The following is a 65,539-nucleotide window of genomic DNA, read 5'->3' as shown; positions in this document are numbered from 1 at the left end:
AGGCGAACGTCTTGTTGTGGCACACCTGATTGGTCAAATGGGGGTTTTCTACTTGGATTTCTTTATTTTCCGTTTGCACACGTATTGGGGCGCGTAAGAGACACAGATAAGGAAAGAACACATCGGCACAATGACAGGCAAGTACACAGTGCACTCCGTGTGTGTAATTGTGTACTTTTTTCTGCCTATGTATTTTACGCGCAACAATACACGTGCAGGTGACCCCATATGCTTTGAAATTTAGTCTCTCAAATGCAAAAGCAGGCGGCTGGCGTCTGTTTGCGACTGCTTCATTGATTCATTCATTTCAATTCAATACTTCATTTATACTTCATTGAACAATGAAAGACATGAGCAGTCACAGAAGCCTACTGCAGTGAGTAGCTTGACTAGGTGACTGCCCCTTTATAACGACGACAACGGACAATACGTAGAGCATACATCACTAAAAAAATGCAATAAAACGAAGTACACAGGATCAAAATGTTACATGTTGGTAGTAGATCGTACAATGCGCACCAAAAAGAAGCCTTTGTGTTAAGAAGTTTTAGCGAGATTCAACAAGTTTATTAAAGAAAGTGACACAACAGTAAACATAAGGCATTGTACGGAACTAGAGCAAAGTTTAGTGAAATCAAATGTTACGGTATCTTCATTGACTGATTGCAGTTACAGCACCAGATTGATTGATTGATTGATTGATTGATTGATTGATTGATTGATTGATTGATTGATTGATTGATTGATTGATCGATTGATTGGACATTCCATCCATTACCTCGGTCCGTCTACACGATTTCTGCCCTGCGTTGCTCTTGAAGTGAAATCTAAGGCGTGGGTGACCAACAGCGTACCGGCGCTTTCGCCAATAGACCGCAAAAGCGACATGGCGGACGTCAAACAGCTGCCACAGCCTTCGGAGAAGCAGCCGCAGCAACCACCGGTGCCGAACGTGAGCCGCGAGGCGTCGACCAGTTCGGACGTGACCATCTCTCCCGAGCTGACCTCCAGCAGCGCTTCTCAGGGCTCGTTGTCGCCGCCGGCGTCTCCGGTGCCGACGTTCGCTCAGCCGACGTCTTCGCTGCCAATGTCGCCGCAGCACCTGACGTCGCCGCAGCCTCCGGCCGCCGAGAAAGGGGACGCCGAGGGCGCCAGTGGCGTAGCAGTGGGCGCCGGCGAGGAGTCCATGACGCAGAGCGAGGAAGGTGGCTCGCTCATTCTCAACTTGATGGACGACGCCCAGTGCGAGGTCGTCACCTCGATGTTCGCCTCGGCGCAGCGCACGGTGCGGGACCACATGCAAACGCCGTACCCCGGCGGCAGGTACGCATGAGTACACAGTCGGCGTACCTTAACATCCGAATACCCATTTCCTTGTAATGTTACACACAAGACAAACTTTCCTTTGTTGTATGGGCTTAGCTGCAGATCGTAGTCCCGTACAGTTCAAATGAAAAACCTTTTTGATGACCTATGTCCCGATGGCGTGACACTGGCAAATTATAGCGGTGCTTATGCAACGCTACGCAGAACCGTGCCTTTAATTCAAACTGTACTGTGGTGGTATGACGACAGGCACACATCCAATCCATTTGCAAGTCCTTGCTCGGTATGCGAATATTTAAACCAGCTGTCCTCTGGACAACTTCTGGCTTTGTCGTCAGTCGTAGGCGTGAGCAGAGTTACCCATTAGAGGGGGAGGGCGAAGTCTCACCGCATCCCCCCCCCCCCCATTTTGTGGTTGAGTCCGAAAGCAAACAGGTTCCCAATTTATGCAACAATGAAAATGAAGTGATTTCGCGCCCCTCATAACATCCCACTTTTAATCCACGGTCTTGCAGGGTTAAGGCTGGGAAGTATAGTGTTCTTAGACTGCAACATCAGTGGCCCTCGGCCTCTTTTATCGTCGAAAACTTGCATTCAATAATCCCTCGCATTCAATAATAACGGGACCGGTCCGACAGAGGAAAGGTATGGATGGAACAGACTTGGCACACACCCTCAGATGATTGCCCTCCCCCCCCCCTAACAACGTCGCCCCCCCCCCCCCGTGCGCACGCCTACGGTGTCAGCATATAAGTTGACGATGACAAAAAGAAAGCAGATGCGCCGACGGTAACGGCTATTCCACACATATCCTTGTGCGCAGCGTGATACGGCCATTGCCTGCGCAAGCGGAGGCCCTGCCGCTCGGGTTCTTAACTCCGTCGCCGGTCGCACCGCCGCTGACGCAGCAGTGGCATTTCCAGCCCCGGGGTTCCGAACCGTGGTCTCCACGGTCACCCTATCACACGGGAGTCCGGCCACTGCCGCCGGACGCCATGGATCTGATCTCCCCGCCGGATAAGGGGGATACGGTAGCCGTGACCCCCACGGGGGAGCACAGCGGTAGCCCCATTGACTCGGCTACCCGAGTGGAGGTGAAAAGTTTGGCTGATCCTTCTTTCATAGTAATTTTGTTCTAACATGAAACTAAAATGTGTCTCCGTGGAAGTACCTGCAGCTCTAGGGGATGTTAAGAAATGCAGTCTGCACAGTGTACATTCCTATTGGGTCAGCAACTTCGACGCTGATACACTAATCTTGACACCCACTGCCACATGTCCGCCGAGCATTTTTTGGCGGCCCGGTATGTGACTATGAGCTCAGCTTCATGAGAGCGAGAGGTGCAGTTCGTAATGTTCGCCTCCAACGCGTGAAAGCGGTGTGCTTACCGCTGTTCTGTGTCCCACTGGTTCTACGCAGTCATGACGGCAAAGCGCCTCGGCGCAGTACTTCGCTGCACCCCTCCAAGATGGCTGTGCCATCCCCGTCAAAGGCAGGAAGCTTATAAAACGCGTTTCCGCCAACAAGCTTCATCGTGATCATGGCGTTGTTGTCAGCGCGTCCGGCTTTTGTTCTCCATACCGTGGATTCAAAGTTTCGATAAGCCAGTGCCGTAATTAAGGCGAAGTTATTTTCTGAATTCATTTCTGACCTGGTGGTTTTAGAATGAAAGCCCTCTCTAGCAGAGCATGTAAAGATGGCATCGAGGATTGTATATACACATCAGCAAACTCGCGCTTCGGTGGTCGTGTGCTCTCTCTCTCCCGCCGTAGAAAGTGAAGCGCTAAGGTCGAGCCCTTCGGTGTCATAATAAGACACGATTACTGCCGTAATGGAAGAAGGACGGGAACAAGGGACACGGGACAACGCTTCGGTTTCAACATTCAACAGCGGAGTTGTTTAAAGCCGAGCTAAGTCCCTCGGGATCGTCGTCCGCACTTTCTAGCCCAGCTGCGAGAGCGAATCCTAGCTAGAAGGAGAGCTTAGGTAAAGCCAACTGGGTCATAGGGAAGCCTAGCGTAGCAAGTTGAGCCTGGGAGAAAAAGGGTAGTGACGTGGAGAGGGCGAAGCTGAGTGAGTGAACTTATGGCGGGAACGGAGCAGGTGGTGTGGAGAGGAGGAGAGAGCAGGAGCTCGATTGGCTGTGCCTGTGAAAGGAGTCGACCAATGGTAGCGCGCTCCCGAGCACAGGTGGTGCTGGTGAGGGAGGAGGAAGAGCGCGCCGAGCGTTGGCGAAAGCGGGGGAAATGCGTGCTGATGCCGCCAGCTCCGCTGTCTAATAAGCCTTAGCGATGTTAAGTCAGTGGAATCTGCGCATAATTTCTGCTTCTCGATTTATATCCCTTCTAGGTGGTGTCGGGAGGCGGTCCCGTTGGCGCCCCAGGGGACGGCGCCGCCCACGAAGCGCCTGTGCTTCCGGAGGCCTCGGCGCCACCTCCCAAGCACATGTCGGAACCGTACGCACAGTACCTGGAGAGGCTTCGCAAGAGCGGCCAGCTAGATACGGAAACGGAAGACAGGACCGACTCTCTCGAAGAAGGATCCGGGCCGCCCAGGGACCCTTCGACGAACCAAGGCGTCAGGCGTCGCGCCCCCAACGGCAAAAGCGATCAGGACGATCGCCACTATTGAACTCCGCGCCCAAATACGAGGCGCAAATTATAGTAGGAATATGGGAATGCGTAGGGGCATGTCTTACTGGCGTAACCAACATGAAAAGGGAAGGGGCATGTGTCAAGTTTTCAACGTTATTTGCCCATGCCAGAATCTTGAGCGCACTCTTTGCAGGTCGTAAACGTGTATAAATAACGATACCTTTCTGAGCCATATTGATCCTGCTCAGAAACCAAGTGGAACATCACAACACAATACTGGAAACGAAATGCGCCGCGCCCCTAGCAGCAAAAGCGATCACGATGACTGCCATTAATGAACTCCGCTCTCACCACGAGGCGCAAATTATAGTACGAATAATGTTCTGTTTCTTTTAGGGGAAGTAACATGGGTGTATGTGTCAAGTTTTCGACGTTAATTACCCGTGCTAGAATCTTGTACGGGCTCTTGTGTGCTGCAGACGTGTATAATAGCGAACGATAAATTTCTGAACCATATTGATCTTGCTCAAAACTAACTGGCATACCAAAATACAATACTGAAAACAAAAGGGGTCAAGCCCCTAGCGGCAAAAGCGATCACGATGATTGCATGAAGGCGCTTATACAAGAGGCGCAAATTCGTTTCAACTTGGAATGTCGTAGGAAGTAAGGCTAACAGATCGGTCCTTTACCATTCGATCTGGCCTAACTCAACAAAACGCTGGCGTAAGCGAACGCAGCCGCTGCAGCGAGCGAAGCGACCTTCGTGTGTGTACCGCTTCAACGCAAAAAGCGGCGAGAACAAAGGTATAAATTTTCCGCTTATCCCGGTTTAGGACCCGCGCAAACGTGCCTGGCCAGTCAAAGTACGCATTCCCTTCTTGAAGAATCGGCGTTTGGGACGGTTGGTAATGGTTCTCAACACGGCGCAAAAGCGACATGGGCACCAGCGCTGTGATGTGTCCCATATTCCGGCGTCAGTGTCATTTTGGAGCTATGTTCCAAGATGTTCAAGTAATCATTTCCTGCCGGAGCCACGCAGGTCCCTTCCGGGATTCTCCCATGGGCCTATCGCGCGACGTAGACGGCCGACGCATTTCCTCTCGGATTGATCCGCGATCGTCGGCTGCAGCCGCACGCTTTCACTCATACATCGAATAAACGACGCGCGAGGTGAAGTTTATCATTGGGCTTTATACGGAACCTCACGGCGACTGCAAACAAGCGCCTGAAGTGTCCGTGTAATTGCTATAACAAAACACGCAGTGTCCCTTATGCATTCCCCTAGGATAACTCGAAGGCGAAAACCATCTTTTTCTTCTCAGTCTATGTATTGATCCTGCCCCGCTACCCACCAAAAGATTCCGCACCTAACGTAGTTATGCACTGCCTCCGGGATCGGAGGCATCCTACCTGGTTTTGCACTGCCTCCGTGACCATCCCACCTTTGAGCAAACGATGACGTCATGTGATGACGTCGCAGCGACGTCATGATGACGTCACAAATTTTGGTGATCTCTGACGTCATGATAACGTGGTATAGGGACTTCATCACGTGATGATTTTTTGTATCACTCGTGTTAACGCCGCCGACGAGGGACGCCGGTTAATCTTCGCGTTTGATCAGGCATCTAAGGCTTTCGCCTCAATAAAAAAAGACCACACGTCCATGCGCGAGGGGCGAGGGACGCCAAAAATTGTCGCTCCACGCGTCTTCTGTCTGCGGACGCGATCCGCCAGAGCCTAGTCATATACGTCTTCGCTGTAAAAGTTGCAGCGCAGATTAACTGGTGTCATTTATGGCTGTCAATGCGAGGAGCGTAAGGGCCACTCGATGACTGTGTCGCAATTGTGAAAGCAGAAGAGGTGTATCGATGGTATGGCTTGTACGAACAAGCTTCTTCAGGAAACCATTAGCGTTATTGAAACGCGCCAAACGTCAAGGTATCTTGGCAACATGAGAACGAAGTCGGCCCATGCATATAATAATGAACATGAAGCAAAGTGCGATAATATATAAACGCGATTAAATATGGGGGAAAATTTACATATTCCGGTGATGATTTAGAATTTTAATCACATGAAACGTAGCCTTTTTGAGCAATCCTTCTTGTTGCTCTGCCCAAGTTCGAGCCATCAAAGCATAGCGAACTCGCTATTATAAAATGTGGAGGGCAAGAAATGAAAGAGGGTTCTCGACTACTTATACATCAGGATGTGACTGAATGAAGACTATGTTGCGCTTGCAACAACGGATCGACATCAGCCTAGCCAACGTTAATCATTTAAGGCTGGTTAGCGTTAACTTTAAGCACATTAAACAGCACTAGCCAACATTAGCCGGTGCTGGTACGAGTAAATAGGTTCGCCATATTGTGTAATACGTAAGCGCATGCGGTAGTTAGAATAGGAATGCCTGTACCCAAGGCCAGTTCTTGTTTTGAGAAGACTGTTTGTTGGCCAAGTTGGTACTTGCTTAGTGACATATTTTAGCCGCGAAAGAGCGCATACACAAAGCAAAGAAACACACAACGACATTAGCCGCCCGTCCTGTCATTGTGTGTTTCTTTGCTTTGTGTTTGTGCTCTTTTGCGGCTAAAATATGTCACTAAACCAGTTCTTGTTCTTGCTGTTGTTCACCTTCAACTGCTGCTCCCACCCATTGTGGGGGATTGGCCGAGAACTGAGTGGTTTTATAAAATGTTACAATACTTTACAAGGCAGGTTACGGAAGAGAAACATTACAAATTTGATAGGAGATTTTGGCGATCGATCTAATACGTAAAACAATATAGTTGAATTTCATCGGAAATCATCTTCATCACTTTGATCATCGAAGTAACATCACAGACCCTCTAACGAATTTGGGTGGAAGAGATCCAAGAGGACCGATGTCTTTTTAAAAAGCCCTATTGTCTCATCCCTCCACAAGTGAAGAGCTCAGGATCATAAGCCATTGAGTTGAAATCTACCCTGAGGTACGTGTTACGTGAAACAGCGTTACTTGTATTTCTTCCTTGCTTGACTTGCTTGCTTAGCTTGACTTGCTTGCTTGCTTGCTTACCTACTCGCTTACCAGTTATTTATTTATTTAGTTAGTTATTTATTTATTTGTTTATTTATTTAGCTTTTTTCTTTAGTGGTGTTGGCTCGTATCCACAATGGCGAGTCGTAATTGCTGTCGCCCTCACCATACGAGAGTCATGCCCACTCTGCGGCCTTCGCCAAAGCTTGGGTACGTTCTACTGATCTAGCACGCTTGTGAAGCAAGATGTCCGATGTGGAGGTTGAAGGGCAGTTTTTATCTTTGAGGAAAAACATTCTCGAAGCGTGGTTCGGGAAAATCGGCATGAATTTTTCTACTCCAGATATTCTACCTGAAGCTCTTTTCTAGGACACTACCAAAGGAATGTCAGCTCAGCCGTGGAGTAATTAAATTTCAGTTGTTTGAGGGCAAATTTCGTGATGCTCGTGATCATAATGACCCCTTTTTCGTGGCTGTAAGTTCTCTGCAGTACCATTGGAATCACTCCAATTCCCTGCAGTCGGTATGCGCATCAACAAGCGGAAAAAAGTCACAGTTTTGCCACAAGGACGATAGCAACAAAGTGGAATGTTATACGAACTAAGGCAAGCAGCTAACTCCTTTAGGATTCCACCTGGTGTAACTCTACAAACTGCTGGCGTAAGGAATATGGCCGCTCCAGCGAGCGAAACAGTTTATATGTTGTCTGTTGCTTTGATGTGAAATAAGTGGTGAGTGCACAGCACCTACAAAGGTATGACCCGTATAGTGGTTTCGGTCGAGATAGCGCGCTCGCCAGCAATCGCAACCACGCCCCTATGATCAAAGGTCGCATTTGCTGCCCGAGCGACGCAGCCCCCCGCCCCCCTTCCTCACACACGCGCCGACACCCCTTCATGCTGCTTCGCCAAATGGAGCCGACCGGCACGTTTCAACTCTGCTCGAGCCGTGCCCGTCTGCAGCCTTCGCAAGCTTTCACTCCCACATAGAACATACGACGTGCGGGACCATGTTCTCGATTTGGACTTCATTCGGAACATGACGCCAACGGCAAAACTGCGCCTCGAGTGTCCATATAATTGCTATCGCAATAAAACTAAACAAGGTGAAAGGAAGCTCACTAAAGATGTAGAGTTCTTGAGGTACTGCTCAAGTCTGTACTCGAGCGTGAAGTAACACTTGTTGCTGTACAGCCTAGATGATGTTGATGGTGCTCGAAACCATATTCGTTGCTGCTTTTCCCTCAACTTATGGCTCATGCCCACTGCGGGACAATCGGTCAAGGCAAGTTTAGGTTCCGCGATCCGACCGTCTTGTGCGAAAGAAGACGAAGACACCAAATGCGGTGGTGGGTGGGGGAGAGTTGTCCGCCTTAGAGCCACCCGTGGTGACTTTGTGGTGGACCACGCTAGAAAGCCATGGAGCATCCCGGCGGTGACCGAGACCGCCTGCTAGGCATGGTCGTGCTCTCCAGCCTCACATTCCTCGTACTCGCTGTCACGCCTCCGCTGCGCTTCCTCGTCAGCATCTTTTCGAACTTCATCTTCGCCGGCATCGTCGGCTTCCAGCTGGCCGAGCTCATGGACCGCAAGTACCGCAAAGAAGTCCGGCTCAAGCACCCCACCGTCTTCATCAGCGGTGAGATATCGAGGCCCCGAGTTCGCATCGCTGTTTCCCTGTCTCCCCCAACGTCCGTTTGTGCGTCGAATATAGTGTTAGTGGTGTGGCCGTTGTGCAAGTGAGCCCAGACAGATGTCAAGAAGAGGACTTAACCACGTGGGACGCGCATTTCAAGGAAACTACTTCTTGAACTAGTTGGTGCTGAGGGCTTGCGGCGCGGTTACATGTGGCAAAATGTTCCTATCGCTTTCGCTTGGGTTTGCCCTTTGTTGCCTCCTCTGCTTCTCGCACTTCAGCCTCCTGAAGCTTCAGGTACAGCTCACTGACACAATCTCATCTCATTGTTTGTTATGTAATCGTATTTTTCATAACGTGGAAAGGATTGTTCGACCGTTTATTGTAGAGGTACGTGTTCGCTCGCTTCTGTAACCGAAACCGCTTAGCGTAAATATGAAAAATACATCTTGACATGGAATCTTTGAGGTAGAGATAGCTTAGATAAACCAGTGAAGATGCAAGAGTGTTAGCTGTGGTATGGGATACTTTCAGGGAGTTTGCGCATCAGCTCGCCGTAAAGCCCCGAGTTTTAATTATGCCTTTTTCGGGCGCATGTTCAACGTGTATCAGCGAAGACAGGCAAACTGATACTCGAAAAGAGACGAGGACTGAACTCAATGAGTTTCACAACACTCGACGAGACCCTACAGAACGGAAACAAAATTTTCAAATCCGTGACGTAACTTACGCCCTTCTCCTTAATTTCCGAATGAGCTCATCACATCAAAATTAATAAAGATAGTCGGGAATGGACACTTCATCACTCAGCTAACTTAGCGTTCCTCTTTGTGTACCTTTGTTGCTAAAGCGGTATATCTTTGCCAGTACGTGATCGGCCTTGCATTTGCTAATATTTCACCCTTTAAAACCAGGCTGTGACAGCGGGTGGGGTTTGCACACTGCCCGCCGTCTCCATGAACACGGCTTCGAGGTTTACGCCGGCGTTATGGACCCCGGCTCGGATGGAGCCACCGTCCTCAAGGAGATGCGGGTCAACGTGGTGCCCCTGGACTACATGGAAGAGGACAGCATCGTGCAGGCTTACAAGACGGTGACCACGAAACTTGGTGACAAAGGTGCGTCCGCAGCATAACCAGAAAACCATTCGCACCCGCAAACAAAACATATCTAATTTCGGGAAGGGCTTTTCAAAGGTAGGCTTTCTTCCCAGACCATACAGTACTGCGGATTCAAATATCTGGCAGGTACCAAGTCACTGTTTCTGCAATACTTTTCTATTGGCTTAGATCTTTCTCCTTTAAAGCTTCATCCTTTAGAAAAGGTGTGTGTGCGCTGTCTCTTAGCTGTTCTACCAGAGGCATAGAAGACTGCTGCTTTATTTTTTTCCGGGCCAACACTGCAGCCGTACCTAGCCTAACCTGACCTAACCTGACCTAACCGAACATAACCTATTAACCTAACCGAACCTGCACTATGAACGAAAGTGGCATTCGCGGGAGTAAATGAGCAGTCGCTGGCAACATGGCGTCCCTCACTCTTCTTTTACGAACCCCGCTGTTGAGTGCACGCAGCCTTCGCGGCTTGGTCGATGAAGATGGCAGGCGCGTGTACGTCCGTTCCGCACGCTGTCTCAAATCCCCTGCCTACTCTTTCCGATAATTTTATTGTCCTACTCACTCCCTCGTTACATGTACGTAACGCTGACCGATGATTGCTTATAGGCTACTTTAACGGGCAGGTTTCGGTGCTGCATATTGGGCGACTAACCTTGCCGCTTTCTATCTTTAAGAATTAAACGAACAGTGCTACTTTAGGTCTCATGCGCATGAAAACGGTTGGTGGGTGTATTCGCCGTTTCCTTTCGATCACGAGGTACAAATTTTCGTACACGAGGTACAAAAATATTCCGTTAACAGCCCAAGGTGGTGGCGCCCATGTGTCTTACGTAAGATCGTCTATAAGATGGCTTGCACTGACGTCGCTGAAACCAGCCGTTTTGGAGCACCAGCACGGGGGGACGCGAAGTTCTTATGTCACAATAATGTTATCAAAACATCGCAAGCAGGTTATTTCGTTAATCACGTACAGATGCCGTTCCTGCCACGTCATTGTCACACTGAAGCAAGGTTAATCGCAACTTCTTTGTCACCAAAGCCGCCATCTTGGAATACCAGTACGTTCAGAAACTGAGTCCAGGGCTTCGCATGCAAGCTATCTATAGGCTTCGAAAATTTACAACCCTGTTCCTTTCCTAACAGAATAACACGCAGCCGCCCTCTCTAGGCATCATAGGTCGGCAACTCATTCGTGAGACGACTCAGACTCACTGAGACTCAGATCAGGCCGTGAGTCTGAGTGGGTCAGGGTGAGTGTAATATTTTGGTGAGTTCGAGTACGAGAGAGTCCGGTTGAGAAAAATTTTAGTGGGTCTGATTCCAAGTCAGTCCGGTTGAGGAAAATTTTGTTGAATCTGAGTCCGAGTGAGCCCTAAGCGCAAAATATATTTCTAGAGTGAGTCTGAGTGAGCTCACATTTTTTTGCTGACCTACGAGACAATGTCTACGGCAGTGTCACAAGATAAAGCACTTGCTCAAAACCCGCTTGTTGAAAGTTAGCGCTCGTATTGTGCTCTTCCTGTGTCCCTGTCCATCAAGCGCTTTAATGTTACTATGTCACACCAACAAGGCCGAACATCAGCATTAGGCAATTCGCATTGCCACAATATTGCACTATAGGCTGGCACCTTCGCACCCACCGACGCGCGTGTTGGACGTTTTGTCGCAGCGCGCGTAACAAAGGCGTCGCTTGGACCGCAGAGCTGTGGGGCATCGTGGCCAACGCGGGCGTGAACCAACTACGGCGAGCTCGAGTGGATGTCGTACGACGAACTGCGCTGGCTCGTCGCCGTCAACGTCACCGGCACCATGCGCTTCGTCAAGGAAGGCATCGCGCTGCTCAGGAAGAGCAAAGGCCGCATCGTCATCATGTCCAGCGTGCACGGTAGGGCGACAACACGGGCGCACCTAATCTATACGCAAAAGCTTGTACATGTATAACTTGCGCTTACGTCAATTAGATTACACTGCACCTTGCATTCTACCCCCCTCACACATTTCACTACGCACAAGCCATCCTCTAAATGTTGCTCGCCCCGATGCACGTACTGTCACCTTCTCGTCATCATTTTTTCATCGCACACGAAAGACTGGAATGGCCTGCCCCACCACATTGCACCTATCACCACCTCATCTACCCTCATGAGAAAAAACTAACAAGCTTCTTGTAAAATAACATCGTGGGCTACTCCTGTATTATTTTTAGATGCGAAGTATCTTATGGCGGAGTTCAATCCGGTGGTGGTGGTGGTGTGCGGCGTGACCACCCTTACTGCGCATGCGCATACCCGCTCCCCTCACCCTCTCCCCTGTCCCGCTCTCCCCTTTCCCTCTCCCCAGCTCCCCTTTCTCCCTCTCCACTTCCCCTCTCCCCTCCCCCTTTCCACTGTTCCTCTGAAACGCGGGCTAGACATGCCGAAATTCTCTCCTGCGCAACGCCGCGATGAGCACCAGCGAATGGGGCCGTCCCCTCCACCTCCTCTCCTCTCCTACGCTGCCCCCTCTTCGGCACGCCTTGCGTTCCCGCTCGCCCTGTGAGAAACTAACGCCAGGCTAAGGGGAAGACAAGACGTTCCACGACGCGAGGTCGGTAGCATGCCCAAAGAACGCCAACGGAACGCGATCGTGCAAGTGCTCCGCCTTCGCATCGCTTCATGGTCCCCTTTAGCGGGAAATGGTGTAATTTTTAGGGGCGTAGCTCCTCTTAGTCTAACCTTGTCACGTCTCCGTTGTCCGGCGTAAACGATCTCCCGTACAGTACGTGATATGTATCGCCCTCTCCTCTCTACGCTCCCCCCTCCTTTCTCCTCTCCTACGGTCCCCTCCCCCCCCATCTTGCCTCGCGGCGCAGCGGCGCCGACGCAGGCAGCGTCGCGGCAGCGTCTTGATTGAAAAAACCGACCGCTCGCGCTGCACAGCCGTTCACTGACCACCCCGTATATAGGCACTGGATTTTGACCTCCAAGGTAGTTGCGTGTGTTGCGATTTCTCCTGTGCGTGATTAAACAATGAAAAATTCACAGCGTACATGTAAAATTAAAGTGAGCTGCAAGTCGTCATAACTCTCATCGAACCTTTAGTATAAACGCGCCCGATTTCACGTAGGTGATGATGTACTGGGCAGAATTCACGGAAGATTCACGGTTTACCGATGAACCTCCGCAGCTTCGCCCACTCATCGTCATTCACTCCGTGGATATGCTGTGATTTTTTTTTTCATAACCACCCCTTATGTAACAACCGGTTAGGCTCCTTAAGCTAATAAAACAAAATGAAATGAAATGGCGATCGTATGGACACGCGAGACGCAATCACACGCCGTCGGCGTAGCCGTAGCCGTGCTGCCTCACTGACGGGGATTAGAGGACCATTACAACGTAAGGTGGACGTACCGTCAACGCTACACGTTAGATGTACGTATTTAGCATGGCCACTCGACTTGGTAGTGAAACAAGGGAAGATCTTTGCTCTTCGCCACTGGCATGGGAGTTGGTGCACGGAAGCAACAAGCCCACAAGCGTTCGTACAGAGCGGATACGTCGGTGCAGTCCAGGCCCGTATCCAGGAAGTTTTTTCGGGGGGGGGGGGGTGCCCACTTGCTGAAAGCCTTGACTATTGAGAAAAACGCATATTTTCATTATTTATTTTCGGTAAAAACACCATGTATCATAAAAATTTTTAGGCTGCGCTGAAACAGCGCAGAAACGGCCCGCAGAAAAAAAAAAACGGTCGGCAGAAGGCTATCGTCTTTCGACGACATTTGCAGCGAAGCACAAGTGTCGTCGTGCAGCGAAGCACAAATGTTGTGTCCTCCCTTCTCGTCCTTGTGTTATTTTGCGCTGCAAAATTTTTCCTAATGTCTTACCAACAAGGCCGAATTTCTCCCCTTACGCAGATACGTGACCAATTTTCTTGTGTGTGTGTGAAATGTTCCGTCCTGTTTACCGTACAATGCAGATCTATAGATCTATCTGGCTCTGACATTTCGTTGCTCATTTTGCGCGCTTTCCGGTGCAGGCCGCATGTCCATACCTGGATCTGTGGGGGCGTCGGCGGCGGCGGCGGCGCTCTGTTCACTCGCCGACGGCCTGCGGCGTGAGCTACACAAGTGGCAAGTGAACGTGTCCACGGTGGAGCCCATGCTGTATAAGTGAGATCCTTTCGTTTTCAGGAACTTTCCGGGAAATATTGTGGGAAAATTATTCTCAAACTGCAGTCAACAATAAAAGCAATGCAGTTTTGCTAAAAATTAGATATCTTCTTACGTCAGCGAAAATTCTTCAACACGGCCTCTTCGGAATTGGGTTGCGTGCGAGAGGTTGAGCCTGGGAAAGGAATGGGGCAAATTTTCATGTGTGGTAATGCCTGACACTGCTTTATTTGAACAACCAGTCTTACCGAAGCAATACTGTCATAAAGATTTTGATGGTAGTCGACCATGATATAGTAAGTCACGTTGTCTCTTACGTATTTGCCTTAAATACTGGAAGGCGAAAGCTATCTTCTTTTAAGGCGAAATCTTTAGATGCCTCATCAAACGAGAAAATTGACCGTTCGTGTCCCTCGTCGGTGACGGGAGGGATGCAAAAAATTATGTGGGGACGTCACCACATGGCGTCCTCATCACGTCATACATCGCCAAAATTTGCGACGTCCGATGAGATCGTCGCTTGGTGCAAAACCAGGTGATTTGCTGAAAGCTTGCCGTGTCTCCGATCCTGAAGGAGGAGGATCAATACATTGACAGGGAAGAAAATGATAAAAGATGGTGCTTTCGCCTTCGAGTCGTCTAAGGCGAATAAAAGGTACCCAGTGAGCTTTTTTTCTCAGTCGACAGTATTGGTCCCGTCCGAACACTTTCCACACCTAACGTGGTTTCGGACTGCCTCGGGGAGCGGAGGAATTGGAAGTTTTCTACACCTCCCGTGGTTTTCCAGTGCCTTTATCATTGGCCCACCTTTGACCAAGCGACGATGTCATGTGATGACGTCATGTGACGTCATGAAGATGTCACAAATTTTGGTGACCTGTGACGTCCTGATGACGTCAACACATGAAGATAGCGATTTTCTTTTTTTTCCCGCATCACTCGTGTAGGCGACGCCGACGGCCACTTTCCGCGTTTGATGAGGCATCGAAGGCTTTCGGTTTAGTAAGTTTTTCTGAACACAATACTATGGTTATTCATTAGGTGCCTATAGTAGAGTTAGCTGTATAGATTGGTGTCCTATAGCATAGTTAGCTAACTATACAAAAAAAACAGCCTATAGTATAAGCTCCCATAGTAGAGTGAACAGTGAGCTAAATCGCTCACTTCTTTCTCTAAACAAATACCCGTTTACTTCTTAAAAGCAGGAACTGCTGCATACAACTTTCATATAGTAGAATACAAAGTACTCTCAGTCGTTTCTCATTTTTCTAAAGACATGTTAGTGACAGCTGCAAACAGCTGTTCCATAGCACAGTACATCATTTTCCTCTTGTTCTAAACACAGGATCAGTTTTTAGAACTTGTGGGGTTGCTTATCGTCTACTCCAGAGAATGGGTGTAAGTGAAGGTACACTAAAACCATTTATTAGTACAAGCAAACTTCAAAGACGTCACAGCGAGAAGAGCAAAACACAAGAGGCAACTTCCACGAGCAAGTTCACCGCCGGTGCCGCTATCCCTGGCCCCGGCGGACCACACGCCGCGCACACAAGCACACCTCGCGAACGCTCGCCGACCACTCCCCCTGACAGCTCGCTCTGCTTGGTTATAAGGCCTTTGCGAATCCAGGGACATGCGCAGTGGCCCCCTTGCCGTTTGGTATCACCGCCGGTGTGGACGAGGACGGGAGTGATTATCAGCGTTCCCCGAAAACTGTAGAGACAGTTTACCGCTACCCCAAAGAAGAATACGTCTCACTCCTCAACTTCATTCATTTTGCTAAACACGTAGATCGATTACAGTTGTTCTAAACAACCTCCTGATACACACTTTCCAACGATTGTTTATTAGCCGCATGGCTTAGGGTTCTCTAGAGTACACAATACTCTACTATTCGTCCCACTATTCGTTAACCATTCCTTCTAAATACACCAACTTCTAATGGCCTCGTTTTTTCGTGTCTATTTACGGGCAGGCATTTGGGACATTCTATCACTCTCCCATAGCACAGCAGATATAGTGTTTTAAATCGTTTCACTTTATTTTCTAAACACATCAACCAACTTCTGTTTTTGTGGTGTTATTACCTTTTTAGTATTTTTCAGGGGCAGCATACTTCTCTCTCACATTACATACAGCACTTAGTGCTTTAAATTGTCCCCGTTATTTCATAAACACTTTTGGTAGTTTCATAGGGACAGCTGAATACACGTTCCCAATAGCTGAATCAAACAAAGTACTTTAAATCGCTTACCTTTCTTTCTAAACAAACATAGATGTGCAGCGACATGTTCAATTTGCACTCTATAGGCTTCAAGTACCAAGGCCTGATGCACAATGACTAACATAGAAGTTCAGGGGAACACGGAAGTTTGAAGCGATGAAAAATCCTTGGAACACCCCGTGTTCCAAGAATTTTCATCGCTTCTACGGCTAACAGTGGTGCACCAAATAAGATGTCAGACTGCAGGCAACGCTTCAACGAGGACTGTTGTCTCACATATTGAGACATACTCCGTTCGTCGAGTGCAGATCACATTATGTCTCTGCTAATCGGTTCTGCGGAATCCCGCAAGGTGGCAGAAGGGTTAACATGGCGAATTTGACAGCAACCCATTTGTAGCACGAAGACACAAGGAAATCCATACGGATTACTCATGAAGAGAGCTTCTAAGTTGACGGAAACTTCATCCTGTTCCGGGGGTTGAACCCGGGACCAACGTCTTTTCGTGGTGTTCGCTCTACCAAGTGAGTTAAGCAGGAAGCTAGCAATTGGCTGCGCGAGGGCGATTTAATCGACATCTGGAAGCACGTGGACACAGAATCCCTCAAGGTGTCGGAAGGCTTAATAAAGAAAAATTCACTTTATTTCTGAGAAATCCGCGTGGATTTCCTTGTGGCTTCGTGTTACAAAAGGGTCGTTGTTAATTTCCCCTTCGTAACATTAAGTCTCTGTATCACTACGCGTTCTTTCGCTCTTTAGGACTAGGATCACGGACCCCGAGAACGTGAGGATCGGCATCAACGAGGTCATCAACAGGATGAACCCCACCATGAGGGAAGAGTACGGCCAAGTCTACCTGGACGCCTTCAAGAACTTGATCCCCAAACGCATGCAGAAGTACATGCACGTCAACCTCAACGACGTGTCCAAGGCAGTTCACTGGTGAGAGACAGATGAAGTGTTGTTCTTGTTGTTAATGCTGCCGTTGTTGTTGTTTGTTGTTCTTGTTGTTCGTCACACACTAGGTATAAGTGGGACGCTACTTAGCGCAAAACGAATTCAACAACAACAAAAATCTGCTCATGGTCGTAAGCAGCTGTCGCATCGGTTCTTTATGATCACGTCACACAGTGGTAGAAAGTTAGGTGGGCTGATGAGATTTCAGAGGTGTGCGGGGATAACGTAGCCGCAGCAAACAGAGGACCTGGGCGATTGGCGAAGCATGAGAGAGACATTTGCCCTGCAGTGGGCGTATTCAGCCTGGTCATTGGCGGTGGTTGTGATTATGACGATATTGATGACACAGTCTACTCGAACTGCAGCTACCATCCCGTAGGATCGCTATCGTAACAGGTCATTGCCTTTGCTGCGACAAGAACGGCTCCATGTGGATTTCGCATGCTAGGACAAAACTGCAAGCAGAGTTCTTTAATCACACTAGTTAGAAGCTCAGTCCCGAAATCCCCGACATGCGCATAGAGAAATCTATGGAGGTTAGTGAACCGACGCGTCACCTTGGAAAGAGTGACACAGAACACGCCGCATCGCTGTTCTTGCTGCCACTGCGCGAGCTACGACGACAATTAGAAGCACTTTCAAGAAATGCCGAAGACGGGTCGAACTCACAAATCTTATTCTTCGTAAGTGCGTTTTCTCATTGGTCACCAGAATTGACACTGTAGCCTGACGTCACGCTTAGTGTCGATGTCAGTATGTGCGCCATGCGAAAATTAGCTTTCATATCAAAACAAAGTATCTTATCAGCATTAACAGTATGCGTTGCTGGGCTAGTTGGTTCATAATCTTCAAAATTGGCTAGCGCGAAATCGACAACGACTAAGAAAGGAACACTGATGCGCCTGTCCTGTACATCAGTGTCTTCTTAGTCCTTGTCGGTTTCGCGCTAGCCAGTTTTGAAGATTATCAGCATTACTGAGCTTCAAACCTGCTCAGAGCGGTCTCTGTATACCGGAGATTTGTTTGGTAGAGTGAACGTACCTTCGAAAATTGGTTTCAGCACCCCCTTAATGTGTCATCCTTCCAGTGCTTTGACAGATCCGGTCCCCAAGGCGCGGTACCGGTGCGGCAGCACGGACGTTGCCCTGTGCAGCCTCTTCGAGCTGCTGCCCATCGAGATGCTGGACAGCGTGCTCATTAACGTTTTCCAGCCGAAGAGCAAGTCACGCGGAAAGTTGTTCGCCAGCCCTGCTACGCCCATGGAGTTAACCAAGACGCACTGATCCACCAACGCACACTGCACCATGGACGCTCCAGTCGGCGCTTTTCGGGGGCGGGAATAAATTGTTGAAGGCGATGTCCTCCGTGGCCTATTCCACCGGCATTATTTGACAAAGTATACGATGTTTCATGTCTGAGGAGAAATAAGCACCGATCTCGAAGGCGATGCAGTCTAGCGAAGGCTTACCAAGTCACGTGACTTCGACTACCGTGTTTATTTTCATGCGACCAGCATTCTTTAGTACTGCCTAATCCAGGTTGGCTACAGGACGGCTGATGTAGACCTGTATTACCCAATGCTCGCCTAGAAAGGCAAAATTTTTGCTACTGCTGGCTGCTTTCTGTCGAAACACCAGCCTTGTCTTCATTCAATCTCGCTCCAATGACTCAGTCGCCTACCACTTTGAACTTCTTTTTGAAGACCGGCTCAGTTAAAAAAGAGGCACTATCAAATATTTCCAATACGATGAGACATCTGTCCACTCAACCGGAGTTTTGAGAACCATTGAACACATCGTAATGGAACGCACAATATTCATTCAGCAATGCCCGTAGATGGTGTCCACCTCCCAATGGCTCTGAGATTCAAAGCGAATCATTAGTAACTGGTCAGTGGTTGAGATAAGCAGGAGACGCTTAGTTAAAAGGTGGCAAAAAAATCAGGGTATAGACTGATAAAACAAGAGCGGTAAGAAGTGATGAAAAATCCTTGAAAGGGGGTGCTCTTGGAGCCAGAGTTTCGTCAATAGACTTTTCTTAAACACTTGTCTTGAACTCATTCTTAAATACGGGACAAGCCTCCTTTGCATCACTGCATCTCTGCCTTGTATCGAATCCGCGCTATCCAGTATTTGAGATTATGAACCAACTAACCCAGCAACAAATTTTGTTAAGGACCTGTCTTGGTCAAGGCAGCAACCTTGGCATTGTTGCTTTGAGAAAGACTCATCCGCTTAACGTTGACTCCAGCGACATTACATATTCAACAATTTTAGGGGCGAAGCACCTCAAGGCCGAGGCTTGTCCGGCTGTTTGGCGTCCGTGCTCACGGCACAGCACCGTGTAAAATCAAAACATCCGGTTTAACAATAGACTAGTATCAATCCTAATTATGGCAGAACAATATAAAACACCTGCAAGCACAAACCCTTTATACTAGTCGGCGACTTCTGGACCATTATGGACCATTATGGACCATTCTGGACCATTATGGACCTAGCTTTGTCGTCGACCTTTATGTCACTTTATGTAACTTTATGTCACTAATTTACATTGTATGGGGCAACGCTCGGGTAACGTACGGTTACGCACCCATACGATACCCAGAGCTTCGCCCACTCGTCATGATTCACTTCGTGGAGATGCGTGGATTTTTTTCATCATTTCAAGCATCCATCCTCACCAGAACTTCTGTCTTGTTAGGAATGGTAAGAGCGCATTATGGGGGATGCATTTTTTAACAATACAGATCCTTTATAAAGATGCGACGACAGTAAAGCACCTGTCTTCTTCGCTCACTAACTCTATGTAGATGAGGAAGTGCTTTGCGATTGTTAAGCAAAACTTCGAAAAGGCTGAAATCGATTTAATCGATACACCAATCGGTAAGACACCGATACACCAAATAAAGTTTTTCAACCAAGCAACCAAGCCAATCGGTAATGAATTTTTACATTATGTCCTCCTAGTGTAATGAATTTTGGTCCTTTGGGAGGTTACGCAAGCATGGTGTAGGCTGAAATTTGGATTCATTAAAAATAACTCTTCATTCTTATTGACACTGTAAACTCTATCAGCAATTAAAAATATTCAGACTATATGATCCGCACGGCTCTTGACCAATCCGCGTGAGTGGGTAGGTGCCAATCATTCCAGGAACATCATCATCATAATCGTCATCATCATCATCATCATCATTTATTTCACTACACAACGTGGAGCTCGGCGTTAATCATAGTGGCGCATTGATTTGGTTTGGTTTGGTTCCTCAACACTGTGGCGCATACCCACTCCAGGGGAATGGCGAAGACTTCCTCAGCTTAACATCTAGATGACGAAGAACACATTATCTTGCAGACAGCACGACAGGCTTCAGCCGCCACGTTTAAAAGCGGATGCTAAAAAGTACCATCTTTATCTGTCATGAATCTGGGGGCCTGGGGGTTCCACTTGAAAGAAGCAAGGTTCGATTCCCGCTGTGGCGGTCGCATTTCGATGGAGGCGAAATGCTTGAGGCCCGTACACTGTGCAGTTACAGCGCACGTTAAAGAGCCCCAGGACGTCGAAATTATTCAAGGTCCTCCAATTCGGTGTCTCTCATAACCAACCAACCAACCAACCAACCAACCAAACTTGGTCATTCCCTGTTAGAGGTATGAGCCAAATATATGCGGTGTCATTATCATCGCCACCAACGTTGAATATGTGGACAGCGATAGAGGACTAGCCCGTGCATCGAGGCTCTCGGCCTGCGACAAGACCGGGGCAAGCGCGACGCAAGTCGCCGCCTTCGCAAGCACGCGACGTCCCCACTATGACGTCATGAGCAGGACAGAATCGACAGGTAATACTAATTGTTGAGGTTTAACGTCCAAAAAGCACGATGTGATTATTAGGGACGCTGCAAGACGGCAAGTTGGGCCACTTGGTTAACGTTCACGTTTGAAAATTTGGTTGAAGCGCACCGAAAAACGCAGACTAGACAAAGCAGACAGCACAGCCGTAGTTATTTCTACAGCCGTAGTATATTAGAGACGCCGTAGTTGAGGGCTCCGGAAATTTCGACCACCTGGGGTTCCTTAACGTGTACCTAAATCTAAGTACAAGAGCCTCAAGCATTTTCGCCTCCATCTAAAATATGGCCGCCGCGGCCGGGAGAAATCGACAGGCAAGTGTTAATTTCAAACGAACGAATCCGGGAGGCATGTTTTCAATTAACAAAGGTAAGCATAAGCCCTTCGATAACGCTTACCTTTGTAACGTTAGCATCGTAATCAAATGCCGTTTGAATATTAAATACAGAAGTGAACTTCAAAGCCTGCTCGACGTGAGACAATCTCATGTCGGTCGTTCAGGAAAATTCAGCGTTTTTGCTACATTGTTCGGGTTAAGATTGGCTTGTAGGAGTTACTAGCAACGACAGCCAAAATTATGGCTATCCTGCGAGACCAGAAATCGGATGCTGCAGTTGTAAACCGAGACATGCATTCCTATGCAGTGCGCTTACAGGATTGCCATTTCACTTTACAGAGTATCTTGTACCTTATTACAGCGGAGCTATATATGACACACCTCCAAAGATTTCTTCGTGTCTCTGTCCGTGTGCAAAAACTCCTAGTGCCCTTTAGAGAGCAGGCGAAGAACTTCATTGTAATAGCTCTTCGACCATAGGTCGGCAAAAAAAAATTGGAGCTCACTCAGACTCACTCAAGAAATATATTTTGCTCTTAGGGCTCACTCGAACTCAGATCAGACGCGCAAATTTATTGTGATAGCAATTATATGGGAACTACCAGGTGGGTCCTTGTGTGCTGGTGGGATATATATATATATATATATATATATATATATATATATATATATATATATATATATATATATATATATATATATATATATATATATATATATATATATATATATACGAGGATGAAGTTCAATGGATCTGGTGGGAAATGCAGTTGAGAAAGGCCGACAAACGTGCGAACCAAGCTCCACTAACGTTGTGAATGTGGGCGAGCAATCGTATATATATATATATATATATATATATATATATATATATATATATATATATATATATATATATATATATATATATATATATTGTGTGTGTGTGTGTGTGTGTGTGTGTGTGTTGTGTGTGTGTGTGTGTGTGTGTGTGTGTGTGTGTGTGTGTGTGTGTGTGTGTGTGTGTGTGTGTGTGTGTGTGTGTGTGTGTAAGTATGTATAAGCCATAAAGAGAAGATAAATCATTCCAGAAGAAAAATTTTCCGAAGCGCTCGGGTGGCGATTCGAACCTGCGAACCCTATCTCCGCAGCGCGCTGCGTTAGACAGCTCCACCACGCAGCATACATCCTCCAGCATACTAACGGCGCGCTATTTATACACCATTTACCGCTGGCGGTACGCAGAGCTCTGAGGTGCTTCAGCGTGTTCACAATCACCCGCGAGATGGCGCAAAGGCCACACTTTAAGGGGGCCCCTAAACCACCTAGAGATCGAAATTTAGCTGTGGCGTCACATTTGTGCGCGAATCCAACGCGAACACTCGCAGAATTGCACGCGTTTAATAATGGAAACGTGGCCCTTGCTCATTTCACTCTTTGCTTCGCTACGCTGCGTTCTTCAACCGTTTGTCTGTCGTCTGCACATCTCCGAGTTATCCTCCTCTCCTTGCGAGAAGAAATAGCAGGGAGCGTTCGCACTTGCTAGCAGGCAAACAGGTTCTTGTTCGCCCACTCGACAGAGTCTGTTGATCACGATGTCACCTAACCGGACAGGTGACGTCTCGAAGGTCGTCGAGGAGAGGAGCACTCGAGCGTCTGTTGGTGGTACAGGGGCCCTTTGAAGGTCGTCGCCCCGCTAGTAGCGATTTGTAGAATTGGGCACCCAAGATATTAGAGAGTTTGAGAATGTGGGAGCCAAGGAGCTTGGGGACCCAAGATATTTGTGAACCGCCAGTGCGCATGCGCAGAATCCAAGCCACTATTGGGCCCTTGGCCACACGTTGTCTCAAGGCCCAGAAAACGAAAAATAGCATGGGTCCCCAAGGCGTCTTGGGTTGCCAGCGAGACAAAGTAGACGCAGCGTGGGCCACGACGCAGTGTGGCCCGCGTCTCGAATAATTCTAATTTCGCCAAGTGTGGCGCTCCGGGCGTTTGTCCCAACGCAGCCTGTGTTTGACCCAATTCTCAAGCTCTGTTGATCCTCCGAACGCAAGAGCAGCCTACCCAACGCAGCATGGGGACCCATTGCCTTGGGTCCCCATTTCTCAAACTCTCTATTAGGTCCCCAAGCTGCGTCGTGTAGCCTGCTCTTGTGTTCAGAGGCGCGGCAAAGTTTGAGAGTTGGGTCAAACGCAGGCGGCGTTGAGTCAAACGCACGGGACGCCACACGTGGCGAAATTAAGGTCTTTTTTTAATCGTATACCCTAAAGGCCCATTCGGACATTACATAGGGGGTTTTGAGACAGTTATATGAACAAACTTGCAAATAAGACCATTGGTAATATACACTGAAAATAGTAAACAATATAAAACATACTACTATTAACAAGGCCGGGTGCAAGAAGATTGGTAATATTGGTTATGCGAGGTGCGGGCCATACTGCGTTGTGGGCCACGCTCCGTCTGCGTCGTCTAGCTGTCGACCCACGCTAGTTTTCGATTTTGGGGTATTGGGACAACGCAAGCGCAAGAGCCCAACCTAAGAGTGGCTAGGCTTCTGCGCATGCGCCCTGACGGCCCGCAAACTTCTTGGGTCCCCTATAGCTCCTTGGGTCGACAATTCTTAAGCTCTCTAGTGTTTCGCCGCAGTTGGGATGCGCACCTCCGACTTGCAAGTTGACATACAGGACGTGGTCACCCGTGCTCGCGCGATTATCTCTTGAGGGTGGAGGTTTGTACGTCTTGTGCTTTTACCGCAAAGTTTGCGTTGAAGCTATACACCAGAGCGCGCCTGTCTCGCCCCCAGGCTGCTAGTGAGCCGAGCGGATACTCTCGCACCCAGACACCGGGCTGGCCGGACTGCCAAGGCGCGCGCGGGTTGCACCAGGTAAACAGGGCAAGCTGCAGTTCTGAGGGTTTAAAGTGCGAAAAAGTACCCGTTCACGCCGCTTCAGCGTATAAGAGCTCGTCTGGGCACTATACTGCGTCGTCTTTGGATGCCAAAACAAGCAGCGCAACAGGAGGATATTACTTAGTGTTGTCTGCGGCGATCACGACGCGCCACGGGAATAGCGCCGGCGCGGTGTTTTGAGCTTCGCCGCGAATGGATAACTGTGATTCAAGCAGAAAACCTAGGAGCCGAGTGAAAATGCGCGAGTGAGTACACTAACTGCGCGTATTCTGCAGCGTGATGTCCACCTATTTCATTTTACGAACCTAATTTGCGTGACACGCAGCTGGGTTGAAGGCAGACGCGAGCTTTGTGTGGGGTGCACTTCATACCCTTAAGCGTTTCCTTTGACGAAAATGTAGTGCAAGGTCGTGCTTTCAAGCACAAGCAATCAGCACGCTTTGCCACTTTCAACGTAGTATCAAGCTTTAGTGCTTTTGATGGCATCCACGCCTTCAAGGTTACAAGCTTTCGCCTCTAAAAGGTAGTAAATGGCACGGTGTTCCTCAACAGCTGGCCAGAATTTCGTGCTTTCATTTCAGTGTTTGATGTTCTTAACTTTATTTAGACACGGGGCATCCAGCTGCACATAATACATATAATGGCACGTAAGTAAACCGTACTCGCGCCAGTGTCCTTTATGTCGCAGGCGTATCTCAAGCAGCTAAATTTTTAGCATATTTACACAGCACGCATTTAATAAGAGACAGCTGGATTCCGCCCATTTCAATATCGGCTTAACTAAGAGTAGCATAGTTTCGCGTGTAAATCATCATCGTTACAGGATTAAAATCGCGCAGATAGCTTCCAAAAGGGATCGATGAACGATACTGTAGGTTATACTCTCTGATAGCACGCTTTTGTGTGCAAGACGCAGTGTTGTAAGAGCGCTCGTGGAACAAAAATTACGTTCTGCGAAACTACGCGCAAAGCCTACTCTAATTATTATGCGATGCATGTTAAAATGACGAGTTTTCACAAAACTTTGTGCGCAACTTTTAATATGGGTCAACAAAGCATCGTTTCACTCTTTCGCGAGCTGCACTGCAATTGCGACTCACGTGTACTACAGCGGGGACGTTTTATTTACAAATCTAACAGCGTACGTACCTGACAAGGTTGCTTCTGCAGCCTGCTCAGCACGTATATATAGCGTATACATTGTGGACTTGCATGAGCAAGGCGTTTTTGATGTTCTAATAAAAACGACGAAAATGTCCAGGCTAGAAAAAACGCGAAACACGCTCTCCGACGGGCTGAGTATCGGGAGTTCCGCGTTTGCTCTGTGTAGCGTCTGCTGGCATAGCAGTCCAAGGACGTTGCTTCGTCAAGTTTGCGATAGATGGTGCGACGCGCGACGCCATTATGGCGCTACGCATGGAATTCGCTGTGTTCTGGTACAGTTCTGGTCTATAGACCGCACGAACGTAACATTAGCTCGCTGCAGCGGCTGCGTTTGCGAAAGAAGTGAGCTGCTAGCTAGAAGAGCCAGAGTAGAGGCTAGCTTAAGTACCAACTGTGACGGTTGCTAGTTCTCGCTCGTCCTTTGTATATCTGTGCGTTCTTTTTCGTGTTTGAGCAGCGTGCTGCAAGTGTCGAGCTATGACAGTTGTAGTTAGCGCTTGTCGTGTGTGTGTTCTTTTCGTGCGTCCATTGTGCTTTAGCAGTGCCCTTCGAGGTTTGAGCTGCTTACCGTTCATCATGTGACATTACAACTTATTGCTATTGCACTCATTGATTCGCCCTCGCGACAAAACTGCGACTTTTATGTTACGAAGACAAGGTGAGCGATGTTAGTTATGCCGTGTGCTATGGGAGTGCTGTAGCTGTCGCTCAAGCGATTCAAGCAACGGTGAATAGCTCATGGAGCCAGAACAGTGCATATCCAAGAAAGGCTTCCTTTGTTTGAGCAACATAAACAACACAGGCATCTACTGCGTCTTCAAAAGTATTGCTATCATAGATTATGATATTTTTCCGTGTTTACGTGCTTGTAAGTTATTTTTCGCAAGAAGCGCCAATTCTTATGTTAAACTCAGGGCCATCGAGACTCAAACCGCCGCCACGGTGACTGAGCTCAAGCGGCATATCGGGCGAACTGGGCGAACTGGTTGAAATGATAGCATTACATGATGTCGTAGCGAGGAAAAAACATCAAGGCGCATAAGTATGGCCATAAGCAGCGAGTGGCTGGCTACGTCGAAAGCTTGTATAAGGTTGCAGTAAATGATGTCAACCGGCCCTGTCTGATCTCCGTCTCGATACTAGCAAGATTTTTAGATGAGAAGTTATGACGACTTAAGGCGGAGCTCACTTCAATCATGTACGGTGGTGGAATTTTCATGGTGTGCGGCGTGACCACCCTTACTGCTTTAGAAAACATGCGCATATCCTCTCCACACACCTCCTCGTTAAGCAGCTGGCTCTCCCCTTCCCCTCGTTTCCCCTCTCCACTTTAGAAACATCCTCGTCCACTTTTCCTCTCCCCTTTGCTTCTAGAAAACATACCTGGCGTCTCCCTTCGTTGGTTTCCACTCTTCCTCTGATCAACGCGTTTTGCTAGACATGCCGAAATTTCTATCCTGTTTAATCACGCACAGCGATGAGCTCGAGCGCATGCGCGTCCCCTCCCCTTCTCCCTCCTCTCCTACGCTGCCCCCCTCTCGCCCGCCTGTCGACCGCGTTCCCGGCTCGCCCTGTGAGAATTAACAGCCAGGCTAGATGGAAGATACGACGCGCGTAGCGTCCCTCTTCGCGTTCCATGACGCGAGGTCGGTAGCATGCCCAACGAACGCCAACGGAACGCGATCGTGCAAGTGCTCCGGCTTCGCATCGCCTCATGGTCCCCTTTAGCGGGAGATGGTGTAATTTTTTATAGTTGAGTTATAATAATAATAATAATAATAATAATAATAATAATAATAATAATAATAATAATAATAATAATAATAATAATAATAATAATAATATAAAAGCAACGAGTGTATGGGAGATTGCTCATATTATTGCGGTAGTAAAAAAATGGCAGGAGTCAGGAGAAGACGGAAGCTTGCGACGAAAGAATCGTAAACAGGGGGTGTGTGCTGGAGCTGACGTTTCGACAAGAGGACTTGTCTTCTTCGAGGCTGCAACTTAACTGTTGCAGCCTTGAAGAAGAGAAGTCCGCTTGTCGAAACGTCGGCTCCAGCACACACCCGCTGTTTACGAATTATTCGTCATTATTGCGATGAGAATTACATGGACACTCGGCGCGTTTTTGCCGTCGCCGTCGTCCGTCATGCTCCATATAAAGTCGAAATCGACAACATCGCCCTCGCGTATCGTATGTTCCACACGCTAGTAGAAGCGTGCGAACGCTGGGGTCGAGTGCGGCTGAAGCAGAAATGAAAAGAGCCGGCCATCTCCGTCGCACGAAGGGCACATGCGATAACGTACATCGTCCCGCATGCGAGGCCTGGTTTCGATGGCTCGTCAGGCAGAGAGGAAACGCATCGCCTATCTTTCGGCATCGCTTGAAGCTGCGGGGAGGGGGGGGTCACTTGAGCAGCAACTGCGAACTTTGCTCATAAGTGCGCGGTCGTGAGCCCTGGCGGCGCGCGCGCTACCTCGTTAGACATCTATTGACTGCTCGTGTACGTGGTGTGCTCACACCGCTTTGTGTTTAGACGACAAACAGCACGAAGATCACTTTGCTCCCTGGAAAGCCGCATTCGCTTTAACCAGTGTTTTGTAGAGTTACTCGAAATTTGATCCAAAGGGGTTAGCTGGTAGCCTTACTTCGTATACCTTTCGAATTTGTTGCTATCGCACTCCTTGCTTCGCCCTTGCGGCAAAACCGTGATTTTTTCTCAGCCAGACTCACTCGTACTGATACTCACCAACATATTACTCAGCCGTGCTCATTGAGACTTAGACTCACGGTTCAATCTGAGTCTGAGTGAGCCTGAGTGAGTCGACTCATGAGTACGTTAGCGTAACATTAGCTGTTTCCATCATAGTGCCGATGCTCTTTAGCGCCAATATCTTACATAATCGGTGCTCGACGCGACGCCTTTTTATCTCATACTTGCGAGTAAGAGTTATCAGTGATTGCACTACAGTAACGACATTTTCATGAAGGACACTACTCACACGAAATGTCTTTATTAAGAACTTCCCGTGATAGAGTTTGCGGGAGGATCTCAAGGCAACTTCCCCCCCTCCCCTCAATTCCCGCCTCTGATCAATAGATATTGAGGTGGCGTATGAACGCCAGTGCGTTGAAATATGTGTTAGTAGACGTGAGTATAAACGTGAGCCTATATAAGGCTTATAGTAATGCTGAAGATGAATAGATGGGACCATAGGTCGGCAAAGGAAACGGAGCTCACTAAGACTGAGTCAAGAAATATATTTTGCGCTTAGGGCTCAATCGTACTCAGACTCAGCAATATTTTCCTCAACAGGGCTCACTCGTACTCACGCTCACTAAATTTTTTCTCAGGCGAACTCACTCGGACTCAAACTCACCAAAATACTGCTCACCCGTACTCACTCAGACTCAGACTCACGGCCGAATCCCAGTCTGTGTGAGTCTGAGTGAGTCGAGTCATGGGTGACTTTGCCGACCTGTGCTTCCACCGCTCCCCAGAGGGCACCAGGATTTTTATCATTTTAACGTTTTCGAATTACTTCAGAACTGATTACTCTTTCGTATTGTATAATTAATGTACTTACCTTTTTCATGTAAACGTGTTTTTGTAATATGATTGTGTGACTCGCTGCCACAGGGTAGCGCGGAGGCTAAGGGCACTTCAAGCTGTCTCATTGCAGCTTTTACCATGGCCACCGCCATTGCTTGAATGTTCCCAATAAAAACAATGAAATAAAGAAAACAATGTGTGTTTAAAGCATTGAACTGATAAAAACACCTGGTGCCCTCTAGAGAGCGACGGGGGAAGAACTATTGCATCAAAGTTATGAAAACCAGTGAGTACGTGTTTTGCACGTCAGTCGAGTCGAGGCGCTGCGTTGGCACTGCCGTCCATAGGAAGTATAGGGTGGCCGCCATTTGTGCGGACGCGCGAGGAGCAGCGCGCCTATGTAGAAAGGTGACGACAGCAGAGACGGGAGTGCACCCGCTGGTCACTCACCTTCACAGAGTGGAATGCTTGCTAGTCTTTATTTTTTTAGCCGAAGTTTAACTTACGCTAGTCAAAACTCCACATTTTCTCTTTATCGTCGCTAGCGTCCTTCAAGTAAGTCCTCCGGTTGTAAGATATACGAGCATTTGTGTGTTCCCAGAGCGCTTGAATCGGGCAGTCGCAGAGCCATAACCTCAAGATAAAGCTACAAGCTGCAGTTCACGGAGTTAGATACGCAGCGTCGTGCTGCCGAAAACGAGGTTCTGGGGTTCCGCTACCGACTGCTGCCATATTCCTGATGAGGGTGGAATTCAGGGCCGTTGTGATGTCACTCTTAGTGCAAGACAATAACACCGCGAATGGCGAAATTTCGCGACGTTATACGATGTGTAAGCGCATAAAATAGAAATAAATGACTGTGAAAAAACATAGACACAGGTACGAGCTGAACTACCGGTGTTTCGAATTCCGCGCTGTTTCTTCCACGGTCAATACACACCAACATGTTCAGATTTCGAGCGTTTTGCGACGCTCTCTTAAGCTTAAGCGTGCGTATGTAGGCTAGTGGTATAGTGTACTACAGTACACTGAGCTAGTTGTTCGTGGCTTCAAGTAAAAAATCACACCATCTTCCGCTAAATGGGACCATGGGGCGATGCGAAGCAGCAGTTTCGGCATGTCGAGCCCACGTTTCAGAGGAAGAGAGGAGAGGGGGAAAGGTAGAGAGGGGTAGTGGAGAGGGGGAGAAATAGTGGAGAGGGGTGGGGAGGGCAGAGGGCGAGGGGAGGGGGAGAGGAGGTGTGTGGAGAGGGTTTGCGCATGCGCAGTAAGGGTGGTCACGCCGCACACCACCGGTTTGAACTCAGCCATAAGATGCTTCGCATCTAAAACAGCTCAAAGGAGCAGCACATAAGAGATACACGGAATATCACATAGGAAACGAAGAACGCCGTTGTATGTCCCCGTCTTTCCTTTCAAGGGCCCCTAAACTGCCTATGAAAATACTAAGAACGAGCGTGTTATTCTCTCCTGACGTTTCCCGTCTTTACGGCACAATTCGTGACGCTGACAGTTTGCTCACGTGACGTCCCGAGAAGAAAAGCTCTCGATTGGCCCATATACGAGGGATATAAGTTATGAATTGTCTCCTACCTTGCTTAGTCATGTAGTCGCATGCTCGTTCTGCCTTGTCTCGTATGGATATCGTGCGCGATTATTTGATTTCACTTCGTTTTGTGCTTTTTGGACTGCGCAAGCGGAGATAACAGCGTGCAGCCGAAAAGCACGAAAACCTGACAGGCTCAACACTTAGTGCTGATATTGTCCACGTGTTTTACGAAGTAAGTGCGAAGAGGAGACAGCGCCTGTAGAAAGGGTAGTGAACGCAAGAAAAATCCCAGCATATCCACGAAGTGAATGATGATGACGGAGCTTGCTCCAGAGGTTAAATCCGGTAAACCGTGAATCCTCTGTACATCTGCTCAATCATCATCGTATAAAGAGGTGACACCAGGGTTGTAATGGTGTGACTGTATATACACATTATAGACACAATGTTTATAATTTACATATCTATGCACTATATACACAAATTTACATATTGATGCAGTATACACATTTTGTTCAAGAGCTTATTTGCGGATCACATAAGCTCCGGGGAACGCTTTCCTTTTACTATAGTGGTTTTGTATAATGGCTGCTGCCACCGTCTCGGTGCTGGTAGTGGCTTGTGCATGCTGTCTGCGCTGGCGTCTCTCTTCGGCCTCGCGAGCTCTCACCGCAGGGTCATCGCGGCGAGCCCGCACGGCTGCTGCATTGCGAGCCCTCCACGCTGCTGCCTTGGCTTCTCCGGTGTTCATGATGAGTAGCGGTAGCGAAGTGCACTGAGTGATGTCCGGCCAAAGAGAAAGGAAGCGCACCAAGAGCGAGCGCTATCTAAGGCGTGACCCTCTAGCGGTCTCCTATCAAACTAGAGCACGCGCCGAGTGCGGAGCGCCGCCTGAGCGGCGCCGCGCCACCTAGTGAGCGCTCTTCAATCAACGGAGAGCACAGCTGCGCCTCTAGCGGGAGCAATGAGAACTAGCGTACACGGAAGGAGGGACGAGAGACTATCCCCCTGTAAAATGAGTAAGCTCCTAAAAACAATCTCTCGGCTTTGATCTCGGAATGGTTGAAGGGCCTCTTAAATAACACTTCCTTTTACTTCCCAAGGTTCGAATAAACTATGGTTCCCAAAGAGTAGATTTTGTTTCAACGAAACAATATATTTCATTGGCTTATAACATTAAGTGTGTGTTTTCTGTATCGTCAAAAAACATCGGCGTCGCAATTTCATGTTTATCCTATAGCACCGTTTATTGAATATGTCTCCCAAACACAACTTCCACTCTGTCGTTTTGATTATTGTTTGCTTCGTTTTCTACTACAGTTCCTTATCCCTATCGTTTTATGTTTTCCATTGTATTGTTGTTTGCCTAAATAAGTGAACCAACCACGTTTTTCCTTTCTTACTTTGTATTTTGAATATTTTGCAGTTTTCTATGTCTTTGTTTTGCTTTTGTTTTTTGCTGTTAAATAGTGTCGGTGTTTTTTTTAAACATTACAAGGCCCCCTACAGTGTTTACACTATGGTACCTTTCTCAGTTCTAAAATGTCTATACATTTGCATCTGTAATAATTATCAGATAAACTTCGAACTTCAACTTCAACTTATTGTCGCGTACACTATCACACACATTATACAGCATAGTATAATGTGTGTGTAGTATAGTATAGTATAGTATAGTATACAGTACAGTTTAATCACACATTATAGAGCGGCCAGTCGGCCGTTTAGCCGCAGTGTTTTGCCAAAATATGTTGGGACCGACCCCGTAATTATACCAAACGTAGTCGTACCGCATTCTAGCTCTTTGTGCTATACCTAAGACATGAAAGGAGGCTTGTAGCTAATGCGAGGGGGCAGCTGCGGACTGCGACAGCGTCCACAGCCACGCGCTGTTCCGCTCTAGACAAGTATGATCCAGACTGTACTTTTGCGCTAAAGCTGTAAGGCTAACCTAACGTAACATAGCAAAGCTTAAGGCTAACTCCGCGGATCACCCGGGCAGTGCTCTCCGGGCGTCCTTCTACGGGCGACGGTGGCCGACGTCGCCGTGGAGACGACGACGCGAAGGCACCACGTCAACAACGCGCCCTTGGTGGTCTTCGTCGGCTTCGCTTTGTTCACGTTCGTGGTGGTTGCCATCACTCCGCCGCTCGCTTACGCCGTCTCCTCGATCGGCCACGCGGTCTTCGCCATCGCTATCGGCTTCTGCCTCAAGCGCTACCTGACGGCAAGGTTCGGCCGCAGACTACCGGTGACCGGGAAGGCCGTCTTCGTCTCAGGTATGCCACTTACCCGAATTCAGTGAAGCCTGTCTCTTTTTTTAAATACCAAGCATTTCTTAGCGAACTCCCGCCTTTTGAAGAGTATCTACCCGCCACGGTGGTATAGTGGTTATGGTGCTCGAGTGCTCACCCTAAAGCCGCGGGATCGAATCTCGGCCGTGGCGACTGAATTTCGATGGAGGCGAAATGCTTGAGGCCCGTGTGCTTAGATTTAAGTGCATGTTAAAGTACACCAGGTAGTCGAAATTTCCGGAAACTTGATGTATACCAAAACTGGCACGGCATGACATGAGTGTATGATGAACATGAATGACGGGTCATGACATGAATATCACGTAATGTACTTCATGACAGATATAGCAAGGCCTTCGTGCCCTCGTGGTTGTTTCATTGACACGGAGTACACCGAAATTCGCATGATGTGACATTAGTACATGACACACATGGATTGTAGGTCATGGCATGAACAGCAGCATGCATGTCTCGTATGTCAAGACACACACACGACGAGGTGCCATCGCGATGTCCTGGTGGTCGTTTCATCCCTATTATATACGTCAAATGAAGCCCGCGTATGACGAACGCGAACGACAGGTGAACACATGAAATTTAATAACGTGCATGCCATCTGTATCATAGCATGAGTAACACAAATCCCGTGAAGCAAACGTCGTGGAGCCGTCGCGATCGTTTCATTAGCATGGTATGTACCAGAATGTACAATCTTGTATGATAAACGTGTGATAGCGAATGACATGTCATGATATGAATGCCTCAATTGATTTGTCTCAAAGGAAGCAATGTGGTATATTGAGCTCTTCGACTGCTTCGCATTACGTCGATGCCCACAGCACATGGGATCTGCCCTTTTTTAACACGAAAGTGTCTTTTCCAGGCTCCACCAAGACTTGCTGACGTATTTCCGCCACGGATATGACGGTAAAATGCAAACTCATAGATGACAAAGAAACACTAGAAGGAAAATTTACACTCATGTGAATTACCTGCGAATCGAACCCAGGACTCCTCGATCCTTGACGATAGGTGCTGGGCGCTCCACCCACTGCACCACCGACGCACATGTAAAGGCGCTCTCAGAATAATTCGGAACGCCGGACACGCAGCAGCGCGCCGGCGGAGTATGCGCGCAGAAAAGTAGTACTATGGCCTGCGCGTGCGCGGTCTCCCTAGCAAGCAAACGTTGCTCCGTATTGCACCTAGATTCGCGTTGTGTTGCTACAAAACGGTGCCCTGTGTGTCCCTTAGCCTTTTGATAAAGGGCGCTGGGTGGGTGGTGTCTGTGAGAAGCCGCGTGTGCGCATGCACGCGCCTTGGAGCGGAGCCGTCGTGCGTGTTCGTGTGCTTGGATGACACTTTTCTTTTGCTACTTTGCTTCATATTTATTATTTGATCAGATTATTTCCGGTAGGCGACTGTGACTAGCGCTCGCAAAGGACGGTGGTTTCATCTGATGCAACCGTGAACATATCGGTGGCCAGATTGATAAGGAGATACGAATATATTTGGAACACGGTGTAAGAATATTCAGGTGTTGACACTGCGCGCGCCTAGGCGGCCAGAAAATGTTCGGTCGTCGGTCCGTTGAGCGGTGCGCCATCTAATGGCTTGAGGCTGAGAGCGCCCGCGAGTAGCCGAATCACGGTGGTGCTGCGTCATCGCCGCCGCGCTCGCCTTGTGATAATGCTAAAGAGCACCTAGCGCTACCCTTTTTGGTGCAAGACAACGCCAGTCTCGATGCGCTAGGGAGCGAAACTAGCTCGCTAGGGAGGCCGCGCATGCGCACACCGTGCGTGCATTTATCCGCCGGTGCGCTCCGCCGGCGAGCGGCTGCATGCTCGGCGTTCCGAATTATTCTGGGAGCGCCTGTACGAGGCTCCACATACGTGCTTTATATCTCTCACGCATTCTCTCCCGAACGGAGCTCTTGGTTGGCGAAGGGGTGTCGCCGTCTGTAAGCGGTGAAGTGAAGTACTGCGTCATGTCGCTAACGAGCACCGATAGGGGGCGATTCGGTGACGACCACGGCTCGGTTAAAAGAAAGACGGTAATTTCCCAAAAATATCCAGGGACATTAGACGCAGTTAGGGCGCCTCGATGCCAGCAAAGGAACGCTGACCACGCTGATATCGAGGAGGCGCCCTAGACCTTAAGTTACGTTCTTTGCCTTTCGCGTCGTGTTATTGTGTGGCCGCTCGTTGTCAGAGTAGTGCAGCTTCCACATGAACCAACGGTGTTTCTTTCTGCGCCGCCTACTGCTTCGAGTGCGATAGCACCGACTAATAAAAGTGTCGCAATAGGCGCTGAAGAAATGCAACGACATCAACGGGCGAATTTCGCGCCTTGGTGGAGCGAGACACACGCCAGCGGAACGCCTTCGCGCGTCCTTGGCTTAAGCTACGAACCTCTGCCTCCCGCGTTCCTGAAGCGCAGGGTGGTAGCGTTTGCATGAGCACATGCGCAGGTTCCCTATTACTGGGGAGCGCACCCCTTGCCGTTTCTCTACTCAACTGACGACGCTTCGAAGGAGTGATATACCGAGTACCAGTGCTTGGCGATGCCATCTTTGCACGGGATTCACCATATGCTGTGTCCAAGTATATGTTAACAATTTCAGCTACCAAAAGGGCTAAATCATGATCATGTGCGCTAGTCGTCGGTACGGACATGTGCCACTAGGCGTCAACGTGGGTGTATCCATGCCAAACGGCGCTATAGCTACCAAACACCAATAGACTGTACGAGCTCTCATATGTCAGTGCACAATAAACAATCAAATACTTCTGTGAAGATACGTTTCACTTTCGTGTTATACCGATTACTATGGCGAAGGGACCAGACATGTTTTTTTTTTCTTTTTCGTAACATGTATAGAATATTAGCCAAAAGCAGGTTTTCAATAAAAAATTTAAAAAATGTTCCTGTAGAAGCTGCAGCAGCCTCTTACCAGAACATATGAAGCTATTGCCGACACTTGCTCTCAGAAACATGAAGCACGAGATACGTGCTTGTATACTGGATGAAAACAAGCATGGTTGCACGTATCGAAGGTAAGTGTACACCGCTTAATTGGCTGCTTAATTAGTGCTTCGCTTGGCATGGATTACGACAATATTTAGTGAAGAGAAATGCATCAGCATTACTTTTATTTGCCTCTAATTACTTTATCACTAGACGTACGTCAGTCAATTGCTAGTCAACATTGCCCTGCAGTGATGATAGTATACGTTTAAATACGACAGCCTTCAGACAAATTCATACTATTTTTGTCAGCCCTAATGCAAGCGCATTTAAAGTTAATTGAACCTCCCCTTGTTAAAGCGAAGCCTAATATGAGTCGTAGATATCGGTGGCAGCGGCTGCGGCGGCGACATCGTACGCCAAGAACCAGACGCCGGCGAGTGCACAGCAATGCGGCCCCCGATGGTGCGCTGGTGAAATGCATATATGTATGCGCCCTTTTCCAATAATTGATGAACGCTCGATCGTGTGCTTGTCGGCGATCAGCCGTTTCTGATATGCATATCTGATCTTTCATCGAAGTCACTTGTCATTTTACGTTGACACATCTCACTGTTGCCTGGATGTGAACGCGTGACCGTGGTTCTTTTCTGTAGCAACTGAAGTGTTGCGCTGCTAAGAATGTGGATGAAGGTTCAGTTCCCGGCATCGAGGAAGGAAAAGGTTAGAAGGAAGCATTGCGTAGTGAGAAAGAAAGAAAGAAAGAAAGAAAGAAAGAAAGAAAGAAAGAAAGAAAGAAAGAAAGAAAGAAAGAAAGAAAGAAAGAAAGAAAGAAAGAAAGAAAGAAAGAAAGAAAGAAAGAAAGAAAGAAAGAAATCACACCATCTCCCGCTAAAGGGGACCCTGAGGCGATGCGAAGCAGCGTTTCGGCATGTCGTGCCCACGTTTCAGAGGGGAAGAGGAGAGTGGGAAAGGGAGAGAGGGGCAGTAGAGGGGGATCGAAGAGGGGAGGTGGAAAGGGAGAGAGGGGAAGGGGAGAGGGTGACGGGGACGGAGAGTGGAGGTGTGTGGAGAGGGGTGGCGCATGCGCAGTAAGGGTGGTCACGCTGCACACCACCGGTTTGAACTCCGCCATAACATGCTTCGCATCTAAAAGAAAGAAAGAAAGAAAGAAAAGAAAGAAAGAAAGAAAGAAAGAAAGAAAGAAAGAAAGAAAGAAAAGAAAGAAAGAAAGAAAGAAAGAAAGAAAGAAAGAAAGAAAGAAAGAAAGAAAGAAAGAAAGAAAGAAAGAAAGAAAGAAAAGTAGGACTTCCGTCACGCAGACGCAAAGCTTGCTTGCCCCCATTTTCGCAATAAGGGAAGGGCTCCTAATTTGTTTTATTCATTTTGTTATTGCAGGATGCGACACGGGCCTAGGTCAGGCGATCGCCCTGGGGCTACAAAATAAGGGCTTCATCGTGTTCGCCGGTTGCATGGACCCGGATTCGGAAGGCTCGCGCAATCTGATCGCCCACTCGATCACCGTTCTCCACGTGGACTACCTCAAGCACGACACCATCGTCAGAGCGTACGATGAGGTCAAGAATCGCTTAAAAGGGAAAGGTGCGTTTGGGCACGACGTTTGCTAAACGTCTTATAAGAAGTCATCATATGAGAACCACAGCGCATTCAAGAGACAAGGACAAAACATTTACACACAAGACTGGTAGGGTTGCATAGTTTGGCTATTTTGCGCCGATTTGGCTACTTTTACAGGCCGGTGGCGGCAGAAAAAGCGTCTTGCCTACTTGGCTACTTCTTGGCTACTTTCTTGTTCCCTCGATTTGAACCAAATCTTCAATATCGTGCGGCGTAGCAGCCGCTGGCGTTTGAGTATGCTCTGTCAAAACATGGCGACCAAGGCATGTTTCCTACTCCCAAAATTAAAGGGACACTAAAGTGAAACAATGAATCAGCTTAGACTGATAAATTGCACTCTTAGAACTCTACCATCGTTGATTTCTCGATGATAGGTTTAATAAGAGAGGATTAAATCAAGGTCAAAGCTTCTTTGCAAATCTTGCGCCAAAATCCCCGCATGTGACGTCATGGAATCCTAAGTGCCTTTTTCGTATTTTGACGACATTGGGTTCACAAAGTTCCTGGCCCCCTGAGAGGACGGAGTACTTATTTTTACCAATTGGGAAAGACGTAGGTCCTAATATACACCGTCAGAATTTATGACGTCACAGAGATTCATGCGGGACATTCAAGGTGGCATCGTCGCTCGCGTTTTCTTAGTGCGCGTGTTCTCGATTATCAAGCGTCTCCTCGCGGCAAGCTTGGTGGTTTCGGCATTGAGGAGGAGTAATTTACTGACGCGAGAAAAATCGTTTTCTCTATTTAGTGTCCCTTTAAATTTGGCACTTACATTACACAAATGAAAATACTCTTGGATATGTGGCTGGGATTTGAGGACAAACTGAAGGATGGTGTCTCAGTTTGCAAACCACCTATTGACTATCTTGAGCTGCAATTGGTAGTGAACAGGAAAATTGAGAGCTCTCGGCATCCAGTACGCTTTGCACTCATGGACACAAGAAATCGGATATCCGACGAAATAAATGTCTGTGTCAATTTCTTAAAATTAGGTACGAGTTATATTAACTGCTAAGACTTCGTCATAACGAAAGAAACGATTGCGAATGAGACTACAGTATATGCTTAAATCTCAGCAACTGTGATTGTGAGCACACTCGTGCAGTATTAATTTTTATTGTCGCCAGCATGTTCTGGTCCTCTTTGCGAAAAGTCTCGCAAGCCGCGCGAAGTGAAGTATTTCTGCGACAGCGCAAGAAACTTCGTTATCCTACAACGAAATGTTTGCTAAAGTCAACAATTTATGCTTCAATCTCAGCAGTTAATATTTTGAAGGGTTTTCGCTCGGCTTATTTACATTTCCATCAAAAGGCTCTTGCATTTAGTCATTCGAAATAAGAACGCCGCAGTTGTTTTCCCAAACGTGTTGCTACTTTTGCTACTCTTACTGCCCTTGGCTCAGGTTGGCTACTTTATGGCTAGTTTTTTTCAATTTTTTTGCTATATCTTCTGTTTTAGACCTGGCAACCCTGCACAACACAGGTGTTATGTTGTGCGTAATGGTGAATTGCACTGGTATATCTCGAGCGGTGCGCCAAATCCACGAGAGAGAAACTAAATCCGGCGCGGGGCGACCCGATCCAGATGGACCAGCGAAAACTGAACTCACTCCGGCAGGGAGCACAGCGGAAGTTGTCGCGCGCATTTGTTACCCACGAGTATACGTGCACTAATTCTTCGGCGTAGACTATAATCTTCGGGCGTTTGCACAGCGGGACCGAGAACATTTAGTTAAACATCAATTCATACAGTACGTACGACTCGTCATCGTATGCCGCTGCTGCTACTTTCCGGTTGTGCTGTCACTATCGCTCAGAGTGAGAAGCCATATGCGAGAAGTGATTCAGCAGTTACTTGAGCTCCAGCGACCTTCCCTGTTCAACGCTTTCAACGGCGGCGCTGTTCTAAGGCTGGACCTGACGACAGATGAGTGTCTGCGTCGCATGTCACGTTCCAGTTCCCAGATACGCCGATAGGTGGTGTGACTGCCTCGGTCACGGGCGAAGGGGCGGCCGCACAATGAAACGGTGAAGGGCGGCTCAAGCGTTCATAAGGCCTTAAGTCACTGTAGCCGGGGCGGCTGTATATAGCAGGGGAGCCACGCATACTTTCCCCTGCATTTCTACTATACAATTAACGCCAATCACAGACACCCAGACAAAATCACAAAACATCACAGGCTGACCCAACACAGGCTCCGTGTTGTGTCAGCGCTTGTGCTTTGTGTCATTCTTCGCCCTTGTTTCTTAAATTTGCGCTACTGTTCTAAATATTATGTGTAATCAACCAGCCCGCCAGTACCTCCTAAGCAATTTTATCTGTGTCGTTCGTAAGGGAAGCGACTGACACTATACTACAGCTGCCTTTATGGACATTCTTTTTTTTTTTCGCTCCTAGCTCTTTGGGGTGTGGTAGCCAACGCCGGCGTGGCCTGCTACGGCGAAATGGAGTGGATACCCTACAAGGAAATGCAACGCATCATCGACGTCAACATCCTCGGCACGCTCAAGTTCATCCTGTTCGGTCTACCGCACATCAAGAGCAGTCGCGGCCGCATTGTTTTTATTACTGGGTTGCAAGGTGAGTTTCTTCTTTATTTTATCCGACTGTCCCCTAACCCCTTTGCTTTGTTTACGCAGGAATATAGAATTATGTACCAGCTAGTATGGAATTTGAGATATTTTCTAGCGGGTAATCCAAAAAAGTCGATTCGACAAGACAAGACGAAGCATTGCATCTATCAGGCAAGATTTCAATTAGATCTGGTCTGTGATTCTCAGCAGCTCTGGAGATCAAACAGCTTTTGAGTCCGAATAGCGGAACGCATTTGGAAGGCACCTCCTCAAAATTACCTTACCTCACGTCGTGGATGAGAAAAAAAAAAACGACTGCGAACTTACCAACAGCCCAACGTTACCTACGTTAAATTGGAAAGTTGGGCAAGTTGGTACTGATTCATGACGTTGAACAGCGCAAATGACAAGAGACAGGTTGAAAAGAAACTTCCGTGTGCTAAGCGCATGCCGAAGAAAAACGTGGGGGCATTTCCTTGCGCGGTCACCTTCCCTTTGAAGTTTAATAGTAATCTGCTCAATCAGAATCTTCAGTGGACAACATCGCAGCCTGCATTGCTTTTCTGCCTCGATGCTCTATTCGTGAATATGTTTTAATGCTGGATTCGCGACATAATGTTGATGTTGTCCTTCTGGCTGTTAAGTAAGCCGTCTAAGGCGAGCGCTCGAACACACAGGACCTTGTTGCCAGTGCTCTTTACGTCTTGGCTATTTGATTGGCAGTGCTCCTCCTTAACATCACGGTAAAGAACAGTCATAGTAAGCCCCCACAGCACTCTTATACTTTACCATCACAACGATACTTTCATAGCACCCTCGTCCTCATGATACGTTCACCCTCAGAGCAAGGAACGGTTACACTGTCTTGGTATTGCTTCTTGTTTTTTTTTTTTCATGGTAAATATGCTTCTCTGCAGCGTTAACACATCCATTTCGGTTTTCCTGACATTCAAGCAAATGTGTAATTACTGTCTCGTCGTTGACATAACTAGACTTACTTCAGGTGCACAGTACGACGCGAAATGCTACATTTAAAACAATTTCTTTTATGGTCCAGGCAGGATCTCCCTTCCTGGAATGGTGATCGGGTCCGCGACCACGGCAGCCCTGTCCAGCTACGCGGACGGTCTTCGCCGAGAACTGGCCAAGTTCAAGATCCAAGTTTGCACTGTCGAGCCGGCATTCTACAAGTGTGTCTCCGCTCAATATATCTCCTCATTTCAAAACATGAAGCCTTCTACGCTACGACAGTTCGTACGCACAGCATGGAGGTCGCCTAGAGCGCAGATTCGGAGTCGTGAAAGGTTTCACGGTGTTATCCAAGTTCCATAGTAAAACACGAGTGATGTAGGTCTCAAAAAACATCGTCGGAAATCTTAGACCTTGTGAACCTAACGTTTCAGAGAACTGCAGCTGAATGCTTATCAATACCACCTGGTACTGAATCAGCCAGCATTCTGGTCAAGGTATTTAGGAGATTAGACTGCTGCTGTTTATTAGATAACTTTTAGAGGAAATTCTGACAATGTGTCCAGTGGTGACATATGGATGAAAAAAAAATGGAGTACCTTTAAAGTATCTTGATTCCGGCGGAAGTCACTGCTTCGCCCAACAGCCGGACAGTACGCCATAAGTTAATCAGAAAAAAAATTTGCTTAGTACAGTCGCTGGTCAGGGAACCACTTTTCCTTTCATTTTATTGTAAACGTCTTGCTCACTGAAATTTTCCCACACTCACGACAACGTCAACAATACACAACGCAATTCACCTGTTTGCACTTTGAATGTAACTAACCATCAGCAAACTGAACAATAGTCTTGCTAATAACTATAACTCCATCTATCCTACAACTAGGAACCGCAGTGCCATATCGGCGACGCCCTGACCGCGCAGCTGGCGATACATTCGCAACACAGGGAGAGTAGGGCACTCTATTCAAGTAGTACTAATCTCACGTTTGGCTTCCCTTTCGAGAGTTGTCTTACCTCTCAAAGGGTAAAACTTTAGTAAAGCTCCTTAAAGAGAGCCCTCGATATCGCTACTAACCCAAGGACGCTGCGAACGCTTGACTGAATGCACTGTTTGTTCAGGTGACCTTCGATTAAGATATTTCGCCGCACATATTGTCCATGCTTCGTCCTAGCAACTATGATATCACAACCACGTTTGCCGCCCATAAACGGTGTCCCTCTTTGTACTGAACGCTTCCAGTGTTAGGATTTTCCAACAGGTTGCAGGTCCATTCGCACTCACTCTTCCTTTCACATCCCGCGCGTCCGCACTCGCAGGACCCACATGACCGACCCCACGGAAGTCACTCAGGCCATCAATGACGTCACTCACAAGCTGCCCAACCTGGTCAAGGAAGAGTACGGTTCCGCCTACCTGGACAGCTTCACCTTCACCTTCGCCAGGAAGCTGAGACGATTCTCGCGCCAGAACTTCGACGAAGTGTCCACAGCCGTCGCCAGGGCGCTGTTGAGCAGCGAGACGAGCGTGCGCTATCGTTGCTGCGGGGTGCGCCAGTCGCTCACCTGGACCGTGCTGGAGTTCGTGCCGCTCAAGATATGCGACTTCTTCCTCATCCTCCAGTTCACTCCCAGGGCCGCGCTGGCAGGCAACATACGGGTGAGGAACGTCCTCGTCCAGCCGCTTCCCATCGAAGACCCGGCCTTCACGAGCAGTAATAACAAACCGCTGGACCACATGGAGACCGTGCAGCCCGCGTTCCAGACGCCGCCGATATTCAAGTCACAGTTCCGCTTCTAGAAGGGCGCGCGGAGAAGGGGACGACTTGGTCGGGCGAGCCTCGGTATTCGGTTGTGGCGCGAGCACTTCACAATTCGTATTCTTTGATGACATGGAATGCACCGATCAAGCGCCCGGCGCACGACACCTGGTGTCCATCGCACGCCTCAATAATCCAGGAGCACGCTCATTGATGATAATGTCCCAAGACAGGTCTTAGAAAATCCCTCAACGTCCGTTGTTTATGGTGGGTGATGTGGATTTATCATTTGATGCAAATGCGTGCGCATAAATCCTGAAAACGACAAACAAAAATTTGGCGTGGGATAAGCCTCAGTAGATTTCACTGACAATTCGTGGTCATTTATTTATTTACGTTTTGTAATTAAGAAGGGATGCAGAACAGAGTGTGGTGCTTTTTTTTAAGTTTGATGATGAAGTGTTTAGAGGGTGCTGGTAAGCATGGTTACTACTTGTGCATACTACAAGGAAGTAAGAATGCAATACTTTAGTCAAGGTATTCCAGCGGCGCATCCCCTGAACTTGCCTAGATATTCCGTCTAAACGGTAGAACTTCCCATCTTCTGTCTTAAAATTCTAGATTCCACATCAAAGCTACATATAAGTATTAGCAAGGAGAGTTTCATACTTTGAAAGAAGGATGTTATGGCGACTGAATAATAAGAAAACTTTTCTTGGCAGCTCTTGGACACACCACAAGAAGAAAGCTTAAGTTCACAAAGACGTTCTCTTATTACTTTAACAATTTGTTCATAAAAGAAGCTAGATACGGCAAAGCTACTCTGAACCATTGTCCTCCAATGTTCAGCCAATGTGATCTTGGTCTAGGCCTTCGTGCACGCAGGATCATGTGTTGGCAAGTTTCGTTTCTCTAATGTCTATCAGTCTTAGCTGGAGAGCAGGGATTATCAAAAAAAAAATACTTTGTTTAGAGCTAAGCAATACATTTACCCGGGGCACATTGCTGCCGATAAGTAACTGTATTTGTGTACCAGCAACGTTATTTCGATTGGAGTAGACTGTGATACAAAACATGTCACCGTAATGAGTCAGCATTTTCACTGATCTCTCAGAGTTCCATTTCGTCATCGTCGCCGATGCATTCATCGTGAGGTTGAAGAACCAGGTCCCCTGGGACAAGCGGCATTCCTTTACGGCCTCCCCTGCAGAACTTCCACGTCTCAGTGCGTCTCGTCCTGCAGATTGAGCGACAGAAAAAGGGGAGAAATTTTAATCACATTCACATGGCCAGTAATAATTTATTTACCCATCTAAACCAGCACCGACAGCTATTGTTCCCTTAGCGTGGATATCTCTGTTCCACACGAACAGAAAGTCCTCTTATCGCGTTTCGAAGTTAAACTACTGCATGCATGGAGCTGGTCTGGCTCTTTCTCATTTGTGTTTATTTTGTAATAAAGAATTGGTTGGTAACAACTTTTTTTAATAGTACTGCAGAGCTTTCGCCGACCAAGCCTTAGGTCTCCCACGTGGGGACGTCGAGGTCTTGATTCTCTTCCGCCTCGCAGGCCTGCTGGACGGCAAATCAATCGAATCAATCGAACGCTTTATCATGCAGTCACTTCCGCTTACTGAGGAAAAAATTCTCAAAGCAGCGTTTAATCGCATTCGATCGAACCTCGCTACCTCAAAATTCTACCTTTGTGAGCGACCGCCTCATTAGGACATTGTCACAGAGATGTGTGAAAAATCAAGAGATAAGTCACAATAGATGTGTGACAAATTTTTATTTGAATCAGGGCCGTTTCGATTCTCAATTCGTAAGTTACCATTAGTAACTTATATTGATTACTTTTAAATTTCGCAATTGTCATACAATTCACAGATGTTCATTTGAAAGAAATTATTCGTTTCTTGGTCAGTTTCTTAGGGTGGGCGTTAGCCATTCCCGTGGGACATCATTATCATCATCATCATCATCATCATCATCATCATCATCATGCGCGGGTGGTTTCTCAGCTCAGCGGTGGATGGTCTTCTCGATCCAAGCCTTAGCGGCCTTAGCTACTTCTCTTGGTCGGTCAATGTGAGATTGGCTTCTATTCAACGACGTTTGAAAATTACACATTGTTCAAACCGCCCTATCACAAGTCCCCCCCCCCCACCCTCTTCCTTTATTAAGCTGAATCATGCTTCGGATCTTACAGTAAATTACGCATCACGATAAGTGGTTCATATGAGCATCCCTTTTGCACATTGTGGTAACCAGCGCAACTGAGCTTGATGTATGTGGTGCCCAGAACATGGCGGCCTTTACGTCTTTCCGTCGCCGCGACTACTTCCGGCACATACCACACGCAAGTTCATATTCATAGAGACTTGTTTCTACTGCAAAACGTCGCGGGGGGATATATTTTAAACAGTGACTACCTCCCTATTTATTACTACCGGGAGAAAAGGAACACCGTCCTTCGTCTCAGGTAGCCACTCCACTTCTGAAATAATGGCCTCTGAGATTTTAAGCTTGATGTTTATGTCTGCTTATATATAAAAAGTGCCGCCCTTCATCAGACATTCCGCCCCTTGCGACGGCAGTTGTCAGCCTGCTCCTTCCGTTGCTCATTCGTTTTCATATATATCTGTGGAAGCTAGTTTCCTTATCCAGTAATCATAATCTGCGCGCATATCTCGTGCGAATGCGTCGTGTCTGCCCACGCAACGGGCGATGCATCCGTTGTCATTTCCCCGACAATCGTTAAAATGTCATCGTCATATTCATCATCATTTATCGGTCTCGTAATAAGGAAGGCAAACCAAAGGTTGCACGCGGCCTCGCCTTTTCGAGAGCACGTGCATATCTAGGGGCCGAATCTTGAAGTACAGGATTCGTGGAACGGGTCCCATTCTCTCGCTGTCTTCCCGTCGACCAGCCAGTGTCTTCCAGTGGAATGTCACGTTTTGAACGTCGAACAGTCTCTTCTTTGTCGTGAGCAGAGAGGTGTACTTCACGCCGGGCTTCGCGCTATGTGGACTGCAAAAACAAAAGGATAACGAAAGTTTCAAGGAACCCAACTCCTTAAATACCGGACTCTTTGGTTGTCTGGTAGTTCGAGTGCTACTACCAGACACCCAAGTCAAGAATTAGTGTTGCCTCCTCTTTTTTGTGGGGTGGGGCGAAGGGGGGAGGAGGGCAGCGTTGTGTTGGAGACATTTGTTAATGAACGAATAGCAGTGATAGGAGAAATGGCAGAAGCCCTAAATATGAAAGAATTTTGGAAAAAAAAAATGAGTATCAAGCTGTTTAGAATAAAACAAGAAAAGCTTTGTGCAGTTTAGATTTTAAAATCCAGAAAAGCTAATCACTGATTATCAAGGCAAATATAAGGGCGTTATTATTAGTTTAGCGGCAGGAAGGCGGAAAGAGTTGCGAAAATATGCAAAAGAACGAGATCAATAATTGAGCGCGTCAGAACATCATCGACACAAGTTTACATTAAAAACGAAATTATTTCTTTTTCCAAGCAATGAATGTTCGTATACATGAAAAGAAAGAATTTCTTGAATTTAGTAACTGCGTTGATAACTTTTATGTCTCAGTGCCACATGGCATTTTGGACCACTTGGTCGGTAGTGTGTGAGCCAATTGAGCCATCCGCTTTCATCTATGTCTCGGATCAGTCATGGCGTATAAGTGTTGTGTGGTAATAGCCGATGGAATAAATCCTAAAAAAATGAGAATGCTTTTATTTGAAGTTTTTACACTTTCAACAACGTGCAGACTCAAGAAATGGTGTGAGTGCCGTGATTTAAAATAGGTCGCTTATATCATGTTTGTGAATATGCAGATACGCCGTTGTTTAGAAGTATATCCCATTATATTTTTGGCACACGTCGACGTAAGTTAGTAGAGAAGAATCATTGCAATGTATTGAGAGAAGTCTCTAGGAACATTGTGATCGACGTGCAAGGCATCAGTGTGAACACAGTGGTTTAATCGGCGGTACCTTTTGTGCATCCTTATGGCAATATTTTGGTCCACGCCTGGCAGCGTCAACTGGACGTCACCGAAGAGATCCCATAGTGGCACAGACTTTGTGGTCTTGACAATTATTTGGTACTGAAACACTTGGAACATCATTGAAATGGGACAAAGTCAGAAAAAACATTACAGACACGCTTTTCCTGATGAAACAGTCCTCTTCAGAAGAAACGCAAGATTTTGCAGAGATTAACAATCCGCGCCCTGCTTCCGGTTTTTGTTGTTAGTTTTCGCTGATTTGTAAAGTAAGCCGCAGTGAGGGTTCTGTGCTTAGTTATCAGCAAAGTATTCTGATCTCATCCTACAGCTTGTCTAGTGCGGCGCAGTATCATTGTCATATGATTCTGACAATGAATACTAGCAACATAACTAAGTAAACCTTTATTGTTCTCCACACCTTTGATTTCTCAAAACTTACATTTACGTAAAATTCACGGGCGTACACCCATTCCACGCGTCGAAAAGCTTACTGATTGTTTAATAAGCTTAGTCTTCTCCAAGAGTCAGTTTTTTGTTTCTCTGTTGTTGTTTTTTTTGCATTGTAGGCATCCCTGCGTATTTTCCAGCACCTGTCCCAAGGATGACTTGAAACTGAAATTGAATTTTTTATTTTTATAGTGAGCACAACTTACTAGGACGAAGGTGTATGAGTTTCAAAACGTTGCTACAAAAACAGGCGATTATAATGAAAGCATACAGAGGCAGAAAATACGTAGTCCCCATGTCACATCACTATAGAAATACTAAACGCAGTTCTTTGGTGGTCTACTAGATACGTTAATGTTGTCTGCCATTATTATGCGGTTCAGAAGTGCAGGCAGTTGAAATTTTAACATTTGGTTTCCGTAGCTGGTTCTGCATTTCGATTCATACCACACTTCAGGATGGCGCGCATTATAAGCAGGGAAGATGCCTCGCTTAGCTTGTAATGGCACCAATATTTTTTAAGAAGCCGTGTTTACATACACAACAAAGTTCTAATAATGCAGTGCTTCACTTTTTTTTACAAGCAAGTGCCAAATCTACGAGTTCCTGGACAAGAACCGAGCCGGCCGTAAAAAAGAACGAACTGACGGCTTCATGACTCTGATATTGATTAGTTCCATACGCACTATGAAAATATGTACGAGATAGATATTATCTCATCATGTTTCATAGGAAGTTACTGGATGTAGTGGTTATGGGACGAACAAGTTTTGTTTTTATGATGCCAGGCATAAAGAGAAGAAATAACTCGTCTCCAAAGTAGAATATGCTAAACTTCCCAAGTACCTCTAGATCTCGGGAAATTACTTAGGTAAATGCCTTTTCCTTCGCAGCAACGTCAGATTGTAATGTTTCTTTTCATGTTCTTTGAGGACATTAATAAACTTCTTTTCATATGAATGGAAGCTTGAGCGAGTTGGTATGCGTTCATCTTTGTTGAAACAGCACTCACTAGACGACGACGAAGTAAAAGAAGGCACAGGACAATGAGCCAGACTCCTTTTTTCTTGCTCATTGGCCACGTTTTCGTACACCACAGATTATTTTTGTTCAGAAGCAGCTAGACCGGATAAACGTGAAGATTCGAGATGGGCCTGCAGCAAATGTGTCCAATCAGAATCTTAAGATAGAATTCGATGAGATTTTCCCCTCTAAGCCTAAATTTCAATCATACAGGGTGTTAAATAGTCGGCTGCAAGATTATCTTACACACGCGAAAACAAAAAATATAGTAGCCACAGATGCTTCAGTAATTGACGAAAAGGCAGGCGTAGGTATTTACTCCCCTTCGCTTGGCTGGTCATTTTCATTAAGACTGCCGGACTTCACCCCTGTGTTTGAAGCTGAACTCTCGGCAATTATACTGGCGCTGCGAAAACTAGATTTGAACGACCATTGCGCAATAATAATAACAGATTCCCTGTCAGTATGTACATCTCTAACAATGTCATCAAAATCAATTGCCTTAAAAACGCTCCTTACGCTAGTGCCTCCACAGTTGAAAATTTTGAAATTATTATGGGTACCTGGCCATTGTGGATTAGAAATAAATGAAATGGCCGACACACTAGCGAGAGCGGCATTGAACGGTCCAATAATTTCGGTCCTCCCTGTAGTAGCCAGCATAACTGCGATTAGGTATAGGAAATTTTCCCTTCGAGCAGACGCCATAGAATCAATAACTTCATGGACAGAATTTAGACATCTAAAATTTCCATGGAAAATTCAGTGGTGTCAAACTAGACAATTAGAAGTATTATTAACTAGATTACGATGCCGAGTGCCCCCGTTGAATCTATATGCACACAGGGCTGGTCTGGTGATATCTCCCCTCTGTCACTTTTGTTCAGAAATCGAATCGATAGAGCATTATTTTTTATCGTGTCGCCGCTATATATTACAAAGAAAAAGACTTCTTGAAACCCATTGTGCTAAGTTGGGGATATTTTTAACAATAGACGCTATTCTCACCTTCGGTGCTTCGGATTTGGGCGTCAGCCACAGGAATGTTTTTGATGCCGTAATTGCTTTCCTTCAGGAAACAAAACGAATGTGTTTTTAAGTTCTTAAATGCAAACCTGTTCTGATAATAGCAATGAATCAATAAGAAAAAAAAAATCAATAAAAAAGAAGACGTTCGGTACCACAGTAATTTCATTATTCTAATTTCTAGTTAGGATGAGAAGTCTGGGCTTAATGTAGAAATAATTATTGCACTAGTTCTTTTTATGTGTGCTTGTCTTTTGTGTTAACTTAGCAGTTTTAAATTTTCATATCTACAATTCTTGGCCAATCCCCCAGAGTGGGTATGAGCCATGTGTAGAGGAACATCATCATCATCATCATCAACAGCGCCTGTCCTGCGCCTTCTTTTACTTCGTCGTCGTCTAGTGAGCGCTGTTTCAACAAAGTTCTTTTCATATGCTCCTCGAGGACAATAGCTTAATTGTTAAATTCTGAACTAGCTTACATCACAACCATTGTTCTCATTTGCACATAGTCCGAACATATGCTATTTTCTTTTTTTTTTTCGTGCCCTCGTGCTCCTAGGGCCTTTTTGTCCTCAGTCCCCTTCCTCTGTATATAGTAGCGCGTAGGCGCTTTCATATACAACAGCAGAGTTTTCCGTTCTTCAATAAACAGCCTTCTCTCTCTTTCCTAGGGAAGGAAATAATAATAATAATACCTGTGGTTTCACGTGCCAAAGCCACTATATGATTATTAGGCCCTCGGTAATTGAGGGCACCAGAAACTTTAAACATCTGGCGGGCTTCAACATGCACTGCCATCGCACAGTACACGGGCATCTAGTATTTGGCATACATCGAAAGCCGACCGCCACAGCCGAGATTGAACCCGCGACCTTCGGGTCAGCAGCCGAGCACCGTAACCACTGTACCACCGAGGCGGACACATAGGGAAGCAAAGTTCGACGCGCATCACTCACGGCAATACGGCGGCTCCGGGTTTGTCTTCAGGTAAAGCTTGAGGGAATTTCCTCGAGTGCGCTCGCTGCTCCTTTTCCGAGGTAGCCTGCGAACCTGGTCAGCAAGAAAGCCCATGACGGCACATCGGCCCCGACGAGAGGCACAGCCTCCACAACGACCAGCCGTGAATTCTTCCCACGACCTGCATCGAGTCAAAGGTGTTTAGCTTAGTGTGGTATTCGAAAGCCTTGAGCCAAAGTCTGCAGTGCACTGTCAAAGCGACCAACTAATGTACTAATGTCATTGTTGGCGACTGCATCTCCGGTGTTTCAGCCAAGGCAGAAGGAAAGATGGATGCAACAGGCAGTCAAGATGGTAACAGTGTGCGCAACCAAGAGCGCACACTGTTACCATCGCCTGGCAACGCTGTTCACAAGCGTTCCATTTGTTATCAATAAAGCACTCTTCTTTTGGCCACCACCGTGTGCAGACGCTCTATGCAAGGCGATCGATACAATGGAGAATTGAAGATATGAAAAATTCTCGAACAAGGGGGTGGGGGGTCTTGTTCCTGCCTTGAAGGAGACAAGACAACTTGCCGAAACGTTGGCTCCAGCGACACCGCCTCTTAAAGGGACCGACAACTGATTTTTCTCGACCCAGTTTTTTACGGCGCGACAGGAAGCTTACCCTTCGTAGCGTTTGTAGCTGCAGTGGTTTATCCTAAAAGCACGTAGTTATTTTATAAGCAGTATTTTTCGATCTGAAAGGCTCCAAATACGCATGAACGCTTGCTCCAGCAACGCTGAGAATTGATAGCGATGCCGCTAGCCCTTGTGAAAGCTGTCGTTGTTCTGCTTTCACAGGAGTTACTGTAGCTATGTTTAACCATGGAGGAAGGAAAAACTATCGCATTCCAATGCATTGCGAAAAGTGTGGCGGAAGTGACGTCAGATTTATGGGGCAAACAAACCGGTATGGGGCAAACAAAACAGCAGACGCCCCGCGGCGTGCTCTCCGCGGTGGTTCGCTTCTGCTCAGATTTGTAGTCCCGGCGTAAACATAGCGCGTATTGTGCGGTTTGCACGTAGTAAAACGTTGCAAGCAGACGTTTACCAGGCTGTTCGTGCGTGACAGGTCCGAGCACTGCGTGCTGAAATTCTTCGTGGAGCGTATTTGTGCAGCAGTACAGAAAGTACCGGTACGTAAATCAGAAACATTCAGCCCCTACATCACCGTATGCGAACTCACCTAGCAGTCAGTTACGCGTTCTGCTGGGCGTTAGATCTTTCTTTTCCTTTCTCGTAGCCCGATTTCCCTATCTATTGCCCGATTAGCGGTTCTTTGCTCGTGTATAGGGAATGAGCGCAGTGGCTATTCGGCGCAACGCCAACCTATAGTTGACGTAACTTCACGTCGAAAAGAGGACCCCGCTGTGTTGCATAGGCGATCGTGCACGTAAAGTTTGTAATTCCAGTGCGCACACAACATAAGCACGCAGCGAGCGCACACCGCACAATATATACATCACGTAGTCTGATAATAACAACAAAAGTTTATTGCCCTTTCGTTGAACGACACAGCCTCTAAAACGTACGATGCCTTCAGCGCATGTTATGTACGGCGCGTCAGACGCCAAAAACAAAAGTTCAAATGAGTTCTGAGTTGACAGAATGAGTAACAAGCAACAGAGCGCACATCCGAGAGCTTCGCACGCAAATACCGTGCCTTAGTGATCAGCCATGAAGCGAACGTATACGTACACATGAAAAGTGACACCCGATACTGTCCGCAGTGCACGCGATTTGCACCGGGTATACGCAACAGCTGGGCATTGCGTAGCTTTCCTAAAGAACACACACAAAGAGCAGCATGCGTGAATCGACTACATCGCTTGCACGGCGAAAAACAAACAAACAAAAAAAGGCTGCAAAGTTTCGCGATGCGCGCATGCGCTTGCAAACGTCGCAACGGAAGTCGCGAAATGTTTCGCTGCGCTTTCGCTAGGAGCTGCGCTTCGCTTTCGATGCGGGTGTTTGCGATGTGGGGGCTTCATGAATGTGACGTCAGGGCCTCTCCTTAGTATTCCTTCCTCCATGTGTTTAACCACCTTTATTTTGAGCTTTCAAACCATTTTTGAAAATAGAAAGCTGTTACAATGAGATGATGTGGCTTTATACACCTTCTCGGTATTTGTACAGCGTTGTGTGCGCCTGCGCCCAAGGTTGCCTGCACCTGTGACATGGATGGCTTGTCCCGGCATGGGATCATTACGCCAAGCGAAGGCAGCGCCACTTTGTTGCATACAACTAACGCAGGCCTATATGTACATTTTTATGGAGTAATGTCTTTTAATATAAAGAAATTAACAATATTTCAGTACTAACAGAAAAGTCATCGAACGCATACACCAATCAATGGTCATGTGACCGGCTTCATCGGACCGTTTATGATTTTGCCGCCAGAGGCGCCAAATGTCATTTTTCGCGACTTTCAATGAAAAAATAAAAATATAAATCCACCTCTCACGAGATAAACAGGGTTCGTTTGAGTCAGTGCGACGGACAATCTTTCCATCAGTGCAGTCATCTCATTTCGTGTTCTGGGCAGTTGTCGGTCCCTTTAAAGATTTTCTTGTCTCTGGTGTTTCAGTAACTTATGAGAAATCCTTTCTTTGATGCTAACATCACAGGTTTTTAGTCGCGATGCAAGAGTGGATGTAAATGCCGCGTTATGAACACCGAGTAGAACCAGTCTAAGCGAAACTTAAAGAAACACAAAACCATACAACCTCTGAGCATTGCCACGATTCCTATCCGGATTGCAACAGAAACTTCACAATCGGCTGTTCTTTAAGTTACACTCATTTACAGGGTACAGTGATCGGCGAGTGAAACGCGAAACTCGGAGCGCGGGAGTGCTGCCGGTGAGGGTAAGTGTGTGGGCGACAGCGTTCGTAATGCGTGGTGACTGCATATAGTAAACAGTCGTTCAGACTGTGGTTTGCGGTGGTTCCGGCGGAGCGCTGCAACCATTCGTAACGGACGCCCGCCAACTCCAGCCAATTCACGCGGCGCGGCACGTGAGCGCAGTGTTTTGAAGCCATGGCAAGCAGCGCTCCGCCGGCGCTACCAAGATCCACATACCGAACGGATGTCTACTGGATGCAGTCACCACGTGTCACGAACGCTGTCGCCCTCACCGTCGCCCCACTGCCAGCAGCCTCGCTCTGATATCGCGTTTGAATAATCGAACACTGTGCATTTGCACTCAGGAAAGGGCATCATAGGAGTACACTGAAAAGGCCATTAGGGTCAAGTTTTTCAAATCAGGAACTTCGTTTCAACCGAATGTGGTGGTGGGGGTGAAACTTTATTTCTCAGAAAAGTGGGTTTTCCCAACGTTTTCCTCGGTTGGTTTTACCTGCAAGCCACTCCTACTGGCAGACATAGCCTCCTGTTGATGGTGGCAGTAAAGTAGTCCACAGATCTCTGATGGTCACAGGCTGCGAGGCGACGCACGCTCTCCAGCATGCCTTCCAGCAGGAGACTGTTAATGTGCTGCATGCGGCATCCCGGCTGCTTGTTCCCGTTGTTCGGGTAGAAGTCCATGTGACCGACCAGCTGATCAATTCCAAAGCCTGCGTGTGCAGCAAACACAACAATCCGTGCAAGCACACCACTCCCACGCAAAAGTGTCCACATTGACGAGGCATCTACACTGTGCCAGCTGACGTTTCCTCATCAGAGTTGTGCTTGGTCGAAATTTCCGGAGCCCTCCGCTACGGCGTCCCTCATAATCATATCGTGGTTTTGGGACGTAAAACCCCAACCATTCTTAATACAAGAACTAGGGTATGGCACGGGGCGCTGAGGTAATAAAGCAATTAACATAAACAATACTGAAGACTTTTAGCGTGATAGGTCTCTCCTCCCTGTGCAAACCCAGAAAACGTTCTTGTACATGCGTTTGTCCTTGTAGCTGAGCCTCCTCGCACGTGCGTCGTCATAGCAATAGACATGCGCAGTGTCGGTTTGTTCTCTTCTCCCACGTACCCCTCTCCGACGGTCGGCTAGAGCCGCGGGCCGGCGGGAGAGAGCGCCTAGAGGACTCAATTGCTCTCACGTGACTCCAGCGAAAGCAATACAAAGCAATTGCGGACAGAGTAACGCTTCTTGCCACGCTGGGGTGCCGGCGTGCTAGAAACCACCGCGGCATGCTTTCCTCGATACTTGCTGCTATCGCTCTACGAGGTTGGTGTAACCGCGTTCGACCACGGCTTTTTCATTTGGGTGCATGAAGAATCTCTCGAAGATTTTAAGGATTAGTATGTAGGGCACATGTGCACTGATACATGATTGATTGATTGATTGATTGATTGATTGATTGATTGATTGATTGATTGATTGATTGATTGATTGATTGATTGATTGATTGATTGATTGATTGATTGATTGATTGATTGATTGGCACATGTTCCATCCATTGCTAGTGCTGCAAGCAGCCCGGCAGTGCGGCACGTGATCCCTATGATGACTGAGTCGCCTTCGTAAAACCACGATCGGGACCACGCTTACCTTTTTCGTTGAAGAAGCCGAGGTTCGCGATGAAGCTGAACGGAAGGCTCGCGTCGGAATGGATCACGTCGACGAAGGCTGCGTCGGTGGGATCCAGCCGCACGGCAGGCGGCATGTGGAAGAAGTACGGTCCAGCCGGGTCCAGTCCTGGAAACGTTTCACAAGGACACTCTCGGCAAAGAAAACACAATCGACTATGCACTCTGCAAGAACACAGGGATCGCTGGAAAGCTCCTCTAATGGTATATACTATACTGAAGGGTTGATATGTGGGCTAGTTGGTATGGATTCATTATGGAAATTTGCCAGCGCAAAGAAACGGGACACAGATAGAGCGGGAAACAATGAAAGCGCGCACTGAAACTTGGATTTATCAACAGAAGAAATATGTACCACAAAAAATACGGGGGTAGATTGATTTCCGTTGACCCTTCCCTCGTGTATTTCCCTCTGTATTTGTGTTGTTTATGGTATACATTTCTTCGTAGACTCAATCGGAACTTCTTTGTGTCCAACTCCTTCTGTGTCCTGTTTGCTTGCGCAGCCAAGTTCTCATAATGAATGTACACGATTATACCTATTTGAATCCCACGTAAACCTGGTTCTTAACCAGTCTTCATAGCGGAAACTTTGCGCACACCACACGAAGACACAACGAAAAAAAGTACACAAGGGACTAACAAAAAATTAAGTGACCTATATTCCGTAAGAAAGCACATCTATACATTCCCACGCATGAGCAACATGGCATCGCAAATTCATTTACATAAAAACAACAAAACCATGAACAAAACGAATACCCTATCACATCTTGTTTAGAAAGTAAATTTCGTCTTCATTAAATGCGATGGACGGATGACTAACACGTGCGCCTTGAAGTTTGGAGATATGCCAAGCTTCTACAATCTCTCTTGTCTCATTAAGGGGAACATACACAACAGCAGTTTTATTACACAATGGACTACACGATTTCTATTACCAACGCACATAATGTAATGCGTTGGTAAATGCGTGTCAGGCCTTCCCTTGAGGTTGGCCGAGTGTTCTTTTAACCTTACATTCAAGCATCGGCCGGTTTCACCTACACAGCACTGGACACACTTGAACGAGATCTTGTAAGCTACGTTTCTTTTGCAATCCACAACCCGGGGATCAGGACGCTTTGAACACTTCTTAGCGATACTATTGGGCTTGTCTTCGTGCAGATTATTTACAGCAGGTCAAACACACCCTATTTTGTTTCTTGCCGAGAAAACTACACTCCCACCATATTTAGTGGCCACCTTCTAAAGTTTACGTGGAAAACCATGCAGGTACGGGGTTACCGAAATTTTCTTAGTGTCTTGGCTTCTCTGCATCCCTTTCCTCCTCGAATTTTATTTTCTCTTTAATGCTTCCCACCTACTGCAAAGTGCTCAGCCATAATTCTTCATCGTCATCAGCCACATGCAGCATCAGCAAAGCACATAATACCTTACAGATGTGTAGCGGTACCTCGCTTATCCACAGAAAGACGAATAATGGCGTAGTGGGTGTTGTCCTACTTCACAAAAATTATGATTTATGGCGTAGTCGATACATTGCGGAAATCCAAAACTTCAAACACACTTAGCCTTGCCCCAACACGAAGCTGCGCTCAGAATTCGCATTAGGCAGCATTGTAACCGTTGGCGATTTTTTTTTTTTTTTTCGGAGCACACATGTCACTTACAGGTGGGTATTTCTGCAGTACTGGTACTCATTCCTGGATGCCATGTGCGCAATGTGGCTCCTTAACGAAAACGTACATAGAATGACCTACTCTTGGCATGGGCATATAACTATTGGTAGTCTATACCATCAATATTTGTCGATGGCACTGTAAATGGCTATGACACTATAAATATAATGAGTGCCATTATTCGTAAGAAATAAATACATCCACGCGCGCAGGGCAATCTACGTGCCTTTAACGCACATGACGGGTGCATTTTATTGCGGCGTAGTATTGAGGCGTTCTTTTTCAGAGTGCATCACACTGTAGATATTCTGTGTAATGTTATGTTTAAAATCAGCATGTGGTAAAGTCATGGTTAAATTAGGACAGATTAAGATAAAATCTCTCAAATGAGCAAAGAGCTCGATGTGATGCTTGTTCTTACAACTACAAGGTGGTTAGATCTATTTCATACTTTTTGTGCTTATGAAACTATGATCACTACATTGTTGCACCTTCGCTCATAAATGCGTCAAAGCAAGAATGTCCTTCACCAGTGATCCTTCCGATCTTGTCGATGCGCTCGCCGGCATAGCCAGCTATCTGTGCGCCAAGGCTGTGCCCTATGATGTGGAAATCCGCTGGAGACGCGTCAGTCGCATTCTGAAATTGAAAGATGAAACTAAACATCAACTTCAAATCGGGATCAAACAAGATAACTTCACGGATCAGGTGCGACGGACACTCCAACGTTAAACTTAAAGCAACCGCAAACGCGTTATGGACTCTAAACATTGTTCACGTGAACGCTTTCTCGTGTTTCCTTAGAAGGATGAGGATGGTTCGACGGAATACAGAGCATGAAGCAAATACTTCTTCATACGTTAGATGAAGCGTGACTAGGTTTGCGCCAGCAGCGTGTGTTCATTTTTTTTACTCCACAACTGGGTGCTTGGTCAGGCAGTCGCAATTTATCAACCATGGTTTTGTTGTGGATAAGCTGCCTATCTGTTAAATCTTCGAGCACTTGTGATCCTTACGGCGTGGCCATTTCACTCTTGATATTCTGCATCCTCCCACTTATCCCAACACTTTAAAGGACCCACTATCAAATGTAACCTGGGCTTTCGAGCCAGTGTTGTTTTCGTCGACACCTACAACACTAAGTGTGCCACAACTCCCTCTACTGCATGCATATAAGAATACTACGTTGGCCTTTAAACCTAGCTTCACTACGGACCCGCTGGAGCTCATATCTGACGTTTATCTGAAACAATGTCCAGTTGTCTTGTTTTTCCGCTGAGTGCCTTAATTTTGTGTCTTATTTAGGATACTTCGGGCCTCTACAGGCGATGAGCAAGTACGATCGCTTAATAACTTTGTGAATTCACCGAGCACTCACCTGCAGTGTCGATATGAGCAACGCGAGCTCGGCCCCTACCACTCTCGTGTTGGCCGTTGCTCTTGTGTACGGTGGTCCGTTGCCTCGGCTCCAGTCGACCACGATCACGTTGTAGTCGTCGTGCTTCAGAAACTCGTCCTTCATGGTCTGTGGCAAATGACAGAGAACATTCAGTCACTGCACTTATCTACCCGTTAGAGCATGAAGTGAGAAATTGAAAACAAGTTATGCGTGGCCTTAGATGACATCACGACGTAAACACCAATGTACCGCGGAGCTGACGGGAAGCCTCAGCGATGAAATGTGAAGCGATGTAAAGGTAGGCTAAGATGGGCATGGTTCAGCGCTGAAGGAATCTCCTCTCCCCTTGACAACCTGCATTTCTGCAACCTCCAACTCGCCGCCTTCCTCCACTCGATTCCGCAATACTACGCTATACCCTGCCTCCTCCTTTCCCTCCTCCTCATCCTTACGTCACTGTCCCTTGCCCTCACTTCCCCTTCCCAGTCCCTTGCTATGCTATACTATACTATACTATACTATACAATACTATACTATACTATACTATACTATACTATACTATACTATACTATACTATACTATACTATACTATACTATACTATACTATACTATACTATACTATACTATACTATACTATACTATACTATACTATACGTGAGTATCATATGCTTCACGCTCTCCCCTCCAGCTTTCCCCCTCATCCTCACAAACTGCTCCTCACCGCCACACACTTTTCCCAACTCTTTGCTATATCGTATGCTATATGTTGCTATGCTTTACCCCTCCCCCTCCTCCTTTCCATCATCCTTCCCCTCACATCACTGCTCCTCACTTTCACCTAAAGGAGTACTGACACGATTTTGAGACATCACAAAAGCGACATTTTCCGTTTCCTTGGTATGCAGTGTCAACGCTGTCCACACACCGGTGTCGGAGAACACGTATAAAATATTTTAATTTGACTGAAGTTTTCGTCGCTGAGCATCTGCAAGCCAGCCCCACTGCAATGGGCATTATCCCGACGAGTCAAGACAGTTCTTCCGAGTTTGCGAGTTCTGCGTCCTGCATGCAGCCTACATCGCAGAAACCACTGTCAGGGTCGCTGGACGACAGTTCACAAATCGTTGTTTATGTGCACCACGAGCAGATGACGGATTTGCTGCGAGTATATCGCGAGTTCCTGTATCCCCGTGACGTCATACTGATATGATACGTCACTGAGAAGCCGTCCCCTCGATGTCGAAACCGAAAGTGTATTTTTAAGGTAGCGGTAATTAAAATATATACGATGCATTCCCAGGCACCACAGTACTCGTTTTAGGTTTCTCGACACCAGTATTTTTAATTAGAGCAACAATCCGAAAATTTTTTAAATTCGTGTCAGTACTCCTTTAACTTTCCCACTCCTCGCTATACTATACTATACTATACCATGGATGGATATGCTATGCTTTAACCCTCTTTCTTCCTCCTCACTCTCAATTCCTTTCCTTCCGATCCTCCGAGATTTTTTAACACATGAGTCATATATGGCTTTCGCCTTAAATAAGCAAGCGAATGTCATAGGTCCGGCACATGTCGCGTCGCGGTGCTTCGAACGACTACAACACACATCTACATGACTTGAACTTTAGACGTGCTGCACAAACAGAAAGAAAGAGGAGGACCCCAGAAAAGAGCGCGAGAAAAGAACCGCGCTCTTTTCTTAGTTCTTGCTCTTTCTTTCTGATTCCGCAGAAGGAAGATCGAACATGAAACGACTAGTTTTCCAAAAGATGAAAAATTCGTGAACGCCGATGTCGCTGGAGCCGACGTTTCGACAAGCGGACTCGTCTTCTTCAAGGCTGAAACTGCTTTCCTTAGCTCGTGTATGTATACGTATGCTTCGTACCCTCTCCTCCAACCCAAACAAAAGACAATAATAATTGGTGAGGTTTAATGTCCCAAAACCACGAAGTGATTATGAGGAACACTGTAGTGGAGGGCTCCGGAAATTTTGAACGTCTGGTGTACTTTAACGTGCACCTAAATCTAAGCCCACAGGCCTCGATCATTTGGCCTTTATCGAAATGCGGCAGCCGCGGCCGAGATTCGAGCCCGCCACCTTTGGGTCAGTAGTCGAGCGCCATCACGACTAAAACACCCCGGCTGGTTTAGAAGGAAAGCAGTGGGGAAGTGCGAAAACGTGGGTGGAGGTTGGGGAGAAAGAAGGGACCAGTGTGCCTAATTGGGTGAGTCAAAAAGAAAGAGGAATAGTCAGTGAAAACAAGTCTGCAAGGAATCTCTGCTGCATCTACATGACCCTTACGTTCATCCACTTGCCGACTTCCTGCGAATCGATGAACCCGTGCACGATGACCTTGGTCTTGAGCGAGCCGTTGAAGAAGGAGTCCTCCACGGGCCCAATCATGCCGTCGGCGCTGAGCAGCTCCGGTTCGTTCGGGTTTCGCTTGGTGAACAGCAAGAACCGCGTGCTGATTCGTTCCCGGTCGTCGGGAAGCACGTTGATTGGCCGATGGATCACGTGGTAGAAGATATCGTCGTTCTCGAAGCAGCCGAGACCGGGCATGCACTTGCTCGACGACGTGGGCGCAGCGCCCACTGCCGAGACGGAGATGGGACAACAGCTGACCGTGAGCTTAGTGGGACGGTCGGGGCCGACAGCGCATAACAAGAGAACAAGAACGAAGTCTGAGACAAGGACAGACTCGGAAAGAACGCTTCATGGACAGCAAACATATATTTGCTTTTTTGTGTTGCGCGACAAGTTCAAGGGCCATCAGAACCAAGATGTTTCCATTCCGGTTAACCGCACTGTCTTTCCATTATTTGGTTCTCTCTCTCTCCCTCTCTCTCTATCTCTCTCTGGCACACACTTCTATCGCTTACTACAGTGCGCTTGTTGGGCGAGTTTTTGCTTTTTTTACAAACTTCCTCCAACACAGCAGTGGCACTATTGCAGGGGGCTGCACATACAAAGTCGACATAGTTTAAAGACCTTTCTGTGATAGAACACGGAAACAGAATGCAGAATATAATAGCAACAACATAAAACAATAACAGCTAGCATTCCACCAAAATTTGAATACATGGCTATAGCAAACAGATATAAAAGGCGCAATACACATGTCATGACTCACAAGTCCCAACGATGAGACAAAAGCACTGCTGTCATTTAAGCTTACTATATATCTCGAGGGAGTTGGTTCTATTCTTCAATTGGTTCTAAGAAGATGGAGTTGGCGAAACTAGTGGTTCTGAAGGAGCATTCCTGTATTTTATGCGTGTGTTGACGACGTCTTTTAGAACGATATGTTGGTACCAGTAGGTAGGCCGCTTTCTTAATTCCTGTTTGATTATAATAGATGCTATGTAAAAGTTTTAATCGAAGTTGTCTGTTGTTATGGTAATTCAAGATGATCGAGTTGGTAATTCACGATGATTAAAAAGAGCGCAATACGACGTCATACAAGACGAAGACTACAGCACAAGTGCATACTAACAACCTAATGTTTTAATAAAGCAAGCGCATATATATAGAAAGCAAAAACACGTGTTCAACACGGACGGGACCAAAATTTCTCAGATGTGCGCATGCAGGTGTACCTAGTCTTAGCCTTGTGTAAAGCGAGAGAAGGGTTTTTTTTACATAGTGATCGACAAATTTCAAAATGAAGAAGGCATCAACCAGCTGTCGTTCTGTGTGGTCGCCACGACGTAGAGGACGTCCCTGTGACGTCCTTCACTCCTATCAGATGCCTAGGTGACGGCACGTCATGGTGACCAGACGTCACGAGAGCTGGTTGAAGCTTTCTTCATTTCAGCTAACGTAAATGTGTGATACTTTTACATAAATTATACAGTGAATTCAGCGCCAGTGCATTTTCATCTGCTTGTTTGCGTGGTCACTGACCGTCGAAGAGGGTATTCAAACACTCCGTAGTTCTAACAGGACTCAATGCCACCCATAGTATGACCTATGGCTGATTTTATACCCACAGTATTACATATGGGCGAGAACGTTTTTGTCGTGGCTTTGGGTGCTTCCGTCCAGGCTGTGGACATTGTTCCAATAGAAAGAATTGAAGTCGGATGTAGACTACATAATGCGCGGCATAGATATCTGGCAACACCGCTCTCACGCGCATGCTTTTAAAACGCATTGAAATCTCACGCCATTGGTGTAGGGTACGCCTCAATGGCTCTCGAGCGCAAATTCGCACAAAGTGACTGACAGTCACGGGGTCTCAATGGTCCTTGGCCCCACTGCTCACTGAAAGGGAACGTGCGACAGGCTAGTGTGTGAAGAGGTGACAATAGACGCGTATTGGAGGGTGGCGGGAAAGTAAATAGGATGATCAAAGCTCATAGGTGTGATGAGTTTTTCTCGACACAGAACAGCCTTAACTGAACATCTTTTGGGCATATTTAAGGCAGCGCAGAATACGCAAGCACGAGACAAAGCGCTGACTTTGTCCTAGGGTCTTCTTCGCCTTGTGCTTCCGTCTTTTAAGCTACTTTAAATATAAACCCTAATCAACTCACCCAGTCTTACATCCGTTTGCATCTCTTGGACAGACATTCATATGTGATGCGGTAAAATTCGCTAGGAAAAGGATCATAATGAACAGTTATGAAGAAGGACATGATAACTCTTAAAGAACACGACGATAGACGATATGCGCCAATAAGCTAAACGAGTCCCTGCAGCGTCAAATACAAATCCTAAGCACGGATTACAGCTTCTCTGAGCTTCCACTGACCCTGTCGGCCAGCCATTTCTCACTTTGTTCACTCCATGTACGAGACGCACAGTGCCTCGACCTATTATTTCGAACAGTCTATGCTGGCAACGCGGTCAGTCAGCGAATTTCATCACTCCAATTGCAGCTTGAGTTTTTGTGTGTGCGCGCATGTATACGGGGGTATGACCCCCCCCCCCCTTCCTGGCTACGTCAATGCTGCCTTTACAGCAACTTGCCGTACTCAGACGGATGGCATTTCCCTTCGGTCCGATTGCTCGAAACCTATACACGACAAAACGCGGAAGCATCAACTAAGCGCGGAGCTCAGACCACATTGTCGTCGCTTCGACATGAGCTCTTGTCGCCTGCAGTAGGAGACGGAAGAGTTCCTACTGGAAGCCTGGACATGTCCTGCTACGGACACGTCCAAGCTTGCAATCCTACTGCAATCCTACTGCAATCCTACTGCGCAATCCTACTACGAGCCATCCTTCGCTACAGTACCACGACCAGCCATGATCATTGGCTACGTGACAAGAGATACCACGAAACACTGCATCAATTCACACTCAAAGGAATTCATGCAGCACACATAAGATACACACGTACGCAGAGAACATTGTGCCTTAAGGTAAGTCTGCATTTCCCTAAAAAATAAAACGTGCCTCTTTGACAAAAGAAGGTAGAAGTCCCCCTTGAAAATGTTGGCATTAAACTAAGCAGTCTTTGGTTCTCCTTGCTTATACTTTCAGAAACACACTTGAGGGAAATCTGGCGCTGATGTCTATGGGAGCTGCAACTCATGGCGCTTCAGCCAGAATGGGAATCATGGGTAGTACATGGATTTGTCTAAGCTTCGTTCCTTCGGATCTGTGTGGCTCCGTGTGGCCTGCAGCCGTTTTATTGCAACACGAAGTTCAGCAAATGTTCAGCAGTCCCACTTGGCCACCTTGACCCTTTTAGGCTGACCAATTCAGATCAGCTCACGAGGTTCACAGCGAGCAATTATTGTACACAAAACAAAAGTGAAACCGCAACAATAAACAACGCCACAAGTTCATTTCAATCCGCAAGCATGAAGACTACACTCCTTTTCATACATTAACTACAGCGCTACGGAAGCATGGGAGACTTGTTGCAGTAGATGCGTTCGCACCTACAAATAGTTCGTTAATTTACCACATTACCACCCGTAATGTGATTTTTTTTCGCTCTTAGGCTGAGTAATAAATGAAGATACTCCTTGCCTTAGAAATAAACAAACCCCGTTGTTTATACGGTTGCCAATAGGTTGCTCTGGAGCGCTTATCGTATCTTTGTTTTCGTTTCGTGGACTCCGCAATCAGTTCCGGTTGTGCGCAGACGAAGCCAATCGCGGAGGCCAAGTTTACAACGACGAAATCCAAGCGCGAGACGCGCGAACTCGCGCACTTCGCTGACCGAACTTTCCTGACCGAACTTCTCGCATAGCTTTGACAGCGTTCCACCTGATATATGAAATGGATAATATTGTCACGATAATAATAATAATATCTGGGGTTTTACGTCCCAAAACCACGATATGATTATGAGAGACGCCGTAGTGGAGGGCTCCGGAAATTTCGACCATCTGGTGTTCTTTAACGTGCACCTAAATCTAAGTACACGGGCCTCTACCATTTCGCCTCCATCGAAATGCGACCGCCGCGGCCGGGATCGAACCCGCGACCTTCGGGTCAGCAGCCGAGCACCGTAACCGCTATACCACCGCGGCGGACTATATGAAATGGAGTATAGGCACGTCCATGTACAGAGGTACACACGCTTGTCTAGGTCACTTGAACGGCGCGCTCCGAACTGCACTGACGACGTTTGCCGTTTACACCTGATTTGAAAGAGCCCAAATTATAGCATGCATGGCCGCTTAAGATGAATGCTTAATCGTGGGATATATCAAAGCACTTGTTGTTGGTATACACGGCGCCAGAGCGTGCTTGAACACGCCGGAGCGGGCTATTCCAGCGTTCTAGACAAGTGTGTTGAACACTGTATACCACCCACCATTCTCATGGTGCCTGAACGTTCACAGCGCCACAGTTCTCCCTAGTAAATATCGTAGGAAGCTGTACACCCTTGCAAATAGTGTGCAGAGATTCGCTCTGATGCCGGAGCGGGCTATTCCAGCGTTCTAGACAAGTGTGTTGAACACTCTACCACCCACCATTCTCATGGTGCCTGAACGTTCACAGCGCCACAGTTCTCCCTAGTAAATATCGTAGGAAGCTGTACACCCGTGCAAATAGTGTGCAAAGATTCGCTCTCATGCCGGAGCGGGCTATTCCAGCGTTCTAGACAAGTGTGTTGAACACTCTACCACCCACCATTCTCATGGTGCCTGAACGATAACAGCGCCACAGTTCTCCCTAGTAAATATCGTAGGAAGCTGTACACCCTTGCAAATAGTGTGCAAAGATTCGCTCTCATGACGTCATTTAGTCTACGCATTGGTCAGCATTTCGTTCTAACTCACGTGTTCGACGCAGAAGCTTGGTTGCGTGCTCCGTTATCCCGGCTCCGACCACGTTGCACATGAAGACGACCACACCAACGCGAACCACTAATGCAGCCATTGTTTCTTGGTCTTCGACTTTCTTGACGTTGGAAACACCGGGCTGCTGAAAGACGACGCCGATGCCGCAGCTGGCCAGGTGGCCGCACTGGTTGCACACTCTGCGAATGTAGGAGGGCAACATAGCGTCGAGCCGAAACGTCCTGACACTTTCCCCCGCCCTCTTTCACCGTTATTTTCCTCATTTTCGAAAGTTAAAAAAGAAAGAGGGAAAGCTCGGTTATACCACATCGCACCGACGGAAACTGTCGTCGGCCGTGTGTGCCTGGCTGCGTCGTTTGTTTCCCAGGCCGTCATTTTGAGCTGCCGGAGCACAATGACCGCTGCTGTACACTTCCGGGCGCATGCAGGTATGCCTTTTTGCTCATTGGTTTATTTATGCCGAACATTGTTTACTCTGCTGTTTCATTTGCTTGTTATACCATAGAAACGACCTGCATTTATTTACTATGTGA

General features: G+C 47.2%; 4 protein-coding genes across 4 annotated transcripts; 3 read left to right on the top strand and 1 right to left on the bottom strand.

Annotated features, from left to right (window-relative positions):
• Positions 1-8,363: 8,363 nt before the first annotated feature.
• LOC119403081 (estradiol 17-beta-dehydrogenase 2) lies at positions 8,364-9,715 on the top strand. Its single transcript, XM_037670030.1, has 2 exons — positions 8,364-8,583; positions 9,495-9,715. The coding sequence occupies exons 1-2, from the start codon at positions 8,364-8,366 to the stop codon at positions 9,713-9,715; spliced, it is 441 nt and encodes a 146-aa protein (XP_037525958.1).
• LOC119403080 (dehydrogenase/reductase SDR family member 9) lies at positions 9,564-18,312 on the top strand. Its single transcript, XM_037670029.2, has 5 exons — positions 9,564-9,698; positions 11,400-11,583; positions 13,716-13,848; positions 16,832-17,014; positions 18,117-18,312. The coding sequence occupies exons 2-5, from the start codon at positions 11,457-11,459 to the stop codon at positions 18,310-18,312; spliced, it is 639 nt and encodes a 212-aa protein (XP_037525957.1). The 5' UTR covers positions 9,564-9,698; positions 11,400-11,456.
• A 12,652-nt stretch (positions 18,313-30,964) lies between these two features.
• LOC119403079 (retinol dehydrogenase 5) lies at positions 30,965-42,862 on the top strand. Its single transcript, XM_037670028.2, has 6 exons — positions 30,965-30,991; positions 32,383-32,659; positions 37,040-37,243; positions 39,677-39,859; positions 40,910-41,042; positions 42,142-42,862. Exons 1-6 carry the CDS (start codon positions 30,965-30,967, stop codon positions 42,620-42,622), a joined length of 1,305 nt encoding a protein of 434 aa, XP_037525956.1. The 3' UTR covers positions 42,623-42,862.
• Positions 42,863-43,691: 829 nt separating this feature from the next.
• On the bottom strand, positions 43,692-65,208 carry LOC119401562 (pancreatic triacylglycerol lipase). Its single transcript, XM_037668463.2, has 10 exons — positions 64,986-65,208; positions 60,040-60,332; positions 57,711-57,857; positions 56,863-56,971; positions 54,613-54,759; positions 53,459-53,675; positions 50,056-50,237; positions 46,588-46,708; positions 45,420-45,614; positions 43,692-43,818 (listed from the first exon to the last, which is right to left on the bottom strand). Exons 1-10 carry the CDS (start codon positions 65,206-65,208, stop codon positions 43,692-43,694), a joined length of 1,761 nt encoding a protein of 586 aa, XP_037524391.2.
• Between the last annotated feature and the right edge of the window lie 331 nt (positions 65,209-65,539).

The sequence above is a fragment of the Rhipicephalus sanguineus genome, chromosome 8 (genome assembly GCF_013339695.2).
Source record: "Rhipicephalus sanguineus isolate Rsan-2018 chromosome 8, BIME_Rsan_1.4, whole genome shotgun sequence".
Classification (NCBI taxonomy): Eukaryota; Metazoa; Arthropoda; class Arachnida; order Ixodida; family Ixodidae; genus Rhipicephalus; species Rhipicephalus sanguineus.
This window is presented reverse-complemented; position numbering and strand designations above follow the sequence as displayed.

Bases quoted from the DNA above. Each gene is read 5' to 3' on its own strand.
- LOC119403081 (XM_037670030.1), top strand. From the start codon at position 8,364: ATGGAGCATCCCGGCGGTGACCGAGACCGCCTGCTAGGCATGGTCGTG. The intron at 8,584-9,494 runs GTGAGATATCGA...CTTTAAAACCAG, and splicing joins CCCCACCGTCTTCATCAGCG to GCTGTGACAGCGGGTGGGGT.
- LOC119403080 (XM_037670029.2), top strand. From the start codon at position 11,457: ATGTCGTACGACGAACTGCGCTGGCTCGTCGCCGTCAACGTCACCGGC. The intron at 11,584-13,715 runs GTAGGGCGACAA...TTTCCGGTGCAG, and splicing joins CATCATGTCCAGCGTGCACG to GCCGCATGTCCATACCTGGA. The intron at 17,015-18,116 runs GTGAGAGACAGA...TCATCCTTCCAG, and splicing joins GTGTCCAAGGCAGTTCACTG to TGCTTTGACAGATCCGGTCC.
- LOC119403079 (XM_037670028.2), top strand. From the start codon at position 30,965: ATGGCTGCTGCCACCGTCTCGGTGCTG. The intron at 32,660-37,039 runs GTATGCCACTTA...TTGTTATTGCAG, and splicing joins GAAGGCCGTCTTCGTCTCAG to GATGCGACACGGGCCTAGGT. The intron at 37,244-39,676 runs GTGCGTTTGGGC...TTTCGCTCCTAG, and splicing joins GAATCGCTTAAAAGGGAAAG to CTCTTTGGGGTGTGGTAGCC.
- LOC119401562 (XM_037668463.2), bottom strand. From the start codon at position 65,208: ATGTTGCCCTCCTACATTCGCAGAGTGTGCAACCAGTGCGGCCACCTG. The intron at 46,709-50,055 runs GTGAGTGATGCG...TGATGTTCCAAG, and splicing joins CCCGGAGCCGCCGTATTGCC to TGTTTCAGTACCAAATAATT. The intron at 45,615-46,587 runs GTACCGCCGATT...TTGTTTTTGCAG, and splicing joins GCCATAAGGATGCACAAAAG to TCCACATAGCGCGAAGCCCG.